The sequence below is a fragment of the Nestor notabilis genome, unplaced genomic scaffold, assembly GCF_000696875.1.
Source record: "Nestor notabilis isolate BGI_N333 unplaced genomic scaffold, ASM69687v1 scaffold6806, whole genome shotgun sequence".
NCBI classification, from domain to species: Eukaryota; Metazoa; Chordata; class Aves; order Psittaciformes; family Psittacidae; genus Nestor; species Nestor notabilis.
In genome coordinates, this window is record NW_009932476.1 from 30,052 (window position 1) to 102,140 (window position 72,089).

The following is a 72,089-nucleotide window of genomic DNA, read 5'->3' on the forward strand; positions in this document are numbered from 1 at the left end:
GGCTGGCAGGGCGCAGGATGTTAACCCAGCCCCAGAAGTGTTGGGGAGAGCCTTCTCCCTTGCAGAGCCATAGGCCAAGGGCCTCTATAACCCACAGCAACCCACACGAGCCTGTGCAAGGCAAACAGGAAAGAAAACAAGCTCAAGGGGCTGCACCCTGTAGCACTGAAGTGTGGGAGGTGCAGGGATGTGACCAGTGACCAGGGATGTGTCACCTAAATTGACTTATTACATCCTCCAGCATATGGGATTTTGCCAGGGGCATTTTTTGTCTGAATTCTTCCCTTGGACTGATGGCAGTTGTAAGGCAGCACAGCTAAAGGGCATTTGCACATACAAAACCACACAGACACAAACACAGACACAAACACAGACACAAACTCTCTCTGTGTACCATGTGTACCATGTGAGTGTTGCACTCCCATATGCAGAGCAATCCTGTTTCATCTTGCAGCAAAGACAGGGTCACCTGCTACCACGTGGAAGCATATCCTCATCAAAGAACTGTTCTTCAGCTCCATAGCCAAGTGAGATGACAAAGGTTTGCAACAGGGGAGATGGTTTGGGGTGAAGTGGGGCTTGGAACTGAAGTTTTGCCCAGGGGCACTGACTCTTTTGTAGCAGAGAGACCTTAACCCATTATTTTAGTGAGAAGATTTCAAAGCAGTGGCTGGAGCTGTGAGTATTTGAAAAGTCTTTTGGAAAGCAAAGATCAGGCCGGTTGGATGCAATCAGAAATGTGAAATCAGGGTATTCCCTCCTCTAAGCTACCCCAGGTATCTATGTATAACCATGGCTGGAATAAATCCACCAGGCTTCAGAGGAGACTCCTTTGGGCTAGTGGGAGACTGTCAAAACACAGATCTGCTGCCAATATCATTAGTCTGCTGAACTGATTAAAAAGGCATCTGCAATTAATTAGACTGGTGTGCCAGCACTGCAGTGGGGTGTGCTATTTCTAGGTAGTCTGGTTACTATGAGGTAGAGGATGCACAGAGCTTGTACTTAAAGTATATAAAAATGGGCATCTTGGGGGGATCTATCCCATTTTTACTGGTTCAGGGTATACACATACCCAGAATATGATGGATTTTGTTGTTTTGTTTATTTCAGTTTATCTCAGCTAGTTACACTTCTTTAGTCTGTCACACTTGAAACATCTCTGTGGGAGCTGCTTAAGAATTTTCCATGAAAACCTTTTTCTAGGGAAAATAGCTTCTTTTTTGACTAACACCTTCTTTACAGGCAGCATCCTATTGGCATCAAAACCTAGAATATCTTGTTTATAAAAAAGTCCCAACTCTTCCTAAAGCTGAGGAATTTGATGAAAGAGTGGAAATTATCTTTGGGAACAAATCTGAACAGTTGTGCTCTCTGGTGATACAGCCAGGATTTTTTGGTGTTCCATATGGACAAATGACAAACAGACAAGCAGTCTTTTCCACATTATTTCTCCTCTCTCTCAGTTACAGAAATAGAAGGACAAGGCACTAAGTAAAGTAAAAGTAAAGAGGCAGGGGGAGGGTGGGGAGGAAATGAGCACTTTGAGTCCTTAAAGTAGTTTCAGTTTAAGCAGCAGACAAACTTTCAGCTGTTGGGTTTAACCCTTTCTGCAGGTTAAAAGGGGGATGCCGTAGGCAAAGGGAGCCACGAAAGTGGCAGTGAAAGGGGTTATCTGTACTGAAACCATCGTCTGTTGGTTTTTTCCCTCCTAATCTGTCTGTCTGTCTTGGTCTCTCTCTTTCCTCTGTGCAGCATATAACTTACAGTAAAAACACAGGAAGCTGAATGATTTCCTCTGAGGAAAGTACCTGACAGAGAGGTGAAGGAGTAAAATCATCAGGCCCTTTGACTTCATCGCTGTGCATGTATCCTCAGCGGTATCAGGCAGAGACAGTATCATGCAATGAGATGCCTTTGAAGTGGCTTTGCCAGTGCTGGAGGGACAGAAGGCTTGTATCTTTCCCTCTGGCAATCCAAACACAGGAAGTCCTGAAGTCCTGAAGCTATTAGTTATGTTGCATGTTGTACACCAAAAAACCTGTAAACCATTAGCACACTGTGTCTAGTGTTCATTCTGCCTGCAGCACCCAGGCTTTGGAGGCTCCTCTCCATATCCAGAGATGGAAAAGTATAAGGTTGATTCTTGGGAGCTGCAATGAGGAGAGTAGGAGCAGGGAGGCAGTTTGCAAGCTCCTGCTGTATGGCATAGCCACAGCTGCTGTTTCAAATCTGCTCTATTCCTCTCTGCAGTCTTTTGAAGCCAAGATTCAGCACCAAGCATCACACCAGCAAAAACACCAGCACCAAGGAATGTGACTTGGGCCTCCTACACTGCAAGACCCCTTTGTAAAGCTCAGCCCAAACACTTGCAGTTTCAGAGGACCTGAAGAGGGACTTCTACCCTAAGGAAAACTTATCCCCAATGTCACCTAAAAGGGCACAAGTAACTTATTGGATATCATCAGGTATCTCAATGAGACCATGAGTTCCCCATACTTTAAAGGTGACTAAAGTGGCAGTGGGTTTTTCAGTGCGCATGTGTCTCAGTGTAGGAGTAGAAGGGATGAAAGACAGAGATCATCTACTTGAGTAGAACATCAGCCTCATTTTTAACTATAATGCAATAACTTCCTCTGCCTTTCTTTTCCAGCTCCTACTACTATTAAAAAACCTTCCTTTAAATTGCAGGGGTGTTGAAATGCTTGTATGTGGTTGTATTTTACTGCTTCATCCTCCACTTGGGATGTCATTTCCACTGCAAAATGAAATAGGACTGATTCATTTTGCTGAAGGAACATGATTGATATGAGCCCGGGTGGAGACTTGTTCTCAACCAAGTGGAAATTCCTCACCAAGGTTGCCAGTCAAGCAAAAACCTCTTCACCACACAATCGTCAGTGTTACTACTCCTGAAGTTCTTGAGCTAGACCAGGAGCAGTTTGCGAGCAGCCGAGGATGACCCAGAAAACCAGAGTGTTCTTACATCATCTTACCATTTGATTGTCTTTCCCTCTCACTTAGACCAGCTTCTTCATGGCAGAGAGATCATGTTATTCTCTAGATTGCAGGTTTGATTAAGATGTGCTTTTTCACAACTGAGGCTGTTAAGGTTTCCATGAACAAAGATCATATGTGCAGCTTTTGCTGATATTTGCTTGCAATCTCTTGGTGACAAACCACACCTTGTTTATCAAGACAAACAGATGTCGTACCCACACAAAGCTGCTACGATACTCCAGGTTGAGATTTCTTTACATGGTACGGGGGAAGTACCCAGGAAAAAAGGCATAAAACAAAGACTACAGTCAGGAGGATTTCTAAGGAGACTTCTTCCAAAGAAAATACTAAGGCAATACAGGGGAATAGGGGATATCCCCACCTGGAACATTAAGGCTGCTGAAGGGCTCATGTCTTCTGTTTTCTTAAGAGGAAAGGAGGAAGGAGAAAGGAGAAAGGAGGAAGGAGAAAGGAGAAAGGAGAAAGGAGAAGGAAGGAAGGAAGGAAGAAGGAAAAAGGAGAAAGAAGAAAGGCAGCTGTGGATTTTTCAAGGCTGCAATTTTGGATTCAGGTATTGAAAACTGAGTCCAAACGGGTATGGGGGCAGCCACTGGATCACTTTATGCAGGATTCCTAGTTTCACATGCTCTTTAACCCCAGTTATGCCAACTCCTCTTAAAGCAAAGCAAGTTAAACTTGTGATTTTGAATAAAGTGACATCCTTGTGCAGGAAAGATGGGAAATAGAAAGTGTCTTCTCTCACTAATCACTGCAGCAGTTTGGGCTCCTTATTCACTAATCCTCAGGCAAGATGCCCTGGTATTGTGGTTCCATTTAGACCCTTGATTAATGAACAAAATGGAATAGCATCAGGAAAAGAGCTAATAGAGCTGCAACCAGAGATGGTGCAGCAGAGGAGGGTGTCCTCCTGGGGTCAAACTGAGCCCACATCAAAGTCTTACTCTGTTTCAGGCAGATGGAGGAATTTAAAGTATCTTTCATCTCCTACATCACACTGGAGTGACCCACTTGGTCAGGGTGGCTGCACACTCATGCCTGGATTCAGAAATAAACATCATTTAGTTCCACAAAAAGCCAGAGGATTTAATAACCTAAAAGCCATCAACTTAAGCCTCAGTGCTCCAAAATTACCTATCCAGCTTTCTTTTGCCCAACTGGCTTGAAGCACTCACTTTATCCAAACTTAAGAAATCCAATCTGAGATTGTGCTGCGACTGCAGTATGAATAAGGGTCTGCAGGGCTGGGCTCGTGCATCAACCCAAGGAGGGAGAATGGGGACCGTGACACTGAAGAAGATGCTTTCCATGTACATGTCTCAACAATACCCCTTATGGATACAGTCCTAACCCCATAAATCCCACTCACTTCTCCAAATATCCTCTCCAGTGCCTTTGAGATCTTGAATCTTGCTGCTTGAACAGTTTGGAAGCCCTTCCTCTCCTAAACTGCTTCATTGTGTTAAGTATTAACACCAGCACTAAGGTGGTATCTGGGTTTTTAAGTTCAATTACCAACCAGACAGCAATTTGGTTTACCCTTGCCAGGCTTATAAATAGATTTCAAAATTGGGGGTGTTTTTAAGCTATTCTCACAAGTTACAATCAGGAAAGGGACGAGAGAAAAAACGGAAAGTGATTATCCCTTACAATGGCCCATGGTGGAGCTGCTTGATAGTGAACCAAGCTTGTGTCAGCTCCCAGGGGCTGGCATGTGTTACTTCAAGGAGTTGCCAGTTTCTCTTCCGCAGTAGTAATTATGAAAGATACCAATCAGGGCACTTGTCAGTGAGTAATTACAGGAAATAGCACCTTCTGTGCAATGTGTTTGCATCCTTTCTGGAGCGAGGTACCAAGCTGAGCCTGTCTCCAGCAGCCCTCTTTGATTCTGCCAAGTTAAATGGCATCACAGCCAGATACAGTCCGCCTGGTGATATCAGTAACAGATATCAATTATTCCTCTGAATGTCTACAAACAGAGTCTAAGAGCTTTCAAGCTTCCTGTTGTAGAGATTTAGTGCCACTTCCTAATAACTTGAAAAGCATCTTGAGAGTGGAGCATATTTCTTCATTACTGGATTTTCTCTCTTTTATGCTGCCTAACACCAAAGAAGGGCTATTAATTACAGAGAATGAATTTTAATATAGTGCTGCAGCTCAGCCCCTTGCCAGTGCTCTGGAAGGTCAAAGGACGTTTGTGTTCCCTGTGCAAAACAAACAATATTCACTAGTATAACTTCCATTTGGAGGAGCGGGGAGGGAGAAGGAAATTCAAAGTACATGCAATAATATTAATGAATTAAGTTCTTCTTTGACATGTGCTTTTGCCGTGACCTATTCCTGCTCCTGCAAGCCAAAAGTAAACTTCTCACAGTGTCCTTGCAAAGTTCCTGCAGTGAGGCCTCGGGGACTTTACTACCTGCAGTTAGTTTTCCTGACAAAGACCACTGCTGCAGGGACACCAACAGCAGCTGGGAAGCTCAGAGTGCTGGATGTCACCACACAAGAAAACCACAGTGAAGAATGGCAGATGCTGGATATCCACAGAACTTCCAAGTGCTGCCGAACAGAGCAGGCACAGGCCAAGATAGGCAGACGCCGTGTGCCATCTGCTGGCAGCCTGGCTTGTGATGGGATGAGGAGAGCGAGCAGGACTGCCAAGAGATGCTGGAATAGCAACTGCATGAACAGAAGACCTCCAATGTTTTACTCATGCTGTTAGGAACTTCTCCCATTTCTGCAGCATGGCCTTCCCTGTTCCCAGACAGTAAATCCTTTGCATCATCCCTGAGCATTCACTCTGTGGCCCTAAACCTGCCAAGTGATGAAAGCTGCGCTCTGAGATGGTTCCTGGAGATGCTTTATAAATACCTACAGAAATGAGACTTTTCTGAAACGTAGCTGCTGAGGCTGATTGTTAATAAAGCAGAGCACACAGGTTTTGGTGCTCCTGTCTGCAGCACTTCGTCTCCATACAGCAACTCCTCTTGTGCTGGGGCTCTCTCACAGGAAAGCTGGTCCCAGTGCACACCTGAGTCAAGACCATGAACAAGGTGGCCCTGGGACATAACCATTCCCAAGGGCTACTGCTCAGCTAAAGCTCAGAATTGCACTAATGGAAGGATGGCAATTAAAAATAATACCAATAACAAGAAATAATGAGGAAGACAGGAGCTAAGGGTGAAGGGAAGTGACTCCCTCCCTCTTTCCTTTCCTTACTGGTGTTTCCCATGCACACGCACCTTTTACATCCTGTGTCAAATCAACACTATCTGACCTTACCTCATTGCTACCACTTCACAGTAAGTCTTATTCACAGAGGTGATCACATCTGCTCTCACTGACAGCATTTTTTTCCCAGCCACCTCCCAGTGATTGCCAAGGAGGAAGTGGAAACATTTGTTCTGTTTGAAAAGTGCAACCTTGAAGTAGGGCAGAGAGACTGGATTAAAACAACAGATCGTTTATTGCCTTCAACTGAAGCATATGATACAGAGGAACTACACATAGGTTTCATTCATATAAAAAAAAGACGCCTTTATTTACACACATGTTCGAAGCTGCCAGTGGTGCTTAGCAACATTTGTATTTTCTTTGTATTCTTGTTAGTTATTCCCACCTATTGCTTGATCCCATTGCTTGATGGAGAAATCAGTAATGCTAAAAAAACATGTAAGAAGCTTTTGGGCAGGAAAAATAAGAAATATATTCTCTAAGAAACAAAAACCTTACAGGCATTTCACTGTAACAAACCCAGCAGAATACTTACAACCAACCACTCACAAAAGGGACAGTTTTCAGTACGGGCACAGCAGCCTCATCACTCTCAGCCTTTCTTTTATTTCCTCATCTAAGGAGATATACCCTGGCCATGCACAAACTCAACATGTATGACGAAAAGGTAGAAATTTATTTAAAAGTAATTGTGCTTTTATTTATAAAAACAAAAAATTTACAATCAGACACTGTCCTGCTGTGTTTCCTAAGCATGGTTCTCTTCAAAATGACCAAAACTTAGCTTATTATTATTATCATTATTATTATTACTTTGTCATTATATTAATAATATTAATCTTATGCTTAAGTTTAAAACCATACTGCTTTCCCCTTCCCATCCCCTCCTTCTTTGTAGTACTTGATATATATATAAAACCAGGTTTTCCAATGACCAATGAATTTCAATTCTAGCTAATAATAATAATAACGATAATTAATCATACACATTTCTGTGTGTAAAGTATGGCTGGTTCTCAAACAAACTACCAATGTACAAAGCTGTTCCCCCTCCCCTCCCCTGGGCTACCCAAGAGATAGACTGTGGAAGAACTTTATCCCAGAGGCTTTCTGAGTAAATAAGAATTAATAACCCAACCTACAAACCTTGAGATCGTTGTCTTTGGTGTGGAGGATGTTACTGGTGGGCAACTGGAGCCGCTCTGCTGGAAAAGCTAGGATGCTTAAGGCTTATTGTTTGGAATGCTGCCGAAGCCTCTGTTGGGTCAAGGGGCACTGATGCTTTGGTACAAGTATCAGCTCCTCACACCCTACTGCCCAGTGATGCTAGAGGATCTCCCCACACCCACACTCGATATCCCTCCCCCCATCACTGTGCCCATAGCCCCTTTTCCACCTCCGGGGTTTTACGCTCGCTTTCGCCTTCCTTCCAGGTTCCGGAAGCTGGAGGGTCTCAGCTTCATCTCTGCAAACTGGATGGAATATTCGTGGCCCTTCCAGTGGAACCAGTTAACACCCTGCAAAGAAGAAGAGGAAGTGTGGGAGGTCACACATTCACTTCTCCTCCTGTTGTCAGCTTTTACTGCTATTGCATCAGACTGCAGGTTGTTTTGTAACTTGGGAACAGAGGCACAACAAATTGGAGGGGCTTTGGGAAGCACAGGGCTCTGGTCACCATTGTGCACAACCTGGTCAAAGAAAGCCATGTGCTGTCCCTCAGAGCTGTAGCTCTTTGCCTGGCTTTCATGGCAGGAAGAACATTCTGTTTCACATGTTGAAAGCAACAATTGTTCCCTCCACACTTGGGACATTCCCTTGGAAAATCATACAAACCAAACTCACCTGACTGTGGCTGTTGTCACCATATCTGCCCATCAGGTTGACTCGGTGACAATTCTTGTACCAGAATGCCCCCTTGTATGACAAAGCACAGTTGGTGATGGCAGAATCATTGTCCTTGTCAAAGGTGGAGAAGGACCTTCCATTATGGTACGTCATGGAGTCACCTGAATAGGGAAGACGAAAGAAAGCAAGGTCACTGTTTTGCCTACTTTAGATGACATGGGAGTGACAATTCTGCAGCAAATGTTCCTCAGCTTATTAGGAGTGTTTTTATGCAACTCAATTTCTGCACTTCTTGCTGAGAGCTGGATTTTGGCTCTGTACAGAAGGCAGTGTGGACAAAGAGACAAAGGAGTCTCCTCACTTAGCTGGTTCATCCAGTAAAACTACCCATCTTCTTGAACTGGAAACACAGCCAGAGAGGTGTCTGCCTACCACTGTCTTTCCCACTCCCAGAGTCTGTGTGCCCATTTACAGATGGGTGCCATAGGAGCAGCTTTCAGTGTATGCCTGAAGCAGAGCTCTCATTCATACCTTAGTATCTGTGTTGCTCTATCCATAAATCTTACACTTGAATGCTCAGGAAGAGGAACTAGTAAGACTGAATCCTACCAGCTGTAGCAGCTAGTACTGCTCTTCACCAATGTGTTTGCTTCAAATAGACATTAATTCTACTACTGCTGCATATCCTTTGTCTGTATCCCTATAGGCTGTGCATAAAGCCACAGGGCAGAGTCCATACACACACATCTCTGTGATCTGTTTTATGCCCTTAGCAGCATGAAATTATCTCCTATTAAGACATCCTGTGAAGCTGAATTTATTTCTTAATCCTTTGAAACCCTGATAAGGGCTGCAGGGTTTGCCCCAGCATGATGCCAAAAGGCATACAATTTGATTACAAATCATGTTATAGCAGGACATTGCTGCACATTCCACAGACAAGACAGGAGGCTGTGCCAAGCTGTTATTAGCTGTATAAATGACAGTCAAGCATTGACCAAATGAGATAGCTGGCTGTTTAATATACTTGTTTATATTCTGTCATAAGCATGCCATAAAATGTGGCACCTAAATGACTGAAGGATTTAAAATAGAAACATAAAATATATTGATATATTCCTATTTTCGAGCACCTAACGTACATAAAGTACCTGCTGTGATGCCGATCTGCAACATTCCGTTGTCTTGAGCCAACTGGGAGGAAATTGCAAATCAGAAGGCAAAAATATTCCCCTCACCTGCTGTGCCACTGTAGCCATCCACTCTTAGGCGGTATCTGGTCTTGGAGTCTCCAACGCTGAACCTGTCGTAGACAGCATAAGCTGTCTCACCTTTGTCCTGCAGATCCACACGCAGCTCATACTGGCCCTGAGAAGTGATTTTGTGGAGGTTCTCCAGACCTGTGGGCATAAATGAACAATTCATTTTCTCCCCGTGTTTATTTCTCTACCATCATTTTATCCCATAAAAGGGTTACACTGGCCTGTTACACCAGAGCATAAATACTGGTGAGGAAAGAGCTATTTTTGCTGTAGGGTAATGTTAGCACAAAACCAAATAGGTAAAAACAGGCTGACTGATCACAGTAGCAGGTAGCACTTTAGGAAAAGCAAAGTTGTGCTGTGTGGTCATTATTGTCTTTCATTTACAACCTAGTAAAATGTAGCACAAGCTTTGAAAAATTGCTTTGTACTTCGATTTTCCCCACTTTGCTTGAGTTGTATGCTTTTGTTGCTGGGGTATCCTAGGAGTACAGGAAGAAGAAGGTTTGCAGTTGCTTCTCAGCTTAGCTGCTGACTTCTTACAGAGCACCACTGAGCACTAATTTGGTATGTATGGCGAGCTAAGAACCATGACATCTACAAGCTGCAACTGGAGGGACTAGGCAACTGGAGGTCCATGCAACTAGGCATGGACATGGCAATTTCAGTCTCCCTCGCAGCATGCTTTCCCTAACCTCCTTTGCCCGGATTCTTGCCAACTAAATGGAGGATTCAAAGTGACTTCGAGTCTTTTGGGCTGTGTTCATGTTTTCTTTCTAGAAAAGAAAAATTCTTGCCACTTACCTATCCAGAATTCATCCTTAGGATCTCCAAAACCAGCCACATAAGTCTTCCAGTTCCTGTAGAAATCTTCCTTTCCATTTTGACGCCTCAGGAACACCTACAACCACCACATGCAACAAGTGTTATGGACAGACTGCCTTTGACAGAAAGAAACTAGCAATGTGGCTTTTACAAATGCAGAGCTTGGCATTGCTGCTCCCCTGCCTTTTCCACCCAAAGCAGCAGTCTCACTGCAACTACTGAATGCTACCAGGACTGCTCTGTTGGCTTCCTGTGCTTCATGAGGTGGCCTTTCTGCTTTTTTAACAGCCCATTGCTGCTCTGTATTTTTCAGCCAAGACTTTCTACATGCCCTAGTCCCCTAGCCATGCATTTCTCCAGCTCCTTCTTCCCTTTTGTTCCTCAGGTCCCTCTGGTGTGTTCAGATTTGAGGATGTCAGTAGAGAGCTGGCATTTTTATTGCCATTCATTTGTTGTCTCAGTGGGATGTGTTCCTTGTATAATGGCCTGGGAAGCCTGGCTGGCCATCACACCACATGGCTGCTGAACAAATACTTCTCTGGCCTGTGGTTTAACCTCCTCCACTGCTTCCCTCATTCAAATACAGTTAGTCTATCCTCCTCTCACCTAATTAGCTCTTTAGAAGGCAGATATGTGATATAAGGTGGTCATTTCAACATCCTTTACAGCCAGTGGAGAGAGATCAGTGCTTTTCCTAGTACTGAAACCACCGACGTGGCCCAGTCTGTGGAGACACCTCTCTTTCCTCCAACTACAGGAACATCTGGTAACCTTGTTCTAGGCACTCATGTGTCCTACCCAAGATTAAATTCCCCAAATTTATAGACAAGTCAGCCCTACTCTGACAAGAGAGCACTATGAGGGATACCACAGATGAGCAGGTATGGGGTCTGCCACCCATGCTTTTAGTACAGGCAGATGCAAGTAAAGGTGCTGTGGGTCCTCTCTCTTACTCACAATCCATCCACCACCGTCCTCGCCCATGTCACAGAAGACTTGCAGAGGCTGAGCCTTGTCCCCATTCAGATAAATTGTGTAGAGTCCAGAGGTGGTTTCTCCATTCAGGAGAGCCTGGGAGCAGTCTTTAGGGTAAGGATAGAGAAGACCAGCTGCACACACACAAAAAGAGAGAAAGCAGCCCTTAAGAAATCAGCAGTTACAAGGTATGTGTTGAATACAGATGACTCATGAAAATCTCTTGTAGGTCAATGGCACAGCCAGGTATAGAGCCCAGGAATGGGCTTGTAATTCCCCTCCTACATACAAAAAAGTCACAGTCAACAGCAGATGATGTAGGTTTTTCTTTTGAATATGCTTTTGCACATCTGCCTGCACTTTTGGAAGTGCTGTGAATTCAGATAACTTCTGCTATGATAGGAGTTCATCCTCCAGCTAAGTATATTAAATGGCATGAGAAACTTTTGGATAAACCCAAATCTACCAACATCTCATTATATGACAGAAATAGGACGGGAAAATACAAACACAGGACTACAACCAAAAATAAATTGGGAATATTTTGCTAGCAAGTACAATATTAAATGTTATAAATCAAGGCTTTTAAAAATGAAAGCAAACAATAACAGTTGAAAGTACAGGGAAATGTTGTTAAGCATTTCTTTCTGACAACAGTATAATAGGATCATTGCTTTTCTTCTTTTCTTTTTAAGTTCACTTAGGCCATTACCTTTTTCAGCCATTGGTCTAATTAAGTGGTGTTCTAGGTGTATCCACAGTAGAGTGTTTGACTGTGGCTGCTCACAGAGTGACTATTGCTCTCTCTCCAGGGTGATGCGCATCCCTGCCTGTGCCTCAGCTACAGAGAATTTGCATCAGCTTTGGGATTTGGAGAAAAGCATCCCTCTGCAGGGAGCTATTTCAGTATTTTCTCTCACTAAATAGCACACAAATGTACGTTTTGAATTAAGGCCAGACTTAATTATCTGCCTGACTGAGGCTGCCTTTGCGTTCATATGAGTGAAGCCACCCCATTCAGTCCTGCTTATGGTCAATTTGCTAAATATCACTTAAACACACCCACATTTAATTCTTCTCTTATTTCTGGATATGGATTGTCACCTATTGGTAGAATTCATCCTGCTCCACCCCAGGAGTGACTGTGAGCAGCTCTGGGGCTGTGTGATCTTTATTAGCACTTCTGTGTGTCCTTGGGCTGAAGTTGGCACAAGCGGCAGAAGGGAGAATGAAAATGCCTGAAGGTCCTTCCTGAAAGCCTGCAAACTGTGTAAAGTGTGACTAATGACAGGCAAGGTTTCACAGTTAATACTGAACAACTTCTTTTTGAATGTCAGCTGTAAAGTGACCTTCAGAGAACCCAATCTATTCTTGCATTCAGCTCACTTCAGAGCTGTCCTGCTGGAGCTGGAACAGACGTGTCATGTGGCTTTGTGAAAACTGATCTCAGAAAGAGGAGAAAAAAATCTGCCCTAAAATTCATCTCCTTGGACTGAACTGATTTGAGTTGTGTCTGTGCATGTGGCTTGCTTCATTTCAGCTCAAAACACTGAGTTTTTTAACAGCTTGCTATGCATCGAGGTAAATCAGAGTGCCAATTTGGTTTTTAGAGTAATGTTCCTTTTGATATTTTACACAGGATGGTTCCTCAGAGAGAGGATGATAGAGGTGATGTGGGTGGATGTAAAGAAAAGAATTTCATCCTGCCAGTGTGGGGAAAGCAGATGACATGACAGCTTGAGGGGAACAGGGACTTGCACTGGCACTACAAGCGAATGAAGTGCATACTGACAACTGGATTGAAAATCTTCTATGAGGTCTATGTCTGCTTATTGCAGAGCTCTGCTGATGTATTATTTCCACTGTGTATGTGCTCTATAATGTCCTTACTTGTGATGAAAATCGTCTGGATCGTTTTGCTCTTCAGGGATCCATTCAGTGCCTGGAGTCTCACTGTGTACTGGGTAAGTGGGCTCAGCTCTGTCAGGCTGTAGGAAGTAGTCTCAGGGTTTAGGATGAGTTCCTATGGGGAGGAGAAACAATGCACGATAACCTCAGTGAGAAAATCATAATGACTGGTCCTGTTTTATATTTTAGTTTGTCACATTATTTTTTGTGGTAATTATTTAGGGTTTGGTTACAAATGCTATACCTTGACTCTGCCATCAATGGACTCATAGATCAGGAGATAGCCAGTGACAGGAGCACGTGGAGGCCTCCAAGTTATCACAGCTGTTTCTGACTGGACCTCAGAGGTACTTAAATCTCTTGGAGAGTCCAGTCCTGAAGAAGGCAACAGATCAATTACAGTCACATCTATGTGGAGTTTAGTACACAGGGTATCTTATGGGAAATATATTAAAACAGGCCAGGAAAGCAAACTTTTTCTCCACAGAAATTTGAAACTGAAAAACACTTCAACCTAAGTTTTATGACAAAAAGGTAATTTCCTCATTGCAGGTTTTAAAATAAAGGTATTTACTTTATCCAAGTTAAAATATTGGCTTGTCTCAGGCACTTTAGTTTATAAGTGGCTGCACTGAAATGTCTTTTGAAACAATATTGTGCCTTTTATTATTTCTCACAAGACAGATCAATATTTACACATTCTCAGGAATAAACTCTGGTTCTGATGATGCCTCTTTCGAATAGGAGAACTTTTCATACTTGGTCTGGCTACAGCTTCCCTTCTCCACTGTAATTATAACACTGAATTTGTATGGCTTAGCTCTTGGCTCTCTAGTTAACACCCTGGGATCAGTTAAGAAAATGAGAAATCTCCATGATTTCATTGATACTCATGGAAAGCCATAGTATGAAACCAACTGGATATCTTCAGCACTGGTACCCCAACATTTGGACCCCCAAAGAACTCCTGCATTGTGTGAGACTCTGTAGAACTGATGACAGAAAACCGCCATCTGGATCACACCCGCCTTCCACCAGAGAAAATTTGATGAAAATACTATTAAAATCCAGGTTTCTAATAAAAAAGGCACAATGTGCTGGCTGACTTTTAGGTATTTGAGAAATGTAAGCCCAGTGGGACTAGAAGAGATGGCAGGTCTCCTCACAGTGAGGTGGGACACAGCACCTGTAGTAAACCGGGTAGAGAGGGTCTCACTCTTCTGTGTGTCCTTCAGCGCATGGACACTCAGCATATACTCAGTTGCAGGCTGAAGGCCCTTCAGGTCATACTCCACAGTGTTTCCTGATACCATCTGAGTAACTTCTGGTTCTGAGAAGAGAACACAAAAGAGAACAGGTCCCAGCATTATTCACTCATGTCGTGATGGACTCAACCCCATGCTCCACTCTGATGTTTTTCTTACTAGCTTCAAGGAAGGTCAAAACTGTAAAAGCCCGGCGCTCATCTCTCTGCTCATACCTATACTGAATAAGAATTAACACTAGAGTCCTTTATCTAAAAGTATTAGCACTCTCTAGTGTTCATATGAATAATAACACCAGCTTTTCATTCTAAAATTCGCTTTTCTCTGTTCATGTCTGAATTGGGAATGTTTAACTAACAGCACAATGTCTAAAGTCCTTCCAGCAAGGAATCACCTCCTTCAAATAACACCCTCTGCCATCTTCCTAGTGTCACACTGCTGCACCCATTTCTGAGAAGGTCTCAAGACTGAATGCTGTCAGCTCCCTGACCCATCACTAACTCTTCTTACCATCCTCAGAAGCATAGGAGACAATGTAATTATCCACAGCAGCGATTGCTGGCTGCCAGGTTGCCAGAGCCTCAGAGTCGGTGATGTTCACAACTACTAGGCCTGATGGGCTGTCCAGAGCTGCAAGAAAGAGAATAACAGATTCAGGGAATTTGACAAACATTCTTCGGCTCTGTGCAATGCTCTGTTGAAAATATATGGCATAAAATGTGCAAACAGTGCTGCTTGATGCAGCTTTTATGATCCCCTTCAGAATAATGGAGCTCCACAGAAAAGACGTCAGTGCCTATAAAGAGACATCAAAAGCCTCTACTGCAAAGGGAGGTCAATGTGTGAAAAGATTCAACACTGGGAACAGACATCATTGTGTTCTCAGATCAGTCTTGATATCATCAGTCTTAATGGCGCTGTCAGAGGTGGCATATTTCTCTCAACACCCTTCAAGTTGACTGCTTTTTGGAGCAAACCCAGGAGACAGAGCTGGGAAAAATAACTAATGTAATGGTAACTGACAGCCACTGGGACCTTCCACCAGCTTGCCCTGCATGTTTAAAAATAATCCAATCAAACAGCTAGCAACCATCCAAAATCCCCACACATCCTGCCTTGCTTCCTCATGGGACTCTGTTTTGCACACAAGTTTATGCTTTCCCTGAATTGGGATAGATATCTGCCTCCAGTACAGCTGGAATGGGCTATAAATTTCTTATCAGGGACAGTAGCCATAGGACAAGGGGTGATGGGTTTAAACAGGGGAAGTTCAGGAGACATATATGGAAGTAGTTGTTTATTGTGAGGGTGATGAGGCACTGGAACAGGTTGCCAAAAGAAGTGATAAACGCTCCATCCCCTGGCAGTGTTCAAGGCCAGTTTGGATGCAGGCTTGGGTGACATGGTCTAGTATGAGGTGTCCCTGCCCATGGCAGGGGGTTGGAACTAAAGGATCTTAAGGTTCTTTCCAACCCAAACCATTCTACGATTCTATGATTCTGTATTATCCAGTACTCAGCATCTTGTTCCTTGCCTTAGTTCTCTGAATATCTATTATCCCCCACAAAAAAAGAGTGAATGAATGAATGATTGGGACAACAGGAGCATGGTGGACCCTCATTTCCTGCAGGGATGTTTAAAGCTGTATTGAAGAAAAACTAGGAGAGAGAATGTTTTTATGCTTAGACCAGTCTGGAACCTGGAAGATGTGGAGTTTGAGTGCTCAACGAAACTGGTCTGAACTACTCAGCTGAGCTGGCCTTTTGCTACCTCATTTGTAAAATGGTATTAATTAAACTGTCTCTTTTTTCCTGATGTATTAGGACTGTAAATACATGAATGATCTCTGTCTCACTGCAAGTTGGTTCAGCCATTAGCAAATAGGAGCCTGATCAAACTTACAAGTTCTGGACTCATCTGGAATACAAAGACAAAGAAAGACTGGCCAAAAATCTTCCTACCTCCCATTTCCTCTTTATATATTACCTGTTTTCAGAATGCCAGAGATGGGTTCACTCTCTTCAAAGCCTTTCACAGAGATGATACTAACATTGTAGTCTACACCTGGGACTAACTTCACCAACTTGGTCCTTGTCTTGCTTCCATCAACTGTAACAACATTTGGAGTACCTAGGAGGAAGCCAAATGCTAAAGGATTAGTAACACAACAATCCGGTAAATGCTGGAAGGATGTGTTCCAAGTTAAAGACATTATGACCAACATGGATGTACTTGTGCAGGAGAAGGTGAATTTTCTCCAGTTAGTTACAACCACCAATGTCAAAGGGCAGCCTTAGGAGAAAGTATTGCTGCCATGACACCAACCTCTAAGACATTGGTTTGATTCATTCCTAGTCCATGCCAATAGTAAAAAAAAATCATCATTTCTATTCAGAAAAATCTTATTTTACAGATGAGATATAAGGTGAAAACACAGCACTTTGTACATGGAAGTTCTTATACCTGTGAGGACAGGACTTGCTGTTTAGATCTGCTTTATTTCTGGAAAAGACTGGAAGCTTCTTCTTCACCCATCTCATTTCAAACTGAGATGTAGTACATGTTATTTTAAGAGGTGCTGCATGTGTGGGTGAGGACACAGAGTAAATATTTGTTTCATATTCTCAATTTATTCCAGGAAGGCACTTAGACAAGTGTCTAACTTTATGTCTGTGGATTGCTCCTTTTCCTTTGTGGTATTATTATATATTTAAAGTTACATGTGTGCTTACATACTGCATCGTCTAAAGGCCTGTATCTTTTCTTGTCTGAGTCAACAGCAAGTCTTTTATGGTCCAGATGTCTGCAGTGTTCGCTCCTTAACTATTTCCTTTCAGAGATGTCCCTAAATTATGCTAAAAACCTGTTTAAGTATAGAAAGTTTTTCAAGCTGAACACTAAAGCAGCCTTCCAATATCTGAAGGGAGCCTACAAGGATGCTGGGGGGGGACTCTTCATTAGGGACTCTAGTGGTAGGACAAGGGGTAATGGGTTTAAACTTAAACAGGGGAACTTTAGGTTAGATATAAGGAAGAAGTTCTTCACAGTGAGGGTGGTGAGACACTGGAATAGGTTGCCCAAGGAAGTTGTGAATGCTCCAACCCTGGAGGTGTTCAAGGCCAGGCTGGACAGAGCCTTGGGCGACATAGTTTAGTGTGTGGTGTCCCTGCTCATGGCAGGGGGGTTGGAACTAGATGATCTTAAGGTCCTTTCCAACCCTAACTATTCTATGATTCTATGATATAATGGCTGGAATGAAACAACATTGGGGAGTACTAAGAAAAATCACTGCCTTGGAAAACCTTTATAACCATGGATTACAATTATTATTTCCAAGGGCCATCTTTTCAGATATGCTTAGCTCATAAAGTGCCTACAAGAAATGAGACAGTTTGGAAATAAAGCCTAACTTAACAGGCTCAGCAAGAATAGAGAGTTTTGTGAACGTGGCCTATTAGGGGTGCAATCACCCAGCATCCAGCTCTGAGCAGACTTAAAAGTTTTGCCCATGGGATGTGGGACGCTATGGTCAGACAGGTTGGCTGCTGGGACTGTCTATGCAAACCAATGGTCCTGGTCAGCAGGTTGAAGAAAAAAGAGATTTAAGATCATCTGGAGCTGCTCTGAGAGATGGATATCAACAGAACAAACCTTTTCTGCTCCTCCCTTTACCATCTCCCTCCCTGTCCTTCCTTCCAGTTCTCACCTCCTGTGACAGGGACATAGGAGATGCGGTAGCTCTCCACACGGGTGCGAGGGGGTGTCCAGCTGACTGTAGCAGAGTTTTCCGTGATGTCAGAGAAAGAAATTCCCTTGGGAGATCCAACAGCTGTCAGTGGAGAAGAGACAACAAAAACACCACATAGAAAGAAAAGTTAAATCATTTGCTTATCAGTCCTTAGTGCTGGAACACTGATTTATCTTATCCCTTTATCCCAAGAGCTGATGCTATTCTGCCCTGAACAACACTTATGCAGGGAGTACCAAACAATTAATGGTTTTATCACACACTGGCAGCAACTATCCATGTGGTCTAAGTTCTCCTTTTTCAGTAACATTATAGTAGTGCATAGCTTAAAAATACCCCAGACATATCATGTACATAAAAGTAGCAGAGATTTCAGTGTCATAGAAGAGTATGGAAGAATACTATACAACCCAGGAATCATTGTATTTTTTCCACCCCACTTTCCCTTGGATGATTTTTAGACATTCCATTGGGTCTCAGAGCCCTGTCTGTGACACGCAGCAATGGCAGCCCTTACCAGTGGAGAGATCTCTCTACCTAAGCATGAACTTTCTACTATATGATGCCTAAAAAAGACCAGGACTCAGGTTCAGGAACTCATCAGGGGTCCATTCTCTCCAGCACTGACTGGCTGTAGCTTCTGTTGGCTTCAAACTAGAAGTGACAAGATTTTCTTCTTGGAATCTTTATCCGAGATCATGATTTTCTTGGGTACATACAAGCACATCCATCCAGAGGACATCCAAGTACAACTATCATGAGGAAGGCACTTTGTGGTTCCACTGCAGCTCTTTGTTATACAACACAGCTTCTCCTTGTATAAACCTGAGCACTATATTACCCATTTAAATTAGATCAGCAAGCTGGGCAAACAAAGCCCAAGTTTTGCCAAAATGGCCCAACCTTAATATGCAAACCAACACTTAATGTGAAACATTCCAGTTTAAGGCATAATTCAGCTACCGCAAAACAGGCATGGAAAGGGCTTCTGGAAGGACATGGTAAAGAGCCCTGCCACTTCAAAGTTAACCTTGGGCATCTCACTTCCAACCTGCTCTTTTGACTGTAACCAAAACAACCCTGACAGTTGTGAAGAAAACTAAACAGCCCACACAGAGTAGGTCATTACGCACAGAGGGGATATCAAGCCGTATAAAGAGTGGTGGAGACAGGCTGAGGGCAGGGGGTAAGAGGAGAAAAAAAGTGACTGGGCTTGAAATAGCTTGGGAAGAACGTGTCTGTGGGCACGAAGTCAAAGGGTTGTTTGTTCCATGCGTACCCAAAGCTCTAGCAGCAAGGCACTAAATCAAGTGAAAGGCAAGGAAAGAAAAACAACAGAGCTCTCAAGAAAAATGTAAATTATTAATCTGGAGCTCATGAGATATGTTGAGTTTGAGGGGTTTGCTTTCATGGAAAAGCTGAAAAAAGGGAAGAATTAAAGATAACAAAGAAAGTAAAGTGAGGTTAGGGCTGAAATTGCTACATGAAATTGCTACTGATTTAGGTATAGTCTGAAGGAAACAGAGGGGCATAAAGTGAAACTGGGAAAGAGAGATAGGTGAATATCACATTGATTTCACTTCACATTGTAGGTGCACTTTGTGACTGGTGAAAAGTGCTCGTGATGACTCTGGAGACCAAAGAGATGAACCGGGACTCAATGTTCATAGACACAGTCAGTTCCAGCCTTTCCCAGAAAATAAAGTACACAATCCATCCCACTTGGATTCTGCAGTGCACACTTCTTTGGGAGTAATGCTTGATTTTCTATAACAGGTAAACTGTGTTACAAACAGTAGTAAGAAAAGCCTTGACTATTTGAGAGTTTCACATCTCCAAATGCCACAACTGCAGGTACTATCCTGGGATCAAACCTGGCAAAGAAAGCATAGAGGACAATGACAGCAAGCATCAGTCCTGGCATGAGTCCCAGAGATGTAAGAGTGGTACCTATGAGCACAGGGAGATTAAAAAGCAGCAAAAGAAATCTTCTTCTGGAGGTACCTGAAAGCCAAAATTAAGCAGGCATAAAATGGCCAGCATGCTTCTGTCTTGTCACTCTCAAAACCCCAGTTCATCTCTTGGGCAGATACAGGTAATGGGCATTATCGTCCAGCATCATTCCCCATGAGCTGTATGACAGACAGAGAACGTCCCTGTGAGGTTGCTGAAGCAGCCATGAAATCAGAGTAGCTGCTACTCTTTGGGGATGTTTTTCCCAGCATCTTGTTCTTCCATTCCTAACAAACTATAGGAATATGCTCTTCTCCTAGGCAACAGGAAGCATCAGATGACATCTATCATGTATAAAGAGCATGCGAAGTATTTGGTGACACTCTCAGCTGAAAAATGCTTCATGGTGTGGCAAAACACCATTAGAAGAGGAAAACAGCAGCATAAGACCCACATTTCCTACCAAGGACTTGAAGTAGCAAATAGCCAAGTTGCGGTCCCCAGTGAGGGCTGAACTGCACCTTAACAAACATTATACAAATGAACTTCCAAAAGGCACCGACTGTCCCTCTGAAAGCAGCAGTGGACAAACTCCCTTGTTCCAGCTTCATGAAACACTGAAGATCTGCATGATGCTGCCTTGCTTTTATAATTAATGATTTCTATCACAGCAGAAGTGATGAGGGTAAAATAACAGATAAATGCAGAGTAGGAAACCATCATCACCCCAAAGGAAACCTTTTAACGACACTATTAACAGGATCTGGGGGAAAACTGCTGTTCCCTCTAATGTGTATTCACATATAAATAAATAACGGAGGAAGAACTACTTGTGATGGGTGTGGGAAGACTGCTTGGACCTGATCCCCAAAGACAACATCTGTGTGTACAAGGGTACATGCCCAGGTGGGGCAAAAGGGAGAAGCTGGGTGAGGTAAATACAGTGAAGGATTTTCAATCTACATTCTTTTTCTGCCTTCATTTCCAGGTAGTGTTTGGTTTAGGTTTGCTGCTCTGTTTGCCAGCTTTGTTCCAAATGTTATTTTACTATCATTTCCTCTACTAAAACTAAAGACTTTCTAGCTAATTTATTCCTTGTAACTTGTACACAGGCCAGAATAAAGCAAGGCTGAATATAAGCCTGTGTGAGAGCTACACCCTTCAGGGACAGAAATATTTCTTCGCCACCAGACGGGACATGCTATAAATATACATATGTTTGTGTAATAATCCACTCCTAAGAACAGAAGTTAGTTAGATGTCTTGGTGGCCCAGCTTCCCAATGTGGTGTAACCTGCAGTTCAACTCATTTATCTGGATTTTTGTGGCTCCAGCTCTATTATCAATTATCCACAGGCTATTTACATCTGACAAACATCTTCTGGGCTATTGGCTTCAGTAGGTGACATGTGCTAAATCTCCCTGAAAGAAGTGAAGAATGTAGCCATGAGGAAAATGGGAACTCTTAGTGGTTTACCATAAATATCCTGGAAGTCAGTGAAAATGGGGACATGTTGCTAACAAGTGCAGCTGACTTTAAGCATCCCTCACCATTATGAGACAATCCACATGAGCCTGGAGAATGGTGGTTTGTGATGGATGCGTGTTCTGCTTCATGTAAATGTCTGGGTGAGGGCAAATATGCCCTTGCTGTTTATTCAAGGGATGTGACAGCAATCAGTAGAGCTGGTCAGAAATGTGTTTTTCCATGCTAACAACTGGCACTACAGACATTAGGGTGGATCATGAGTCCATAGTTTTTCAGGAGAAGCTGTTCAGTGCTGAGTTACTGTTGTCTGGAGTACACTACTACAACTGGGCAAATGCCTCTTTTATGCGTTTCTCTTGACTTCCTCACACTGAACTCACCTGATCCCTTCTGATTCCCCTCATGATATTAGGTTGACTTGAAATTACTGTGTTTTCATAGCAGAAAGTTCAACATTTTTAAGAGAGTGAACGTGGGTCATTGCTTCATTTGCTTTGGATTTAAATGTTTCCAAATGAAACCATGATTTTGGTGGGGAAAAAAGAGGGAAGCTTCATTCAAAAGTACAAAAATGAAATGTTTCAAATTATGAACCTTTACTTTTTTTTAAATGAAGCTAAATAATTCAACCTAAGCCTCGAGAACTTTTTACTTGACTAGTATCTGCATATATTCATAGAAAAACAATGGAAGAAGAAAATATTCCCATTACAAAAGCCAGAGTATCCTTCTCCCTGACACTGAGCATATGAAGCTGTGTTCTGGTGGAGATTTTTCAGAAACACAAATAGGTTTAGGCTAACTTCAAACAGAAGCCATTTGCAGTTATGTTTACAATGTTTCTTCATTCCCGTCAGGGTTTCTGACACACAAGAATGAGAATTTATAGCAACTTCTGCTAAAGGAGTTCAAAGCTTTGATTTTGCAAGAAACTCAAGCTGATTTTGAATTATCGAGCACATGTTGCTTCTGGTAAGATCTGTTGAAGTTAATGGTGCTTAGTCCTTCACTGATCAAGCCATAAACTTCTCAATAGCTCTGGTAAATTCATTTTGTCATACCTCTTTTCAAAGGAGGTAAAGGGTTGTGCAGCGTTGATAGGTAATTATTGTCAGGAATCACAGAAAAAGGCTGATACAGAGACAATATTTCTGTCCCTCAGAGCCTGTGCTTTAATTGTTATAACCTGCTACCTAATTCCAGATCATAAAAGTAACTAAATCAAACCATATTAAATAGACAGTGATGAAGCTAAGGAATCCGAGATGATTGATTATAAGTAACTACACCACAGTGAATCAGTAACATGGATAAGGGACATGCAGGAGACAGTTTGTAATGCCTTAAGCAGGTTATGAAAAGGAGAGATGCTGAAAGAAACAGGCATGAACTTGTCATGTTTTTCCTACTGCAAAGACAATACCTGTGGTTACTACTGCATTTATGGGTTGGGAACGTCGTCCGCTGCTAATTCCATAGAGCTCAATCTCATATTCAGTACCCTCTTTCAGCCCTGTTATATCCTGGGTGCGCTCATGGCCTGGTACTATTAGTTCCAGTGGATCAGATTTCCTTTTGATATCCCTTATTTTGAGAACAAAACTGGTGAAAACCCCATCATCTGCAGTCCAGGACAGACGGAAGCCATCTGGAGTAGCATCTGAAACCAGAAGGTTGTCAACCTCGGGTTCTGCTTCTAAAAAAGGAGAAGAAAACAGTAGGGAAAAGAAATGACTTTTTAGCCAGTTCATTAGAGACCTGTTTAAGGTCTGGCTATAGCACACTGCAAGAATCCAACCACAGTTCAAAGAAAGGGAAACAATCTGCCAGCTATTGAAAAAAATCAAGTAAAAAGGCTGTTAGTGTTATACACATACTGGAGAAGATACATGTGAGTGTATGCAGGCTCATTCAAACTTCCACTCTAATAGCAAATCCACTGCATGGACATACACCATTTGCCTCTGACATGCAAAGTTACACATGCTAATAGGAAGTCTCAGGTGCATTTCTCCCTTGCTACCTCTGTGAAACCTTCATGTATAATAAACCCAAGCTCTTGTTATAGAAGGCATGCCTGAATATTGTCGGGTGTCTCTCTGTTAGGAGGACAATACAAAAGCCACTTCAAAGAGTCTTTTACGTCATGCATACCCCTTATTTCATGCACTTCTGGCATCTGTGATGCTTCAGAGCAGATGGACCCTTTACTTCAACATTTAACAAATGCTGAAGCAGCAAGGGGAATCATGAAAACTCATATCCCTTAAACCATACACTTAAATCCTTTCTTTAGTGAAAGAACCCATTCAAGAGGATCCCAGGAGCTGTAAGTTATTTATTACCTGCAAAATATCTTTAGCTCAGTATGGTCAAGCATCACTACCTAGAGAAATGCTACTGGGGTGGTTACTGTCTTACAGCATCTCCAAAGCACTTCTAAAAAGTAACCCCCAGCTTTACTACTGCATAGACAGTGTCATGCAGATGAGACTGGATGGTTATAGGGCTAGAGAATCAGTCTGCAATGATTTTTCAAGAAAGCTCAAATGCTGCTGGAAAACAGCAGCTAGATGAGGGTGAACACATGAGCTTCTGGAGAGAGATGCCAGACAACTTTACAGGTGACGCTGATCACACTCAATGGTCTTTGGGTGGAACCCACACAGACAGAGATAGAAAGGAGGCCACAGGCAAGAAATCCATGACTCACTCTGAAGGTCCTGATGGTTGCAAGCTGGAGAATGCTGATGTGCCCAGCAGATATTAACAAGATGAGCTCCCACATGCAGCTCTTTTTCTTTAAAGACTTCAGTTAGAAGAACCTGCATGACCACACCAGAAACTTTCACCCCTCAGCCCACATCATGCGTCTCTACAGGATCCCTTGTAAAGGGAAAAGGGAAACATCAAGTCAAAAGGAACAGAATTTCATTGGTGAACCTATCAATCACGAGGAGTTATGTGTAGCCATGATGCAGAAAAGGATGCAAAAGCCAAGGTTTGCTTTGCAAATGGATTGTATGAGGCATCTTCCATGTGAGAAGAAAAGCAAGAAAAAAAGGGTGGAAGAGAATAATTTTTTCACATTAAAATACCTGTAACAGCCACAGTGCTTAGGGGCTTTGTTTGGTGCCCCTTGGCAAAACCATAAAGCATAACCTCATAGCCAATGCCAGTTATAAGGCCTTTAAGCTTCAGCTGCCGCTCGGCTCCCGTAAGGAGGAACTCCTGTGGGTCCAGCAGCTTGCCAGAATCCACCACGACTACTAGAAAGTTGTCAAAGGCATTCTCCGATGCCATCCACGACACTGTGAACCCATAAGGGCTAATATCAGAGACAGTTAGGTTTTCCAGTGGGGGCATGGCCTCTGAAAGAAGGGAAGGTGCAAAAACACACACAAAAAAGAAGCGAAAAACATTGCAAATTAGAAAGTGTCACAGATTACACCAAACATAAATCACATTTTCCCCCAAAGTGTGGATTTAATAGAAGTGCATAGCCAGGACCACAAGACCAGGATTTTCAATGGAGCCTCCAGAAGTTAGATGCTTAATTTTCATCAAGGGTGTCTCAGCACCGTCAATTCACAAGCTCCGTTGAAATTCCCTCCAAGATCACTGCGTAAGCACATTTCTTCTGTTACACATGCACTGTAAGACAATTATAACCAAAACTGGCTTAGAAATGCTATACATAAAGCTTTCATTTCCTTCCACTTGTCTCCACCATTTTGTCCCATGTGTTTTAGGGACAAAGCCTCAACTTTGGCATTCACAGTTCCTGTAGTTTGCTTCTTTATCTCTCTACTTCACATGAATATCTCCAGCTTTTCATTTCAGTGGTGGAGGGGTCAGAGTTGCCAGAAGCAGGACATTAATCAGACAGGGTCATAGCCAGTGCAAGCACTAAGTATTTTGGGGTTTGAAGGGGACAGGAGAGAAGCCAGAGTTTGCACTGGCTAAGGGCAGGGGTTAATGATGGCAGAACAGAGCTAACATGTCCAAAGAGCTTCACAGGCAGCTGCTAGTGTGGTCTGTTGACAACTTAAAGAAATTCCAGCGAGCAGACTTTTTGTTTTTCACATCAGCATGGCATTTGTCAAAGTTTAGAAGCTGGGGATCAGCTCCTCAAAACTTTCCCACTGAGTTACTGAAAAATCAAGTAAAATAAAGAGGCCAAATTCTCACGAGATGCATTTTGTCAGAGAGGAAGATCAACTGGCTCTGCTAAGCCCTAGTCTTGATCCTGGATCCAAGGCATTACTAGTATTTCTCTACATTATTAATCAAACCTTGATGTATTGGCACAGGAGCTAAACTCGTCTTGTCTTCCAATCATTCACATTCCACTCACTTAAGAAAATACCAGTTGGTTAAACACAGAACTTTCTCTAGGAAAGGGTTTTGGGTTTGGTTTTGACATTTCATAACAGCTGAAATTGATGTTTCATTAGAACTTGGCATGAAAATTCCTTCCTGAAGCTTTATAATTTGGAAGCCGTTATGTTTTGATGTTTACATGTTTGGGTGCCAGAGATTTGGCTCAAATTCACTCAACTTGGAGTCATTTGTGCAGCTTACTTCTAATGAAGCAATCCCAAAGATTCACATTTTGGTTAGGTCTTTGGGAGGGTGGGTTAACAAATAATGAGCTGAAATCAGCTTCCTGGGAGAGGTGTCGACTGACACCAACACTCTAGGCCCAGCAGATATATGTGAGCTGCTGGCACATCCTTCTGCTGTTTAACTAGCTGTGGGAAGCTTCCTCTCCAAATACCAATGTCTATGGTTTATTTTGAGCAAGGAAGTATTTGGGCTTTGGTGGAGAAAAAGAGCAGGGGGTTGAAAGTAGTTGCTCACTTCTGGCTATGTGACTGACTGTCAGGAGGGGGCAGATCGGAGCAGGTGCAAAACACTACCATTTGCCTTAAGGAAAATGATCATGGATTTTACCTTTCACAAAAAGCCACAGCCCCGATGCTGTGAGGGTGCTGCTGCTGTAACTGGTGTTTCCACTGCATGTTAGTGAAGAGAAGGGAATAAGGCCTCAATTTCTCCATTATCCTATTTAAGGCATCCATACATCTATGCGACGTCTCCTAGTAGCACATACTGGCCACATAATACACATACAAGATGAACTCTGTGACATTTATTTGGTCATCTAGAAGACATGCGATGTACAACCAACCCCAGTCAAATCTGACCAAAATATTCAGACATCCTTTAGGATGAGTTGAGGTGACAAGGATGCTGGAGAGGGACTCTTCATCAGGGACTGTAGTGATAGGACAAGGGGTGATGGGTTCAAACTAAAACAGGGGAAGTTCAGGTTAGATAAAATGAAGAAGTTCTTCACTGTGAGGGTGGCAAGGCACTGGCACAGGTTGCCCAAAGAAGTGGTAAATGCTTCAATCCTGGCAGAGTTCAAGGCCAGGTTGAACAGAGCCTTGGGCAACATGTCCTAGTGTGAGGCATCTCTGCCTGTGGCAGGAGGTTGGAACTGGATGACCTTAGGGACCTTTCCAACCCAAAGCAATCTATGATTCTATTACACCACAGGACAGGATCTGTTCTAAAATCCAGTCCTCTCTGGATCCTTCAGATGCAACTGCTGAGTATTAAGTAAACTGCCCCCTCAAACTTCAGGAGTTAAAAAAGATTATTAGACATGGGAAAAGGTTATTAGACATGGCAGGGGGTTAGAACTAGATGATCTTAAGGTCCTTTCCAACCCAAACCATTCCATGATTCTATGGTTCTATGGTTCTATGACTCCAGAGGGCTCTTAAACCTCTTCAAACTAATATTCCTCCTGGACATTTTTTTAAGGTCAACATGACTGGTCTGACCCATCCTCCCATAAATTTGCAAACAAAACCATCATTGCTGGACAAGATATTCAGTGCTGTAGAGAGCCTTTCTTTTTATCCATGTTGGAATATCTATTTTTATGAATAGACTCGAAACCTTTAAGCAGGTACCTGTCATGACAAAAGCAGTGAGGGGCGCTGTGTGAACACCTGCACTGGTGGTCCCCTTAATGTTAATGTCATAGCCAGTGTAATCTAGCAGGCCTGAGATGTGTGCGCTGCGAGCACCTCCTGACACTGTGAACTCCTGGGGTTCATGTGCTGCATAGGAATCTCTAATGTGTATAACAAACTTGGTAAAAGGCCCATCTCTCGTGGTCCATGAGAGGTTGAAGCTGTCGGGGGTAACATTTGTGAGGGTGAGTGTGCCCAGCTGTGGTTCAGCCTCTGAAGGAGAAAGGAACATAGGTGAAGACACAGCGTTACTCTGTGGGATAACAGTGGAGGTTTACAGAAGCTTAAAGCTAAGGCTGAATGTCTCAGCTTTGTTTTGCAGTGGTTGAAGAATAAAAAAAGGAACATTGCAAGAGCTATTTTGTAAGGGTTTGGAAAGAAGCCACTGAAATTAGTGCTGACTTTTATTTTTTCATTCCATTTTCTTAAATAAACTCAATTTTCCTAATGAAATGTGGGCCTGATTTACAGAAGCACCAGCAGTGTACAGTCCTATGGTAAAATGGTAAAACTATAGAAACTGCAGGAACTCCACACTGGGAATTTGATGGGAATATAAACCCACAGCAATTCCAAAGTAGATAAAGTCGGATTCAGGCAGGAATTAGGTGAGTTCAAACCAGACATCCTTGAAATCCCAGTTCAGCTTCTGTTTAGTGTTTCTGTTGCCTGGAGTTGTAGATACATTATATATTTGGACCCTGAAGTTTATGAAGGGTTTTAATCCTGACAGTTATTATCTCAGCACTGATCTCAGGCCAAAACTGCCCTGGACCCCACAGATAAGGTGTTCCTCATCCTCTGATTAGGCACAATCAGAGAATATCTAATGGACTGACCAAAAATAACTCCACAACACTGCTGTTGCTCTCCTTCCTGACTGTTCAGTGGTTGGAGCACTTCTTTAAGAAGCATAGGCTTCTGCTATAGGAGATTCAGAATCACCTCTCCCCCCTGCCAGGAGAGAAACTTGGCCTTCAGGCCATAGGAGGGGGAAAGCTCCTCGCCCATCCTGTTTTAAAGCTATTCCATTCAGCATAAAATCATTAAAGATTCATTAAAGCACGGAGAGAGAACAAATAAGACCCATCAGTCCGGGGTCCGAGAATCTTGTGTTTGCTTTCTGGGCTGATTTTCTCTTTTTCCCCTTGCCAATCGAGTATGAACCCAGAACACCTTGGGAAATGCAATGAGATAGAGGAAAATAATGCTGTAAGTGATTCATGCTGGGAGAAAAGTAAGAAAGCTGTATCCCACTGACAAAGAGAGCAGTGACAGAATGAAATCCTTTTCTTAACTAAAACATCAACTGCTGCGAGATGTTCCAACTTTTACTCCTGTCCTTCATTGCAAGACTTTCAAATAATAGTCCACCTTCTTCTCTGGGATTGTCTAGGAACAGGTGAATCCAAGTGGCCCCAGTTAAGGACACATGCTGTCATCATGCTGTCAACCACTGACCATCAATGTCTTCATGGCTGACAGTGAGGATGTCACCATGTAAGCATGGTACTTCTGAAGACAGGGAAGGAGATGAGAAAATATCCCCAAAACAAACAGGCTTGGGTGCAAAACCAAGCATGGAGCCATGAGCCCTGCATGCAGGTCAGAGAGGGCAAACCAATCCTTTCCAATCTCATCCTGAAACGGCCACATTCCTTCACATGCTGCTTACATCCTGTCAGGCATGTTCACATCATGACACTCAGACTCCAAAGAACGCTACATGCAAATTAAGCTGAAATTCTCTCTTCAGGCAAGTCCTAGTGATCTCTTGCCATCCTGGAATCATCATCACCAGAGGGAAAGCTCTGACATCCAGTGAAACAGGACAGGTCTTAGAGACTCGAAGGCAGCAATGCAAGTGACAGGGTGGTGGACTGACCATCAAGAAAGAGTGAAGTGCTTCTTGAGCCCTGCTCTCTGCTGGGAACACATGAAAATACCAGGCAGAGAAGAACATCAGACCATCAGTCCACTCCATGCAGTTCTGGCTGGTCATTTAGCATGCTGCATGAAACTCCCACAAGAGATGCAAATGTCTTGGAACACATTTGGGTTTAAGAATGAAGAGTAAAAATGGCATGCAGGTGCCTCTCCAGGCTGATAAAGACATGAAGGCCTCCCATCCACAACAAAGCATGTGAGGATGGGATGAGCAAGAACTTTGTTCCAGATCAAGTCCAAAGATACTCTGTGGAAAACATTGACCATCTGGAGCAAGTCAATTATATATACACAGAACTTGCAGATAAGTGTATATATAAGGTACCAATCATGGTTTACTACTGGCTCCCTTAACACTGGGGGCACTTCTTCAGCCTTTTCCATTGTCTCAGATCTCTCTTTTTCCAAGTGCCCTCAAAGCCCATCATTTTTCAGCTTCCCTTCATAGTGATCTCCCTATAATTTACCAAAGGCAGGATGATAAGTTGGAGCCATGTTTTAGAGCAGTTCAATGGACAGTAAAAGAAAGAAGAGCAAAAAGCAAACCTGGAAGGTGAAACAGTGAAATACCTGTGGTTGCCAGTGCTGTCAAGGTCTGACCACCTTGCCCATCAATTACACCATGGAGTTGGACAGTGTAATTAGTGGCAGCTTTGAGGTTGGTGACTACATAGCGCCGGGAGGCCCCTGGCACTGTGTGCACCAGAGAGTCCAAACGGAAGTCAGAGTTTCTGACTTCTAGAATAAAATGGTCAAAGACATTGTCTTGTGCTTCCCACGTGAGTGACATGCTGTCTGAGGTAGCATTTGATACACTGAGTTTGCTAAGGAGAGGTTCCTGTACTATGGGAAGAAAAACAAATGGAAATGCATTGCAATCATTAAAACCCACAGCAACAATACAAAGTAATATAAAAGTTTGAATACACGTGAGCCACAGGTCACAAAGATCATCTAGCTTTGTGTTTCTCAGTGTTGTTCACACCATTACCCTGGCAGCCCTGCTCATGTGACCCATCTGCTGATGCTGGAAAATGGAACTCTGTATTATCTGACCACTGTAATTTTCTATTCTGCTGAATGTCGCTGGCCACGTTCATTTATTGCTATGACAAATTGACATGATCTTAGGAAAATCTGTCATAGGAGCAGGTAAAACTTAAATGATCACAACATGAGCTATCATCTGCCTACTATGAGAATGCACCTTCTGTTTCTGTTGTCTGCTTCTCTCCTTCCACTTTCATACTCTTGCTGCCTAGAGCACATTGAACATTTAACTTCCCTGTCTTTTCTGGAAAAACTGCCAACTGTAAAACCCCAAGATGTGCAATGTGCCAAGACCTAAATGCCTTCCTGTTTCATTCACCAACATCAGGACAAATGGGCTCTTTCAATCTCTTATTCAATGCAGCCTGAATTCTGAAACTGAATGCAGGCAATGCATTTACCTTATTGGAGTCTGCTGCCACAGGCTGAAATGTGCCTGAAATCTATTTAAAGAATCAGGATAAAAGCTGTATCTAAAAATCAGCTTATCTGAGAGGAATAGTGTCTCCTCTGTGTGGGTGACAGATGCAAACACATGATGCAAGGCTAACATAATGCATCATCCCCCACTTGTCTTTTGGGAAATGTGTTTTGCTGTGGCAGAGGTTGTCCCAGCCTTAATGTTTGAACAAGAGCAAACTTATTGCGTGAATGAAATTGCATCATAATGTGATTGACTGACTTTGCTGGATGGGATGGTGGATTAAGATTCACAGTTCAAAATGTCTCCAGCAGGTCTTCCTTAGAAGGTTTCAAACAGTGAGGTAGAGGATTTGGTAATGGGTAGACTGATGGGGTAGTTGAGGGCAGGGAAACGAGCACAACCTGTAAGGAAGAGTTAGAAGAAAGGAGAGTTAGCACTGAGGAGGTTTTATATACCTGTTGTAGCTGCAGCACTTATTGCCTGTGTGCGGAAATCATGAGAGATCCCATAGAGGTAGACAATAAAATCGGTGCTGGGGGAAAGCCCTGAGATATGAGCGGTTCTTGAGTTGCCTGAGATGTTGAGCTCCATGGGCTCCAGCAACCTGTTAGAATCAATAATTTCAATAGTAAAGACGTCGAAGTCCCCATGGATGGTTGTCCAAGAAAGGTTGAAACTTTCAGGAGTAATGTCGGAAACTGTTAGCTCACCAACTTCTGGGTGCACTCCTGAGAAGGGAAAAAACATTGGTCAGAAGGGGACAGCCCTGGACCTCCTCCTGCTCAGAAACACTGTACTTCTCTCTGCTCATCCTGGCAGCACTCCCAGCTGCTGCTGGAGAAGAGGATTTGAGTAAAAGCTTGCTATAAGCAGACAGGTAGTAAGGGAAGAAATCAAATAAAAGCATCTCTACATGTTAAATAAGGAAATAGCTATGGCTATTTCCCTTTTCCTCCGGGAGCAACTATGTGTCTTTAAGGTCCGAGCATGAAAGCAGATGCAGGAGAACTTTTCTGAATGCCCCCAGGGCATTTGGAAAAGTCAGCTTCCAGTTTTAGAAGCTAAAACTAGAGCTCTTGCTTTATCCAAAGGAAAAGGTTGTGTTTTGTTTGCTTTTCTACTTTCACTTTTAGCCTAAGCCTATGAAAGCTGGCACGTAATTTTGGAGCTGGAGCCAAAATGCAGAACAGTGATAGCAGCCTTGGGGTTTCTTCCTCTCTGCAGACATCCCTTGGATGTTACAGGAAGACTCAGAAATTTCTGACAGTTGGAAGTCCCCAGAAGTGCTGAGTGCTGAGCGTGACCCAGAAAAGGAAGGGAAAACCTCAGCAGGGCATCTTCTGCTGCTTTTATGAAGTTAATAAGAAGAGAGCACATCGCATAGTTAGGCAGGACACCCATGATGTCTGTTTACTTATTTGTCCCTCTACAGACTCCTTTGTCTAGCCACATTTGTCTGTTTTCAATGGGCAATCTGCTACCAGCTCACACTCAGGACTCTCAAAGCACAGGACTTCTGCAGCAGGACACAGCCCAAGGCAAGTGACTTGTGCCAGACACATTTCTACCTAAGCCAGGCTGCTTAAAGCATTATTGAAACAAGCAAGCTCTACTGTGTTTCATGTTTTAACTCTGTTTAGTTCTTAATGTGTACTTTTGTTCCCTTCTGTGCTGGGGGAAATCAAATATGAGCTAGCTCTGGCTATCTCAGAATCACAGGAGGTTGCAAAGGTCTGTAAGGAAGCCCAGAGACAGCAGATATTGTCCAGCAAAAATTATCTGAAGGAAGAGTCACTGAGCCATACAGGGTAGACAGAGGTATGTATTTACCTCTCACAAAGCTCAAGATAGGCTCTCTTTTCAAACCACCATCTTTCACAAGATCAGCCAGAAAATTATTGATAATAACATTCTGATAACATGGGGCTTACCTTCCTTCTTTCAGCTCAGTTTTATGTTAAGTTCTGCTGAAGTCGGTCTTCTTGCATTGTATCTTTTTCAGACCAACCAGGCTGTTTAACAACCTTCTACAGCTTATTATATGCTACTGCTCTTGGTAGGACTTAATTTGTGTTCTTTTCTATATGAGAACATATAGAAGGTGTCTGGCCTTGTATTGAGTTAGATGCACACACTATACACCTAAGTTTGTCTTTACATGGATGCTAGTGCATCGTTTCACAGGTAGTTTCCAAAAGGTAAAAACTAATCCTGCTCTTGGGTTTTAATTATCTGGGCAATAAAGAATGGATTTTTGTAATTTTAAAAGGCAACCTGAGCTTTTCTAAGCATGCACAACAGTCAGTTGGGGTTTGCTGTTAGTGTCAACCAGCAAAAAGCAAGTAAAGGGAACAAAACAAGCCATTCAGAGGTGTGTGGGGGAAATGCATTCCTAAAAGTGAAAGACTCCATGGGGGCACTGAAACTCCTATTGGAAAGTCTGATCAAGAGACATTTCCATGCCAGAGATGTTCAGCCAAGCTTTAATGAGTTCAGTGCTCCCCATGCAAAGCTGAGCAAGTGAGCAAGCTTTGCTGAGCAGTTGCAACAGCTCTGGCTCCCATTCCTGTCTGCAAAGAAAGGGAGCCACCAGGCTGGGTGAGTGACTTGAAAAGATACCTGTCATGATTTCAACAGAAAGGGGTTTGGTCCTGTAGCCTCGAATCACACCATGAAGTGTGATATTATAAGGTGAGTTGGCCTTGAGGCCTGTGACATTCATAAAGCGCAGTCCGCCTGGGACTGTGAAATTCCGGGTTTCTTCAGGATTCTCAGACTCCTGCACCTGAATGATAAAGTTCTCATATGCCCCATCAGCTGCTGTCCAGGTGAGCTGGAAACCATCCCAGCCAGTTTCTGATACTGATAATGTTCCAAGCTCAGGTTCCTCCTCTGAATAAGGACAGAGAGTCAATCAGTTACTCACATTACAGACTAGTGGTGATGACATATTATTTAATCATGCTCCATGTTAATGAATGTCACTTACAATCAGTGACACAAAGATGCACCCACCCCCCCACCCCCCCACACATTTACATTCTCAGCTGCCCCAGATAACTTGCAAAGTCTCTTCAGAAACATGGGACAACAGAACAGTAAGAAAAGAACTGTAATAATAAATAATACCCACATTAATACTAAAAGACTGTTTACAGAAAACAGCTTTTAGACCATCTTACAGCTGCAAGTGTCTTGCCAGCATTAGTTGCAAATGACTATGAGATGAGTAAGTATTACTATAACCACTGTACTCACTATTAACAACACAGTGTTTGCCATTATGAAGTGAATACTGCACCCTGTTGTAAGGGGAGGAAGATACCGAGTTTCGCAGTTGGAATTCAGATGTTTATGCTTTTAATTGTGTCCACATGAAGGATGTTATTTACTCTTCCAAACTATTTCTAATCCAAAAAAATAAAGAAGGGGAAAATTCCTCCATGTCTGCATATCTTTTGTTTGATGGATTTGTCTTCCTTTTATTACAGTATTCTGTCCACAAAACCTTCCTGGGGCAGAATGCTTTGGATTTTCAGTGTTACTGATATTGATCTAAAACTGAAATCTGCATACATAGAAACGAACATTCTCATAAGCCATCACAAGGGTGACTGAGGAAGTTGGGAACCTAATCAGAGCTAACTCTGATGTTGTTAAATCTGAAAGTTTAGGTCATTTTCTCAGCAAGAATAGAATGTCCTCTGTTAGAGAGGAAATACAACTAATTCCTTCAAATTAGCAGTTATATGGGAAAATGACAGAGTAACACCTGGATTTTTCCTCATGGAAAAACTTCCTGTTTGATCTATCTGTGGCCTTTGGACAGCGATAACTTTTAGCACTTTCCTTGTTTATTTGCACTGTTAGCACATCAGCACTGTAACAAGAACAGAATCCATCTGAATAATCCCAATCTGAATTTATAAGATGATGCATGAAGGAAAATGGATCTGATTTGTCAGTTGTAAACTTCAATGTTAAGTTTCATGCCTATTTTAAGGCAGAAGATAGAGTGGCCCTGGAGTAAATGAAAATTAGACTTAGCAACATTACTCATATAAGCTAAAAAAAGAGTGCTTATTGTATGACTGCTGCATAGCCTTATATATGTAGCTGGGGTAGTGTTTTCAGAGGCTGAGCACTCACAGATCACAGTCAGTTATCTGCAGTGAGATTCACTAATGTATAGTAAATTGCTACTGTAAATTGCTACTCAGGAGCACAAAAGTTTTTATGAGCTTTTCACATCCTCTTGGAAAGAAGAGATTGTTCATGAAATAACACAGTGATGTTCAACCAAAAAAAAAGCATGAATTCAGAGCTGGTTTGCTATATCAAGAACAGAAATTAGACTCATTGTTGTACAATAGGAATCCTGTTGAAATAGCACTGTTGAGCTGAAAAAGAGAAAGCAGGACAGAAAAGAACTGTATCAGAAATAATGATCTTTTGGTGGCAACAGAAACAAATCAAACACATTGCCTTCAAATGAAGATGAAAAGTAAAAGCTTGATTATAATAAGTAATGCAGTAATCGTCACAGCTTAAAAGCAATTCAGATTACTCTGACGAGTGCTCAGTCTCATTCACCTCCATGATGCAGAGTCCCTTTTCCTCCCGTTCCTTTCTCATGCATGTCTGCAATGGAAGTGCACACAACTCCATCATGCTTTTTAGGGACCAAAAGATTCTCATGCAAGATCATGCACCAACTTGGACTATTGGGGACCTCCAAACGCCTTATGCATAAAACATCCAACATAGATGACAAGACAATGACAATTTCATGGTAAATGATATCAAGGGGTGATGTTTCCTACTTAAACTAGAAAAAAAAGAGAGAACTAACTATTGAGAAATGAGGTGCTCTAGCCTTGCAGTAGTGTGAAATAACCTGTGTGTTTCTATGCACATATTTTATCTCATGCTGTGAATTTGGGTTTGGTGGTGGACAAGTAGAGTCATTAATCTCCAGCAACGTTCTCCAAATATGATCTTCCTCACTAGTACTTAGATCATTATCGAACTAAGCCCTGTAGCTATAGGTCTTTTTCCTCATGAAATTCATGTAACAGGGAGAAAAGGTGAAAGGAATACTCCCAATGTGTTACAATCTTTTTTTTCTCCGACATCACCACTTCCATGCCAATGCTGCGATCAACAACATCCTTGAAATCTTTCTTGTGCTCGAACCCCTATGCAGATAAATATCTGCAGCATCGTGCTATTTTCATGTGCCTTGTAAATAGCAGATGCATCAACCTCCCTCGTTACATGCAATTTGAAAGAGTGAATTGATGATATATCACCTCAAAAGCTGTATGGGGCATTTTCCATGCTGCACCACTCAAGGCTCTCATTCCATAGCAAAAAGAGTTCTATCCCATGCAAAAGGAAGAAAGAAAAGAACAACTAAGGAAGGATGCATCACTCACAAAGCCCATCATTTCTGCAGTGGGACAGCAGTATGAAACGAAGTTCTGTATTTCAAAGCAGAAAAGGAATATATGGCTAATGAATCCACAGAAAACACCTGTAGTAGCTACGGCTTCCAGGGACCAAGAGAGCTGACCTTGAGTGCTTCCATGGAGGCTAATCTGGTTATTATGTGCTTGCTCTGGGATTGGTAAATTCTGTTTCACGATGGTTTCCTGGCAAAAAGATTTCCTGTGTTCTGTTTAAACTGGACAGGTCTTTCAGAGTGATAAAGAACTGATCCAACACCTCATCCTATGCTGTCCAAGACAGGGTGAGACTAATGAAAGTCTTCCGTGTTATGTTAAGGTCATGAAGAGCACCAGTGGCTTCTGAGATGGGAAGGTCAGTGGGCACTAAAAGCAGGGCATGAAAATCAGTGCTGAGGTTTGTTAAGTAGCTTAGCTCTGTAGGTGCAGGGCTGGTGGGATTAAATGATGTTTCACTGATTGATTCTCATGTGTTCTGACTAGAAGTGCTAAACAGAGTTAAATTACAAGTTAGAATTTCCTGATAATAAACTCCCAAATATACCAAAAGCCAGCTAATATGTGCTACAAACAGTTTGTGTGTTTTGCATTAAAGAGCTCTAAGAACACAGATGGGTATGTCTTTTTTGGAGGCTGAATCCAATCCAAACCACAAGTAAAGGTAGCAACACCAAGCACAGTGTGATCCTCACACAACACCACTAACTAGCAGATCCAGAACAACAACCGTTAAACACAGGGTGAGCTGAAATGGTTCCAGCAGACAAACAGGCACAGCCTCAGTTGATGTAAATCAGTACACTTTGGTTACCTCCAAAGAACTTTGCTAATTCACACCGGTGAGGATTTGAACCCTAAGTCTCTCAAACATGCCTTTTATCTTTACTACAACACATCGGTTACTACTCCTGATACAAAACATAAGTGGAATGCATGCCAAATACTGCAAACAGGTCCAAATCTAGACTGAGAAATCAGCCACAGCAGAAGCATGCTAAATCTTATCCTACCCAAGCAAAACCAGGCTTGGAGGAGTGATTCATCTGGATACATGCAGGATTTTCATAAAAGGGAGAGGGACACACATCCTTACCTAAAAACTAGAACAGAAAGGACCTGAGCAATCGTTCTTTAAGGAGATCCAAAGGAATGGAAGGGAAAAAGACTTGACCTTCAATATGCTGAATGATCTATGAATACATCCTGGAGCACAGTCAGATTCTTAGAATCTGAGTAGTGTGGCGATGACAGAGAATGTGCTCCTGATCACAGCTGCAAGGCAAGAAGCAGGTGATTTCTCTGACATGCAGAATTATCTCCTCAGTAGTGGCAAACCATGACATTTCACACCTCAGTGGCTGCCTTGTTTAAATGCTTCACTTGCATTCGATTAAGAGAGAGTAAGTCATCTTCCATCATCAATCAAATTAGCACAAATACATACTCAGGATTCAGTATCTGTCTTCAAATTCACACATGTATAAGAGAAAAAGAAGTTTTCAGAGGAGAAAGATCAATTAAAAATGAAGATCGATGTAAATGCAGAAATGTTATCTTGAAAATATACTCTCAGGTCAAATAAAGATGTAAACCCATTTTTTTCTGCTAATGTCCAGGAAGGAGGGAAGCGGATGAGGCAAACAGTGATTTATATTTACACATATCATTGATATTCTTGACTCAGGTGGGGGCCTGCCTTAATTACTTCAGCACATGATATGAAACAGGCTCTATCAATGCTGTAACATGAAGACAACCATCACCTCAGTTTACCTGCATATTACCACTAGTGTAATTCCCTCTTTCTCAGTAAACCAACTGTCAGAACTGTAACCCGACTGCACCAGGGTTACTGTGCTCATGTAACAAACAGGAAGACATGCAGTGTGGAACCATTAGCCTTCTGGGTCTCTCAGCTGCTTGTGCACAATTAGATGTCAACCAGCTCTTTCCTATTCTGGGAACAAGCAAAAAACCATCAAGCATCAAGCAAGTGCACTGGTACTTGTTCAGCCTTGAGGCTGCCTACTTGACATGCATAGCGGTAGCTGGGCTTTACTGTGGAGTGTTTCTGCGGAAGACATGCATACGGCAGAGTGAACAGACCAGTGGGGAGGACAGGGCAGCAGTACATGGCACAGATAGAGCTCCATGCTCTGAGTCGTCCCCCTGGGAAACTGCCATGCATTTCCTGACTTGGAAACAAAGGGAAAAGATTAAAAAAATACAAGGGAAAAAGAAAAAAGTAAAAGGCTGATATTACACTCCTGATACACTGAGGATCTGTGAGAAAACTCTGTGTAATGAGAGTCAAAACTGGCTTCTCATTTTCCCTCAAGAACTTGGTTACTCTAATTTCCACACAAGAACTTGGTTACTCTAATGTGAATGGGAAATACAGCAGCAGTTCAACTATATTACACAAAAACTGAGGTACCAACTACCTAAATGGTACTTTAATTCAGAATTTTGCTGTTGCATATGGATTAATTTTATTCTGCCAGCTTTGCCAACTACATGGCAGGTTGCCATGTACAGCTTGTCTCATGGAGCATATCTAATTATATGTAATTACATTACCTCTGATTATTTTTCAGATGTAATTCTGAATATTACCTTGGGTTTAATGACTCACAAATGAATTTGTGGAAAAGAAAGAGTGGTCTGTATACATGTTAATACATGCAGGTATTAACACTCATATACACCACATAAAGTTCATGTATAATAGAGGAATATGTGTTTTTTTGTACAAACAACAAATAGGAAAATGAATATTATAGGAATACATGGAAAATTCTCTGATACTACAGACAGTATCAGTGTTCATTTTTTAGCACATAGGATACTATAATAGATAACAGAAAATTTGGAAAACCATTGAACTGTAGGATAACAAGACCAATAGAGTTCAAACACTTGACTTGGCAACCAGGGGAATATATGGGGAGAAGAGAAAGAGAGCTCTAGGAGCCCGAGGTGGGTGGATGACAGCCAGGTAGAGTGATTCATGGTGGCAAGATGAATGAATAGTTGATGCCAAGGAGCTGAAAGTGATGTAGAGGGGAAACTGGATGGACAGCAGACATATGCTCTTTCTCAGACTGGAATACTTCTTAATTTAATTCTCTTAGTAAAATCTCCAACCTGAATATGGCCTAAATACATCTATACTGCTGTTGCTAGCCTTTTGAGGAATTCCACAGTAATGCTTCACTGGCAATTTTACTAAAAAGAAGGCTAATGTCCTGCCAGGACATTTCCCCAGTTCCTTGGGATTCAGTCTTCATAATACAGTATTGTGTATTATTTCTTGCTTCTTGGATTTTATATTTTTTGCCAAGAGGAGCTATCAGCCAGTTTCACTGCAGTCTTTCACAAGCTCAAGCACACTATAAGATATAATTGCTTATCAAGGTATTTTGGTTCTTTTCAGAGCTCTCTGACTAAATAGTTTTCCCCTCTCCAAAGCAGCTGACTAAACTGGGCTTATAGTGCCTGTGCACCTCTGAATTTCATAAAGAAAGCATTGCAGTAAGTCATAAGCCAGAAACACTACAGCAGCTCCCATGAAAGTCATGTTCTAGCAGAGGAATAAGCTCAATAAACAGACAATCTTCACCTGCAAATTTAGTTTCCCAGTACCAGCACTGCAGTTTCCCATTGAACTGCCTCACCTAATCATTCTTCCTAGTGTTTGAGTTTGCATAAAAGTAGGTGGTGCAATCTAAGATGAGTGGAAGCCAGGAGAGGAAGAGGGACTGGCGCACAGCACAGACAACAGTCTTTGGTAAACAGCATAAATTGTCTCAAAAACATTCAGCAGAACGGAAAAGATACTTCTCCAAGCCATGCTCCTACGTGCAACTCACTTCCAGATGCAAGACAGTATCACAACCATGATTCATGAGCAGTTGCTGCACAATCTGGGTCCTTTAGCAGATGAATTCAAGGTTGGCGCTTGGTTTCTCTAATGTCCACTCATTTATTTCCACAGGCCTCTCGTGGCTGGTGTATTACCACCCGTCCTCCTCCACGACTCACACTGTGCTATGCAGGCAGGGTTCCAAACCAGAGCAAAAGCAAAGCTAGACTCTAGCTGCTCGACTTCCTCAGAGCAGGATTACATGCTCACCCTACAGAGTAGTTGTTAATCTGATGAAACATTCTCAAGATACGCTGACAGAAAGGTCCCTCCAACTTGTAAAATGGCTCATTTTCTTTGATTTCAGAAGCAGTCCTAAACCAAAACCTTAGTGCAATGCTGGATGGGACCTCTAACAAACAGGTAGTACCCTAGTTCATGGTACCTTTCTTAATAACAGCAAGGAGGTACCTGTTGTAGCCACAGCTTCCAGAGGAAAAGAAGACTGTTCTGAAGCTGATCCATACACCTTGATTTTATAGGAAGTGTTAGCTTGGAGGCCATCAGTCATAGCACCTAGGGATTCTCTGGGCAGGAAGATTTCTGCAGGGGGCCCAGCTGCCAGTGACACTTCCTTAAACTCCACCACAAAATTATTGCAGACTCTGGTATTCGCATACCAGGAGATACTAAAGCTGTGGTCTGTCACCCTCGAGACCACAAGGTCCCTCAGTGCATCCTCCTGCATCCCTGAGGTCTCTGGAGCATGAAAGCTCCCAGAGCCAGGAAGCTCCTCTGGGTCAGGAGTCATTGACTGCATTAGGGTTTGACTGTATAGAGCTACAAAGAAACAGACAAGCAAGTGGCAGTGTAAAATAGTCGTTCTTCCCTTTTCAGTACAATAAAATAACATTTAGCAAACTGTTCACTTTATAATCTTTATCATCCCTTGAATACAGAATTGTGGACATCACTTACAAAAACCTTTGTCACTTGAGCTGCCCTTTATCCATATGAAGAGACAGAAGCATCAGAAAGCTGCCATCCTATACTATGGAAGGTTTTGTGACGTGTTCTTTGTTTGTGAGCCCTGAACATTTCAGCTGTCTGTGTGGAGAGTTAATACACCTAAAAAGATAGTAAGAAGAATGCAAGAGGGGAGAGAAGGTACCAACAGAAGATATTCAGCTCTGGGGCTGAAAGAAGCTATACCCTCAGCAATAGAAAATTCACTATACAAATAAATAATGCCATGTGGGAAACTCCTGAAGAGCAGCTAGCAGAGATGCCTGACTCTGATCAAGAGCCTGGGAAGAGTGTAAGATAAAACACTGGCAGAGTGGAGAAGCAAAGGAAACCACCTTCATTGGTACATTTCATTAAATTCTGCCTCCAGAAAGTCTGAGAAACGTGTGATGTGGCACATGGTGATTTCTGTAGGAAAAGGAGTTTGTGCGGACTGTCTGCTCCACCCTTTGAGAAGAGCTAGTCCAGTCCTAGCTGTGCAACTGGCATATTCCACTTCAGTAATTCCTCTCTCTCCCTGGTTGCTCCAAGGATTTTCCCCAACAGTGCAATGGACCTGAGGTCCCCCATAGCTCTGCAAGAGAGGGTAAACCAAGTTTGTTTGACTTAGCCTGAGGACTTCAGGATCTCTCAAGTACTGGGAACACAAAGAGGATGGAATTGAGGGTGGATAAAAAAGTAAACTGAAGAGAAGGCCTCATCTCCTATACGTCACAGGTTTATAGAGCATTTCTGCCTCCATGTGTTTGGATTTGTCCATTCCTACACAGGAGGGAGGTCACAGACACAGGTTGTGTTGACTACTGCTGATGCTTCTAAGAAGCCCACTGCAGAGAACTCTGTTTACCGGCTCCTCTTAGTAAAGATGTAAAACAAATACACTGGCCAGGTGAATGGATTTATTAAAAATCCAAAACCAAATCAGGAAAAAGAAGTCACCTTGTGAGACTTGGGAATGTGGTGCTGGAAAGGCCAGACTGCGAAATTCCACAACATGTTGTTTCTGCTGTTTCACCATGTACACATACTTCTTTTGAGACTGCTCAGTCTTCAGACAGATGGGGAAACAGGTAAGTTGGGAAGAATCAAAGCCTGCTCACTCCTGCCGCACAAACCTTAAGCTTCCTTTTGTATGTGCTTGCCTCAAGGCTTCCTAATATTTCCCAACACTGGAGTCAGGCCTTGCACCAAACAAGTAATTCAGTACTGATGGTTTTCTGTAGTTTAGATCATACCATAAACCTCTCTGCAGTACTGGATAAGTGGACTTTATAGAGCACTCAGAGGTTCTGCTTGCATGGACAATACCAGGGAATATGAAACTAGTTTTGATTTGTTAAGTTGTTATTAATTTGTAAAATCCATAACTTCTGGCACATTTTTATCTCATAGTTGGTGTCTTTGGGAAGAAAAAGATAAACACTTTGATACCTGCTAAGGACAGTAATTGTCAGATGATTCTGATTTCACTGTCTCTGCTCACTTACAGCAGTTTAGGCTTTGCCTCAGAGGATTTAGCCTGAATGCATGTAAAGATTCAGGACTTACTTGTGCTCTGTACCAAGATACAATTCTGTGTGCAACAAACTCTGAGTTAAAATGTTTCACACAGAATAAAACCTTGTTCAGTAAGTAGTCCACTGATGCAGGTTAGTTGGAGTGGTTTGTACAAATGGAGATGACAGAAACAGCCCCCTTCTTTGTAGACAAATGTAACAGCCATGGTCTCCATGGAAATGGTGACTGTGACCAGATTTGTAGGCCCATCTGGCTTTTGGATGAGAAAACTGAAAAAAGGCAACATCAGAGCCCTGTTGACCCTGCTTAAACATGATGGGTGGAGGCATGCTGTGAAGAGAATTCACTAGGCAGAAACAAGTAATGTTAAACACATTCTGGTTGCTCTTCCTAGTTTTTGGCTGTAGAAAACAAAACAAGTTACAAGTCATAATGCACAAAGAACAGCCTCATTTAAAACAAAGGGTGAGGTCTGCATTTCATGGAGGACAAAGAGCTGTGTTCTTTGTGAGTCTTCTCAAAGGCTAAGCAAGAAATCATTGAGAACATGGAGCTAGACACAGGAGGCAGGAAAACGCACATCTATCCCTCAGTTAAGCCTGTGATGCTAGACAGAGCTAAAAGTCTGTTTTGCAGGCAGTTGATGTTTTTAAGCAGTTCCCCAAACATGGCTTACAAAACCAGATGAAGAATACTTGGGCTAGTCATTGCCCAATGACCTGGTGCATGGCGCTCATCAAAAGCTGTTACTCACCAGTAGAACCCTTGACAGTTGTGGGTTTGCTTTTGTGTCTGCCTTTCTCCACCACCAGACTGATGGTGTATTCTGTCCCTGCATCCAACCCTCGCAGGATAAAAGAGGTTCTATCCACAGGGATCTCCACTTCAGTTTTCTTTCCAGAGGGGTTAACAGAAATGAGGCGATAATGATCAAACTTGGCCACTGGTCTTCTCCAGCGAAGGGATAAAGTGGTTTCAGTGGGGTCAGTGACTTCCAAGTCCTTGGGGTTATCAAGATCTACAGGTTAAAAAAGCAAAGCTAACAGAGTAACATCTATTAAGGGTGTCTAGCAACAGCTCAGAGCCTTATCCGCCTGATTTTCTGCTTCCTCCAGAGCAAAAGGGGGATCAAGCTACTCACCAGTGCCAGCATTAATAGTAGCAGGAGCACTTTCCCTGTCCTGTCTCACTGCTGTCACACCAATGCCATATTCAGTTCCAGGCCTCAACCCTAAATGAAGAGAAACAGAAGTATGAGTTTCTGTTCATGGAATATGCCTACAGGCATTTGTTTAAATAAGGAATCCTGAATGTATGCAAGTTAAGATATATGCTTTCCTGTACATGAGGTTTCAGTTGACCCTCCAGCTGACCTGATGTTAATAAATCTTTTTCCATGTACATGCTTAACTATAAAGATTATGCCTGAGATCATATTTTGGACACTGGGCAAATGCATAATCAGAGGTAGCTTCTATTCAAGAGCTTGCAGTACAGGTACCTCTGCCAAAAAAAAAGCACATAAACATCCATGTGACATTTGCCTGTATTCAAAATGCATAGCCTCTGCTTGTACCTCTTATGTACAAGCATATACTTATCTTATATACTACTCTCTTATGTACAGAGACCAAAAGGGTATTTTTGTACTACACTGCTGTGCTGTAGGTGATGGCAGTGGCATGACATTAGTGACAAGCTCACCATTCCCCTACCTGTGAGTGTAGCTCTGGTTGTAGCTTGGTTGCCCTTTGGCACTGTGATCTCAGTATGGTCTCCACCAGAGATAGGAGCAAACTTAATGCGGTAGTTATCAATATTTGCATGGCTGTTCTTCCACTCCAAAGTAATGCTACTGTCTGTCTGTGAGACCCGCTTTAGGTTTTTTGGAGCATCCAAATCTGTAATTAATAAACCAATAAATAAATAAGAATAGTTCTGTTACGACAGAAGTCTTATAACAGTACTTTTTAGAAGGTGAAATGATCCATCAAGCTGCAGTTAAGTTCCCTCTCACATGATACTGCTATGTTCTTAACTACATCAAGTAGATTTCTTTTAGCATGAAATGGGGAGTTCATTAGCTGTGGAGAAATCATCTGTGGAAGAAATTAAACTTTTATCTCCTAAAACAAAAATAACAATTTCAACTTTAGCAATTATTTTCTTTACAAAATAGGCTTGTGAAAAAACACATTTGGATGAAAATACTAATCTTCCTCTATAAATACCTCGGCTTTCAAAAGGAAAAAGGCTGCTGATCATCTCTAGAATTTCTGTCCAGTAATTATCTTGCATTCATGGCTGAAAGGAGCTCTAAGGCTTAAAAGAAAAGGTGAATATTACATAGAAGTTCAATGGGCTTTCACTTTTCACACCTACAGCAGGCTCAAATCCTGCTCTGAATGAACAACTACATTTCAGGATGAAAAGGGAGGTTATTTTCTATGTACCATTTACTCAACTCCCTTAATGCATCAGACCTTGACGACATGCTAAAGGACTCACACTTTCATAAAGCATTCCCAGGATCACTAAAGAGCAAAGTAAATTTATAAAAGCATGACAGAAAACATTTGAAGAACTGCAGTATGAAAACAAAGCAGTTTTCTGCTAGTCTGTTATGCTTTAGACAAAGAGAAATAAGGTCTTAAATGGAGTAGAAATCATAGAAGATAAGTAACCCAGAGGAATTTGTTTCCTGAAGTGGAGATTTAGGGTATGACGACCAAAAGCTTCTAAGAGACTTAACAGCATAATTTCAATTTTCAAAATACATTTAGACACTTGAGGAGTATATTTTGTTGAGCCAGTAGGATGTATAAGGCATAGAAAAATGTTCTCCACTTTCATGTACCTCTATAACAGTGCTGCTGATTCTGTGTTGTTGAAGTAACTTATCAACTCATGCAACACAACACAAATAGCACAGAAAGACTGATGGTGACTGCATTACCTTTCCAGAGGTTGGAATTGGGATCCAAGCCTCTTACCTGTGACAAAGACTTCTTTCACGGGATCGCTTTCCATGTCCCCTCGACGAGAGATGAGCATCACTTCATACTCTGTGTGTGGCCTCAGGTTTCCAATAGAATATTGGTTTTCATCTTCAGAGAGGTCAATGGTTGTCCTATCCCCTGGAATATCTTTGGGGCCATAAGTGAGCTCTATGCCTTCAATTTCAGCCAAGGGTTTGGACCATGTAATAAGAGCTGTGGTGTCTGTAACATCTTTTGCCTCGATCTGGCTGGGGGCATCAAGCTCTGTTACAAAAAGAGTAAAAGGTATTTTTAAAAAAAATCTTGCCATAAAAATCATCAACATTCTTGTGCTTTCAATTTCTGATTCAAAATTAGAATGAGTGGCTTCTACCAACTGAAGCTTATCTTCATTTACTTTCTCCCTTTACTTTCTGTAGACAAAAGTGCGAAATGGAGTCAATTTATCAGAAGCAAATTCATCAAAATTCATTAACAACAGAAGCTGCCAAGCAAACACAAGCAGGAACCTTAAGAGGTTCTCCCCCTGCACAATACAAACTCTCCTTTAAAAAATTTCTTCATGCAAATAATACTGGATGAAAGAAATTCCATTTCCTGTTGATGTACAATGGGAAATAGAATAAAAACGCTCCTTGCTACCTTCTAGCTAAAAAAATTTCCTTTCCTCTTCAAATAGGTAATTTGGAAAGGAATTCATTTCTTTTCATGTATCCTTCATTAGCAACTCCACTACTACTTCTTTTCTCCCTATAAATTTACAGTATAGAGAACTTGGCATTCTCTTTGTTTAAAAACTCCCTACACCAAATAGCAGTTGTGTTATTGGTGACCCTACACCAAGTACAGATTGTGCTTACTTGTGGTTATCACTTTGGATAGTCCTGGTCCCCTGGTATTGTTTTTCACTATATGGAGGGACACATTATACTGTTGTCCTGGTGCCAAACCTGGCTGCATATAAGATGTCTCTGGCCTTTTCAAGCTGCTGGTTATATCTCCATTATCATCCTTTTTCTGTAACACATGGAACAATTGGTTAGTATTAGCATAAAAAATTCAGGCTCTTCCATTTGCATATGGCCTCTTACCATATGCTCCCTTACCATATTACGGAAGACCAGCTCCCAGCCATCAAATGAAAAGTTTACAGGATCCCACTCCACCTGGACGGATGTTTCTCTAACAGATTTGAATTTCAGACCTTCTGGAGCAGGCAGATCTGTGACAGAAAAGAAGGATATCATTACCTGGTGACAAGTTCATCTAAACAGGACCCTGGGGGTGGGACATCTTTCCACCACTGTAAATATCTGCCTTGTAGTTATCTGCATCTGAGATGTTTAAACCCTCTTCACAGCCAGTTGTTCTTTCTTTGGAGAGATATTCCTCTGACCTGGTGTAGATGTCAGAGTAAAATGAATTTTGCCCTAAAAATTTCTTTTTCTGCCCTCCTGAAAGAAACCTAGTATGGACATTTAAAGATGGGTGACATGAATCCTGCCCCAGGTCTCTAGAAATGAGCACAGTGACAGAAGTCAAAGAGCATCTTTTGAGGCTGGGATGTTTAGCTATCAATCAGTGTGATGCGCACAATACAAAAAGGAAGATGAACAACAAATGAATGGTCAGGCAGTTAGAAAGAAAGTTCTGGTAAATCGCACAGAAGATACAAACCAAATAAAACCTCCATTTCAGCCAAAACAGTTTGAATCAAGTGATTTCACATTCCTCTTTTATACACTGTAACATTTTTCTGTTTTTAAAGAAAGCATTACCAAATTTTAAAATGGACCTTATTATGAAGGAGCCAAAGGTCTTAAATTTACAAAGACCCCCTGATACGCATTGGAAGGCACCGCAGAGAGTGAAAAAGTGAGAGACCTATACTTTGAATGCAGTCATTGGTATTGGAAAAGAACAGAAAATGAAAACGTAGAATGCTGGCTTTTTCCAGAACAGAAGGTGAATTGAAAATGGAAAATACAAAAGAAATAATACCCCCCAAAAGGGATGCAAATAAATACATACTACATTATAGACAAAAGAATGAATATAGGGAGCATTAAACTCACATGTCGCTACCCTGGCACTGACTGGAATACTCTTCTTGTTTTTAAGGATTGCAAAGACACGGATAAAGTATTCTACACCCGGCTCCAGTTCATGAATAGTGGCAACTGTCTGGTTTCCTGGCACAGTGAACTGCATATCTAAGCCACCACTGCCGGTAGGGACATAGGTGATGAGGTACTCATTGACGACATTCTCATGCTTCCATTCCAGATTGACGGTTTTATCTGTTATGTCTGTCACAGTCAGCTCAGTTGGAGGAGACACTAAGGATGGGAAAAACCAAAACAAACGTATAAGAGGTTTTAAAGGCTCAGAAAATAATGACTTACCCAGTTTCCCATTTTCCTAGGAGCAGTTTATATATCATCTAACAAACAGGGAATGAGGAAGCCATGTCCCACAAATCAGTTGCTCGAAGAAAGGAATGTTCAGCTGATGAAGAAGACAGACATTTCCAAAGCGCCAATTTCTATGTTTACACTTGCACACAGCCTATGGCTGACTGTGTTCCAAGCTCCTCCTCTCATAGCTACTGCACAAGACTACTATAGCTGGTTTCCTAGGGATTCAGACATTCAATTCAACTGCCAGTAACACATGATTTTACAGCTGTAAGTCCTGGGGTTTGCGTAGATTTTCCAAAGTAAAATAAAACATTATTATTTTTGTAAATACTTTCAATAGATTACTCCATGTTTGAAAGTGCAAGAGCACAAAATGTGGCTTAGGAGTCTTCCAGAAGGAGGAGATGAAAAATGGAGATTTCTTTTCAAGGGTATTCATTGTCTTTTGTAATGTTCCCAACCCCAAAGTACTCTTTGATTACTCTACAAAGATCTTAGTTTTAAAATTTCTCCCATGGGCTCTACTAAAGAAAACTATGTCATTTATAGCATAATGCCTGTCATTATCCTGCTGCCAAAATTTTCTATCTATTTTCATAAAGTCAGTAGTATTAGGAAACTAAGCATGTGGCTTCATAGCTAAGTTTCCACTCCAGCTGATTCCATGATTTTAGTCTAAGGTTTTATCAGGTCTACATTCACACACACACACACACACACACATATATATATAATCAAGATTTACTTTAGTTATAAAGATCTATCTCACCAAAGTAAGAGGTAGCCAAGGCCGCTGTGATAATCCTGAAAGCTTGAACTGCAATATTTGCACCATCTGGCAATTCCATTACGATGGTTGTCTCATAGAGATCACTCAGATGGGACAATATTATTTCCCATGTGTGTTCAGTCTCCGCTAAGTACACCCTCTGCCTCCACCAGGGCTCCAGCTCAGAGATCTGTCTTCAAAGCAAAGTCACTGAGCCCCTCTGGGGGTCTTGTCAGTGTGTATTGTCAGGGCTGTGTGTTTCATTTCCAGTTGCCTACAGTAGTCCTGGCATTGTAAATGCAAACCCCTTTCTTATCTATCCTGACCCTGGCTGTAAGAAATGTTTGATATCCAGGCTCCTTGTTTGCTGACATCGTTGCCTACATTACCTCATTCCTGTAAGGCTAAAAATTCTTTAGTCAAAATTCAGCCCATATTCTTTTGACTAATCCTGCTGAATACCTAGTAAGATGACTCTGGATACATCTCCCTCTTCTCCACATCTAGAACAGTTTCTTTCAGATGCATTTTGTTTTTTAAGCATCTAGAGGTACTATGAGGAACTGAAAGGTCATGGTGACAAATCCCAATCCAGTGGCATTGTGATGAGGGCAAACTGCATCACCATTATCAGCCTGTTAGCTTGCTGACCACCAAAAATCACCAGTAACCTCTAGACTATATAGCCCTGAAAGGTCAGGGAGGTCAAAAGCTTGTTACTGTTGTTGTTACTTCTCCGATTCAGCTGTCTGGGTGATGATAAATAAGAGTGGCAACAGGGCCTGGCTATATGCAAAGGGTTCACAGAGCATCCAAAGCTGCTGGAAGGGCACAGGGAGTTACCACGGGGAAGCAGTTCAAAAGAGACATTGCAACCTACCGTCGGAGCAGTCGTCCCCCATGTAGCCATCCTCACAGGCACATCGTCCGTCGATGCAGCGGCCCACGTTGTTGCAGTCATTGGGGCAGGACTGCTCTCGGCAGTCCTCCCCTGTGAAGCCCTCATGGCACACGCAGCGCCCATTGATGCAGCGCCCGCGTTTGTGGCAGTCATCGGGGCAGGACAGCTCGCCGCAGTCCTCCCCTGTGAAGCCATTGTCACACTCGCAGCGCCCCTCCACACAGCGCCCACGGTTGTGGCAGTCCTCGGGGCACCGCAGCTGGCCGCAGTCCTCCCCTGTGTACCCTTCATCACACACACACTGCCCATTGACACAGAGCCCACGGCTGTGGCAGTCGTTGGGGCACCGCAGCTGGCCACAGTCGTCCCCAGTGAACCCTTCATGGCACACACACTGCCCGTTGACGCAGCGCCCGCGATCATTGCAGTCACTGGGGCACCGCAGCTCCCCGCAGTCCTCCCCAATGAACCCTTCATGGCACACACACTGCCCGTTGACGCAGCGCCCGTGGTTGTGACAGTCGTTGGGACACCGCAGCTCGCCGCAGTCCTCCCCCGTGTACCCCTCATGGCACACACAAAGCCCACTCAAGCAGCGCCCGCGGCTGTGGCAGTCGTTGGGGCACCTCTTCTCACTGCAGTCGTCCCCCACGAAGCCCTCGTAGCAGACGCACAGCCCGTTCTCACAGCGCCCATTGCTGTTGCAGTTGTTGGGGCAGGTCAGCTCACCGCAGTCCTCCCCGGTGAAGCCCTCCTCACAGAAGCAGGTCCCGTTGACACAGCGCCCGCGGTCGAAGCAGTCGTTGGGGCAGATGAGCTCGCTGCAGTCCTCGCCGGTGTAACCCTCGTCGCAGACACATTCATTATCCACACAGCGCCCGCGGCCGTGGCAGTTGTTGGGGCAGAGGGGCTCACTGCAGTCGTCGCCTGTGAAGCCCTCATGGCACACGCACTGCCCGCTCATGCACCTCCCGTGCACACTGCACCCCTGGGGGCAGAGCTCTTCACTGCAGTCCGTGCCCGTGTACCCCTCAAAGCACACACAGACTCCATCGGTGCACTTGCCTTGGTCGTTACAGTCGGCCGGGCAGGAGGCCTGGCTGCAGTCCTCACCTGTGAAGCCTTCATTGCAGATGCATCTGCCCTGGACGCAGAGGCCCTGGTTGAAGCAGTTGTGTGGACAGGCTGGTTCAGAGCAGTTGGGACCTTTCCAGCCAGGCTCACAAATGCATCCGCAGATCTCGATGCTGTAGTTGCCGTGTCCACTGCAATAGGGTGTTGTGTCCAGGCGACCTGTACCAATGATCCAGAAAACCAATTACTCCCCTTGGCTCTGGGATGCATCAGGCCAGTGTGGCACAGATCACCTAAAAGTGGCCTAATATTCCTAGCTCCCTACAGGAAATAATTTCCAGAATCACCAAAGCTTTTAAATGACAATACCTCCTTCTTTTTCCGGTGAGATTTACTTTACCAGGAATGCTTTAATTCACACTGATGCCAGGGAAGAGTCCCTGCCAACTACTTGGTTAAATGAGGATGCTGGATTCCTCTGCCCTTCTCCAAATCCCTCTTCCACTGACTGAGCAGCTTTCCTGACTGCTTCATTAGGGCTTGCATCATGAATCATTATTCCCCAACTCACTCCCAAACATAAAAAGCCAGGCAGCAGTTGTATCATCAACTGTGAGACCAGCTCTGTGCTCTGAGGGACAAATTAATACTGAGAAGACCCATGTTTCTCTCTTATATGACCAAGCCCTTACCTTCTTTCTCCCTTCCCTAACTATTTGTGCTTGTCTATTGCCTTATGTCCTGCTGTGCTTTTATCAGTCTCTCTTAAAGAAACTTGGAAACGAGAACAGTTGCCTTACAGTTTACTCAAGGGGACAAAATGTGGAGCCAAGAGCTTGGACTGTATGAGTTCTAATCTTAACTCCGACACAAACTGACATCATGCTCAATGCCACAGCTACAAAGCAGCCCAGGCAGAATTCTGACCCACAGATTCATAAACCAGCAAAGCTGTGAATGAATGGATCTTGCCAGCTGGCCAACTGCATTCCCAGTTTTGATCATGTTTCAAATTTAACAGGTTGACTTCTACTCATTCTTGAAACAGATTTGAGTATCTAATTGAAACAAGATCCACAGCCAGCACAAGAATTTCCCCAAAAGCAGCTCCCCCCAGTCTGCCTTACCTTCTACTGCCTGGGAATTGGGACAGCATCCAGCCCCACTGGCACACTGCTCTCGCAGGGAGGATACCAGCCCCTCCAGCTCCTCGAGTCTGCTCAGCAGATCCTTAATGTCTGGGGCAGCTGCACAGCCACAGGCTCGGCGGGGAATGTTAATCCTGTGTGTGAAGACAATCTGGTTCTCCTCATTCACCGTGTGCTCCTCATAATTCTTGACGGGCTCAATTTCCGCCTTCAGGTCTGCATCACCACTCGCTGCATCCAGGTCCACAGAGCAAAGGGAGCCAACAGGCAACTTAATGTTGTAGACATGGTTAAAAACCACAGGCTGATTATCCTCTGGCAAGGTCACATTTAGCCCAGTCTCCTGCTTCTGCCGTATAATTCGCTTTATGAGTCCGCCACTGACATGCTGGTAGAACAAAGCCAAGATCGCACAGGCCAAAACCTGTGTGAGGAGTCCCATTGTGGTGTTTAGGTCCTTTTCAAAGCTGATGGAATGTTATATATGTTTGGCCTTTGTATTCTGGAGCAGGAATTGGAGAGTCAGTTCAAACCAAGTTGGATATCCTTTCCTTTCCTAGCAGATTTGTTCCCTAGAAGAAGAAGGAGCAGTGTAAGGGATGAACCACAGTTACCACCCACAGTGAGAGGCCTACGACACTGAATGTGTGCTGGTGTCCTTAAAGAACACCTTTAAGGACTGGGGTGCTACTCAATGTACCATCTCACTTCACCCAAGCTGCTGAGCTTGCTTTCATATATAACAACAGACATCACCTTGTTTTCCAGGATCTCAGTGTGCTGGTGAACAAAATGTCACAAGACATGAATCTTGAAGGAAGCTACTATTATTTCCAATTTAGAGCAAGTATAGTGGAGTATGGAAGGTTTAACTGCCTTAAGCAGAAGTCTAGGGGATGGAAGCTTGCTGAGTCTCATCTTGACCAAAAATAACTACTTTCAGACAGAGGTACGTAAAATAAATGTGTTCTGTCATGATTCAGATAGATAACATTAAAAGTCTGTATTTCCTTCAGCCCTTAGTCCACTGTTTGAAGGTTACTGAAAGCTGGATCACAAAAGAAGCTCAAGACATTGTCAAAAGGTATATCAACCCTATAAATCTTATTGCAGCCCTTTTCCATATGCTTTAAATTACTCCAGTTGTTTGGGATCTGAACTCCGGGGCTTGTAGCCCAGTAGTAAGTTTCACTATACTGATGATTTGTCTACAGCATGTTGATAAATGGAGTTCTCTGGAGAACACTGCTAGTTGAAGGTTCTACAGTCAGTGCTTGTATCATAGATAGTAGTACTTTAGCATAGAAGTTGTGAAGCACAACAAGAGACTCCAACACAGGAGACAGACTATAAGAAACAGCAGTGTGTACACATACACAAAAACGGGAGAGGAAGAGAAGGAAAAGAAATCGCTTGATCATCTAAGTCCTTCAAGAGAGGAAGCTTTACATCAATACAGGTGTAAAAACACCTTTTAACAACTGTTTCACTAGGCAGCATTTCCCAGTCTGATATTTCATCAGCTATAATACAGTAGTTTGCTTACGGTTACGAGCACCTGGCTGGGCCATAGTAGCTCTTCCTGAAACTCATTCTTTTCACTTAGCTACAATACTTCCTCCTCAGTCTGTATCTGTTCCTTTCAAATATGAGCCAGGGTAGCTGAGGGACAGCTATTGTGCAGTCAACCCTTCAGCAGGTGGAGTGAGAACCAGAAACAGCAAATGGACTGACTAAACAAGCACACCTAATGTCACCTTCGCATTTGTTTTTCCTTGTACTCCCAGAACAGCTTAGTTAACAGTTAGCTTGGTGACTGTGTTTTCACTAGTTGTAAGCTAGTGATATGCCAGTAAAGTAGAAACCATTTATTCTCTAAACAACACTCTTTCGATGATAATTCATTTGTCAGATGAGAAACCAGCTTCTTCCACTCTTCTGCTTCCCCCAAAGCACAGAGGTAATATTTTCCCATGCTATCCCAGCTGCTTTTGTGAAAGAATGACAATAACACATCAAACACTTTACTGAAGTAAATGATTTTTGTAGGCAATGCTGAGCTCATAAAAAGTGAACTTCACCCCTTTTTACTGGGGAATAAATCAGAAGTAAACAAGCAGCACTAGAGGCTTTTTCTTGCCATGGAAAAGCATTCTGCTTTAAGCCATTTCTAACACTGCATTTGATCAAATATGTCTGCTACAACCCTGTCTGCACCAGAAGAGATCACAAGGTCACTAATAAAGAATAACAGAGGCAGACATGGTCCATGTCTCACCTGTGGCTCAGGCCAACCCCTAAATCGGGTTGCAAGTTCATGAGACACATTTAGGACAGTATCTGAATTGTTGTCCATGCAACAAGATCCTATGTGTTATCCACTTCTTGCTCTGAGACAAGGTCACATAGCTAAAATCAGTGCCTAATCCTCAAGTAGTTGTTTAGGGGACAGGCTGCTTGACAGATGCATCACCAAGAGAAAATGGAACAAACTGGAAACAGGTCTGCATCTACTTCTCACTGAATTTTAGTGAAGGTTGAGCATCAATTTCCCTATGGCTTTTTTAAATCCCAACCTACAAGAACTTGGACCTTGACCAAACCAAGAAAATTGATTGTAGTTTTTCTGCTGACTGGTGGGAGTTTATGCATCATTTCATGACAGTACAAACTGTTGTTTGGTTAGTATGCCAGGAAAATGAAAAACCTGCTTCTGACAAGAGCTGTACCTTTACTATCGCTGAAAGGAATACGAACACCATTACTTCTACTGGATACTCATTGCATTAGAGTCAGCCAAACCTTTCAGCCTACAGATGATACTAGAAGACTTAATGAACATTGGCTGACATCCTTTTGAAATTTATGAAGAAGCATTCCCCAGTATCTGATCTGACCTCTATGTTTTGATACCTAGTGCAATATCTGAGCTAAATCAGATCAGATTCTCATCTGATCTGCCAAGGATCCATCATGATTAACTGAGCTCCATTCCTAGATCTGAAATCTACAAAATGAGACATTCAATCATTTATACATTAGCCATATTTTTGGCTAGAAGAACAAAAATGACATACTTCTCTCCTTTCCTCAAATGTATCTAAACAAACAAGCTCAGACCACAAGGGACCACCCAGCAGAGGCTGTTATAGAGAGAAATGGAAGCCACAGCAACTGTCAGGCTCCATTGATCCTTCATCTTCTTTCCTTCAGAATGGTTTATGGAGGTTATATTTTAACTTGCCAATTGGAGACATCCTCTCTATATTTGCTTTGCAGAATCAGCTGCTGGATTCTTTACAAGCACCTAAAAGTCTTGCAGCAGGAGCTTGCAAAAGAAGATGACCCTTATCATGAGTTTAACCTTGTTGTAACACATACAAAAGGAGCTGGGTGATGTTTGTACCGTATCTCTCAGGTATGTTGGGACCCTTGTATAACCCAGAATGTGCCCAGTTTTGACAAGCAGTTTGCATAATACAGAATATTACTCCTCTTAATGGATTGTTCCCCCTGCTGTCCTGACTACAACACAACTGCTCCAAAAATCTTGCAGTGATTAGGTGGTTGATTTGCAAAATGCTCTTCTTGTCATACAGAGCAATAAATTCTAGAGTTCATGTTCTCCCAGTCTGGTCACTGGCATCTTCCTACAGCCATCACGCTCACTGGGCAAGAGTTACCTTTTACTTCTCTCCTGTTCCTATATAATCCCTGTTATTATGTAAATGATAACAGAAAGTTCTATGGCCTCTCACACGTGTCTTAAATTTCGTTGATCAGCAGTGACTCAATTTTTTGGTCCTGTCACTTACTCAGTTGCGTACTGGCACCAGACAAAAAGCATATCCAAGAGTCTATCACTTAGAGTCATCTGAGGTCTGCTGTGCATTATCTTTGTTTCCAAGAACTCTTAGGTAGCCTTACCTACCTGAGTATAATCTGAATATAGCTTGTGCACGTACAGGCTGAGTAATGAAACCTGGACCACTAACAGTGGATGCACCAGCTATCATCCTAAGAATACTTTTTGTTTGTTTAATTGTGGAAGATCTTCTTTACAGGACATTAACTTCACGAGTGATGTATCTGAAATGATGATCTAGGCGCCCAGGATAGAGATGTCAGTCTCTCTCTCTGACAAGTGTGCTTTCTGTAACACTGTGACATGGGAGGAGGGCATTTGGCAATGGCTTAGCCACTGTGGCAGCAGTGGTGTGGTGTTGAATGTTTGGGATCTCTGCAAGGAGAGTTGAGTTCAAGTTCAAGCCAGAAGAATACAAAGATAATCCATATTTTTTCATCCCAGCCACAGGCTGAACTGTTGTATTCTCACTCCTCCTCCTTCTTGGCTGGCTCAGAGCAGTAACTATTCACTTTAGAGGTTTTTTGGCCTATTACAGAAATCAGAGACTATAACTTGAGAAGCTAATTATAACATCTATGCAGCACCAGCTGATGCAGAAAGAGAATCAGGAAAACAAATATTTTCCTTCTCTTGTATAAACACTTCTCCAAAGAAAAAAAAAGACCATTTCTAGAAAAAAACCCTCATCACTAGCTACTAATGCTCTTGGTACTATGCGATGGAAGTAAGATGGCCTGCCAATAGTAATTGTCACTTCCATTGCAGCCCTTTCATCCGAGGACCTAAAAGCACACCACAGATTGGCTGTCAAAACCTGAAAAAATATTAGTTATTTTTTGGTTTAGACATCAACTACTCCCCACCCCCCACCCCCCCCCAATATCAGAACTTTTGCAGGATATTTCCATTTAATTAGAAATGTTTTTCTTAATAGGACATTTTCAATTCATCTTGAAAACTCCCAGGAATCCTGACTCCCAGGAAGTACTGAGCAAAGGTAATAGAGGAGTATTTTCTTCACTCCCAAAGACACATTCGTTGGAAAGCAGCAGGTGTGAGAAACTAAATTAATATTTGCACAGTTTAGATTCCTAGTGAATAACTCGAACCTCTGTTGCAAATTCAGGAGTGGCAGACCTGTGAGATGATTTCTGGGTATGTGGAGTGGTAAACATGCAGATAAGAACCCTGCGATTTTAAGCAAAACAGATTGGAGCCATGGAGGTGTTAAAAATTATCTCAGTTGTCCTTCTTAAAGCAGGCAAAAAGCTGATGAGATTTGCTTAGACACCCCGTACTTGTCATGACTTGGAAATTAGACTTTCAAAAGGCAGAGAAAGAAAAACAAAAGATAAAAAAGGAAACAATTCCTCGCTAAACAGGCACTTCCAATGTTACAGGAGGGGATCAACTGTTGTCAGCATCTATTGGATTCAAGCACTTCTTGTTAAAATCTGCATTAACGCAACAGGTACTGCCAGAGAGAGGGCTGAGAGCCACAGCCCTGTACAGGAACCAGAGAAAGGTGCTTTTTATGGTTTGTTAATTGCTAATCCCAAAAGACTTGTGTGTGATCTGTTAAGTGAAGAAACTTCATGGTTCAAGAATTCCCACCAACACATGACCTGGTCATCTGTTCCCTCAAGACCATGGTATCCAGCAACACAAGTGTGTAGGCACTGGCATCATGGTGCTCTTTTCTTTATCTATTGCCATATAGATAAAAGATGTTAGGAATGTGATCTGTCCTGGAATACTCCCTCTTTGCAGACATGGAGAACGTGCATTTTCTACAGGGAATATAAGCAGTGCTTTTACAGAGGATTACTAAAATGAAGCTGTCTGTCAGAGTGTATTTTTACAAGGTTCTTCAGAAGATGCAACCTTTTAAAGGAAAAGTGCTAATGTAGCTTTGCCGAGAGCATGTGACTCTTGAGGCTGCAGGCATCTTCTCAAACACAAATGGATTAAGACTGAAGTAAATTGAAATGCTCTCAAAGAGACTGAGAGAGTGTGAATGTTTTGACATGGCAAGCAAAACCACAAACAGTTCTGACCTCATCATCTTTCACTGCTGTTTCCATACACTCATAACTACAGAAAATAATTTTCTTTCCATTCCCAATTCCAACAGGGAAAAGGAATCAGCAGGGATGCTCAGTGTAGGTCAAATTAGATTAAATCACAGTAGAGAGCAAAAATTCTAACACTCCTAAACCATCAGCACTGAATCTTTCCAGCAGAAACAATCAAAGCCACGTTGTTGCTATTTTTTTCTTCTTCTTTATTTATATTGTCTACATCCTAAGGAGAAGAATTTTAGGGCAGCCAAATCTAGAGTAATTCCAAAAACTCCATTGTGTTTCCCCAAGGCTCACGGAGAACAGGTGCATAAAGAAATGTGATTCTTTCAACAACACTTAGACAGCACAGATACAAACAGGTCCTTAGGATGTGAAGCTCCAAAAGGAAATAGTCATAATTCAGAAATTTTATTCATAGTCTTTAATCGATCTCATGAAAAGAGGATTGTAACTGTCAAAGAAGAAAGAAAGAAGCCGATTCCCTCATTCTTAAAAGTTCTAACAGCTAAAATGCAGTGTGACAAGCTGTAATACATCCAGTTTCCAAGTTACACTGTGAAGACTTGCCTCTAATTTATATTCAGACAACTTTTTGTTTCTACCTCCATGGCCAGTTAATGAAGAAAAAGCATCTTGCATGTACTCTGCAGTTTTTTATGTAAGAAATCCCACATCTGGAAAACCCACAAACAGCAACGGATCCAGACTCAGTGACATCCCCCTTTAACAAACAGCAAAATGGAAAGGCACTGATTAGAAGGCATTTGCCACCCCATCCAGCTCCAGATTTGCAGACTGAACCTCTTGCTGGAAGTTAAAAGGGAAGAAAAGCCTTAACCAAAAAAGATCTTGCTGTCTGTGGATATCCAACAACAGTGAAAAAGAGGGAGAAAGTATCCTCTAGAACAAATTCAAGGAGAAAGAGACAGAGAAAAAACAACTAGGAATGAAGTTCTAAACAATGTTTGTTTAACTAGAGTAATATGATGTCTAAGATACAAGGTGGTACAGGTACTAAAATCCACTTTCTGTTACAGAAGTTATTTGATGATGTTCATAGCTCCAGATCAAGGGCCCCATGACATCCATGAGTGGTGTAGGTATGGCAGAAAGCCTTTTCTCCAAAAAGATTTTGTAATTAGAGTGGACAAATGCCATTCCTCCACTTTAAATATGGAAAACTGAGACACAGACAGCTGGCATGGAGACACCCAAGCTGCTAGAAGCCTCTGTATTTAGACCTAAGTATTCTACCTACTGCAAGACTGATAAAGCTGATCATCTCTGCTGAGTCCCATCACAGTAGTTCAAACACAAACACCTCTCAGAGGCATTTTAGCACCTTACAGCACCAGACGCTGACACCATACTGTCCTTTCCAAGCGTCCGCCTTCATCACTTAAACTCTTCTTTTTTAAGGGAAAACTTGAAGTGCATGCTTGATGTGGATAAATACCCACAACTCGGAGCTCTGCATATGCCCTGAACCCACCTGTGTTTCATCTAGTTCTGGCCCTACATGTTTAAGACCAGCCCCCTTCATGGGAGGGAGAGCACTTACAACTAAGGGCACCCAAATGCAGAGAAGGGCACTGATTTGCACAGTTAGTTCACGGTTGATTTCTAAGCTCTCATAAATCAAGGTTTTCCTGTGCAGAAACCATCCATCTCACATTCTGAGGGCCTTTCCCACACCAATGGAATTACCAATAAAAACAAAACAACTTTTAGATCACCATAGGTGCACCCTGCAGCAACCTGGTGATCACTAGAATTGCAATGACATTTATACCTCAGATTGATTCAATGAACAGCAATTAAGACAAACACATAGATACTTTTTGTCCCACCCAGCCCCTGAGGTCCTGCATTAAACATCCATCAGCCAAGGGTGAACTCTTCAATCCAGTTAATTTATCATCTTTGGCTTCAGCTCTTAGATGATGTTTCTATTTCAGGGAAGCTGTCTAGTTACTGGTTCACAGATCCTACTGTACATTATCTTTAAATAGAACCATTTGGTTTCATTTCAGCCTCTGCCCATTCTACCTTGGCTGAAAAACTGCATATAGCAAAGCTTTACCAAGGCTGTTTGGAAAGAATTTTAATTAATTGCTTTGTGTACAATTTAGAATTCAGCAAAGGCTCATATTTCAAAGCCATCAGCATGACAAGTGCCACAAAAGGAGAAGGAAAAATAACCCGCTGAAGCCAACATCCATAAAAATGTGAAAGAGCTATGGTAAATTCTGAATGATAAGCATAAAAAGGAGCCCTGTGAGAGACAAAACCTTCCATCATACAGTGACTATTTTGAGTTAAATTAGCATGATTATTCGATTATAAAAGACTTTGTCTCAAAAGTTTTGTGCTCTTACCCATGGCAAATCTCTCTAGGTCTATCCTTGTTCAGGATCTCACAGAGTGAGAACAGACCTTTCCAAACTAAACAATGAGTTTGGCTGTTTTTCAAAGCAGAGCAAAAGTTCAGAGATCAGAGGAGATGTTCTTCTAGTATCAGTAACACCTTTGATCAATAAAGTATGAAATATAAAGAGCAAATTTCATGAATTACAGGAAAAACTAAGTCAGCTAGGAGAAAATAGCTGCTGAACGCACGCAATAATTAACCAGAAATGCCAAACAGATTATGTTTGATGTGTCTGCAATAACAGGATATTGAACTCAACAACCAAGAGTGCCTTCCAGTTTCACAGTCCTAAAGACATTTTTGATTTATATTTCTTAGTATTTACCTGGCTGCTGAGGAGAAAGTAAAGATATTCTGCCTGAACATACTGCAGCTGCTACCGTGATTCCATCAAGACCAGAGGAGCAGGAACTCAGAGGAGAGCCAGGTGTATGGAAATGACACTGCTGGGGCTTGTGAGAGCTGGGATCATTCCTAATTTCTGGCATGACTTTAACCAACTCAATTATCATCCTGATTTCTAATAGGGAGATTTGCACCCTAAACAAAGTGCAAGTAACTAAACTTAATTACGTCATTCTTTTTATGTTTCCATTTGCTCCTCAGGAGAGAGTTATTAATTTCCACCCTATGAAGACCTTCCCTGCCATCAATTTTTCTGCCTAACTTCACGCTAGAGGTTGTCTCTTAATGCTTTTATATAGCACCTACATTAGAGGAAGCCCTAATTGTGTTAGATAATAGTGGCCAAGTGGCTACAGTTCTTAACAAGGTTTAATCACAGCCACCTTCTAAATAGGCCACAGATAGACAGGAGACAAGATTGATGGTGAAAAGGGCAAGTGAGATGCCTTTGGAAATTATACAATGTGTCTAGAGCAGAGCTGCTCTGAAACAACTACCATATTGTTTAGGGCTGCTGAGTATAAGATACTTTTGTTAAGGCCGTGCCTACACAATTATTTATAGAATAAATTCAATGCTTCCTTTGGAGCTGTTCCAGATCCCAGCCACCATCAAGAGGAAATTAAAAACCAACCCCCTCCACGTGGCTTCCTGCAGCAAACTCCCAAGCTGTACATTCAGGCTGTCACGCTATAAGAAGCCTGCTGACCCTTAAAGAAGTGTAAAGGCATAGCATGTATTGTTACATGACACTCTCAGAATGCTTGAACCCTCAAAATGAGTGCAAATATCAACTGGAAAACCTCAAGAAAAAAGGGTTTGCAACATCAGTTGTCCCACCAACAGGTATCACAAGTGCTATGCAGAATTCACATGTACAGGATCAGACCTGAAGGAAATGGTATCTGATGAATCCTAGAATATCCCAGCTTCCCTTGGCTTGTGTCGAAGCCTAATGGCTATTTAAACACAGTTGCTTATAGGAAAAGCTTCCAATGTGGCACTCCGTTAACAGTTATATACAGCCAACCAGACTTAGGAAGAGACCCCTACTAAACACAGGAATCAAAAGCTTTTAATAACCCTTCTTTGGTACCACTAGAATTAATAAAATGATCCTAGTTCAAAATGAATTAAGATAATTGCTGAAAGCATGGATGTGTAATGCAGAATTAATCAGTCTATGCTCATAATTGGATGTTTAATCTCTCATGTAATACACTGTTAAATGTACACAATTAGAAACAAATGATACATCTCAGCCCTAGTTGCAGATGTTTTGCCCTCCAGCATGCTTGTGGGCTCCTGCCTATGGATAATATGGCTGATACCAAATATGCCTCCAGCTTGTGACTTGTCAGGATCTTGCCTTTTTAGCTTTTTTACTTCAACAAGCCTCATCAGCCTTTCCTGCCTTTTCTTGGACATCCTACAGTCTCTGCTGCTATACCTTGCCCAGCAAAAGTGTGCCAGGGTGGGAAGCTGCACTGGTGTCCATGTCCTCCCTTTCATTTACAGAGAATACAAACTCTTATTACACCCAGACCAAGATTTCAAAGCACCTGGCTAGAAATCCACATACTTCCTGAAAAGTGCCTACAAAAAGGATATCTTAAGGATGTTGATGCTGCCCATTATTAGCTGCTAGAGATCCTGACAGCATAGAGGCAATATATTCATATGTATTAGAGGGCTGCGTGCCACCTTCTGGCAAAGGGTCAGTTTGGGGGGTGCTGTGTGTGAGCCCACAAGCATTCTGAGTGTCAGCTCCTAGCTGCCAAGGCTCTGAGCACTCAACAAAACCAAGACAGACAATGGAAGCTGTGAGTGAAAACCAGACTTGCTCCACCACTGCAAACCTGTGCCAGAGCTCTCTGGTTCCAGGAGGGCGATGGCCCAAAGGCACCAGCAGCAGCTTTTGAGTGTGCAGCAGGCTATTTGTGACCAGGAAAATCTGCATCTTGTGCTGTACTTCCATACGTGTTTAATCCCAGGGCCTGAGGAAGACATTAGCAAAGCATATGCCCTGCAAAGGGAGGTGAATGAAGCACTTCACTGCGAACGGAGCCTAACATTTGTTTTGGGTGTGCGGTGGAGTCTGAATTCATGTGATAGAGTAATCCTGGATGAGATCATGTGTTCCTCTGAAGGGGCTTTTTGTACCCCGGGTTAGTTAGCAACGCTTTTTCTCTTATGAAGCATCTGATTAAACTCACAAAAGAAGGGGCTTTAAAAGACAGTCTCAGGCAGAATTGAGAAGTGAATAAATAAATTGTTGGGTTTTTTTTCTTTTTGTTTTATCCGACAGGAAAAGGAGATTGGAATAAGATGGGAAAGGGGCACAAGAATGGGACTCATTGTTCTCGAATGACAGGACAAAGTTTCTTGATCTATTTCCAATTTTCTACAGAGCCCAGCACCATGGCAGATACTGGTCAGACCCATACACGGGGCAGATTTCACCTTGAGGGATCACAGTGCACTATCCACATGGCACAAACCTTCTAGAAGTCATCCTCTGCCTCTCGCCACACAGCACCTACCTTCTGCAGGAGTGAAATCCATAACCAAAACACTGGGCTTTTGTGCCATTACAGGGGAGGTAAACTAAAATGTGCCCACTGTTTTTATTTGACTTAGGCCTCTGGCTGAGAATATTTATCACCCTGCAGCTCAAGCAGTTTTGGTAGTGCTTTGAAGTACCCCATATGATGTGGCAGGAACACCAGCAGTGAAAGAGTGAGTTATAACTGATTTCCCCTGCAGGACACATATCCAAGGTCAGCTTAGATTGGGAAGTCTAAGAGCAGCAAAGCCTGAGTTGGTTTGCAGTGATTTATCTGTAAAGCACTCAAAGATGCTTATAAACGTTAAGATATCTGTTGTTAAATACCTGTACTCATCAGAATTACATTCTTTCATGTTAGTTATTTGGTGGTGTCAGTGATATCCTATATTAGAAAAAACAATTAACTCTGTTCCTCTCTGCATTGTTTCATTCAGTGTTTCCCTGTCCTCTCCACTGGATGTCCGAGCAATCAGACAGACACATAAAGGTTGGCTCTATAAAAAGAGCACAAAAGAACTGTGACCAAGTGATGCTAAATTAACAGATAATAACTGGTTGAAGATTTTTTTTCCCAACACATTTTACCATTAAAAGAAGTCTGAAAACTTGGCAAGAAGAAAACTACAGTGCTTATGCTCTCTTTCATTCCAGGACAAGAGGAAGAAGAGAATAAATCTTACGATCATTTACACTTCTAAGAGTGCAGATATGTGCCCATGGGGAAGACATATCAATACATTTTAAACCACTGTTATACACCAAACCGAATTTTCAGGTAGCAAAATACTTCAAAACAGCAGTTCAAGAGGCAGAGAGGGTTTTATTGAGGTCTGACTCCTTGTCCAATTACCTTCCTGTTTCTTACCACCTCTGCGGACACTGATTCCTCTATTTGCAAGGCAAGTTCTGCTTGTAAGGCAAAAAAGTATTGTAACTACAGATAAGTAACACTCCCCCTGCACCCTCCAGGCATGTTTGGCTGGAAGTCATCTTGGCAAGGAAACAAGCAACATGAGAGACTGAGAAGAGAGAAGAGTTGAGGAGGGACCTGAATGGGGAGCAGGGGCAACAGATACTGAGGTCTGATTGTAGTGTTTTGGTGCATTTAGCCAACTCCACATTCTCTTTTCCTACAAAGCATGTTAGACCAGCTGGTGAATTTGACCCGTGGCACTCCAGTGATTCACAGCAGCTAAAAATATGTCTCTATTACTTTTTTAAAAATACAGCTTTGAGATGAGGCAAAATAAGGATAAGAGCATGTAAGAAGGATGCTGCTGAATGAATTCAAGGGAACGATGCAAGCTGCAGTAGGCTGGCTGATGTTTCACATGGGTTATGCTGCTGCTTCGTAAGAGGTGCAAAACCTGAGAATTAAAATGCTGCATAAAATGCACAGGGTTTCTTACAGATTAGATTTATTCCCTTTCTTATGTGAATGTTGAGTTGAAGAAGTCAAATAAATGTTCATTTGAGTCAGTTTTTAAAAATACATTTGAGGTGACATTTACAAGACTGCCCTGTATGTTGGTTTGATTTGGATCCTCCTACTCACACAGCATAAGAGAAGGAGCAATATCCTCCAGATTTGTCCTGCAGGGACGTGTGGAAGGTGACGGCCGGCAAAGGAACAATGCAGCTCACTTTTGCTCTACAAGAACCTTAGGTTGTGGTGCTGTGAAGATGGATCTTTCTAGAGAGTAGAGACTCCTTTATGAAGAGTGGGAATATAAACTGCCAGATGGGCTTAGCAGGGAGTCAGTCTGCTGCTGACTGATGGGGAAATCAAAATGAAGTTTGATATATAAGGCAGACAAAGAATATGTTCACTTGTTCAATGGAATGGTGAGGTGTAGACCATAAGATACCTTATAGCAAGCGAGAAATGAAGAGGTCTCCCACTAAATGGATTCCCCAGGCCCAGAAAAACTACATCTCAGCAGTAATTGAGACAAAAGCTTCCCAACCAAGAGTCTGTAATCCCTAAGTCTTCTGAACCATAATGAGAGAAATGAAGCTAAACAGGGCTGGGTTGTTAGGGCTGGACTCATGTTGTTCCCACAGAAACATGTGCTCTCAACAGAGACTCCAGAAAACGTTCACAACTTCAGGATTAATAGTGTGGTCTCGTGGTTAGAAGTGAAGCCTGAAAGTCAGACATCCTGCACTGAAAGGATTTTATAAATCATCTGGTGCGTCTCAGTTTATCCACTGGTAAAACCTCACAGGGAGAATGTATGTCTCAGGGAATTCAGTATTCCAAGGAGCTCACAGGAAAGGTACTGTCAAATCGTCATTTCCATAATTAAACATCTTCCTGAAGAGTGCTAGAAAATACATAAGTAAAAAGCAAAGAACTGAAGCAGCATCTCTTGCAATGTAAAGGAGAAAGAATCACTGACAGGGAAATGTCTTTTGCGCTGCAGAAGAAAGTCTGACCAGGGATGTGTAGCCAATATTCAGATAGCTACAGGACTGCTTGAAATGCTAGGGTAATGCTAGAAAATTGAAGACTTACTCTGAAGCCAAAGCACAGCCAAGCCAACCACCAGAACATGGAGATGAATCCATGGAAATAAATGATAAGGTTAACAAAACCCACAAACACACTGGAAAACTGGAGGAAAATGTGCAACTGAAACAAAATTCCTGGGTGCAGCTAATTATCTTCTATCTACAGAATGCCCTTTTGTCTTTAACAGTCTCCGGACGTTTTGTGAACTCAGAGGGATCATTCATACGCACAATCTTCCTCCACGATGAGCTGTATCCACCGTTGTGTAGCAATGTCTTCTCCTGTTTCACAACTGAAGTGATTCTTGCTTTCAGACAGGATGTAAAGAAGAATACTATATCCAGCTCAAACCACAGATGGAGTTTTATAGGAGCCACAAGAAACAAGCTAGTTATTTTATGGGGCACATTATTCAAACTAGAAAAGAGAAACAGAATTAGAAGAGGTAACTATGGGAGATCTAGCACCAACCCTGTCTGGTCCAGCTCCCAGTGACTGAGATGAGGCACAAGTGAACAGAGGATTCAATCTGTCCTTGGAACTTGTGTTTTTTTATTAAGAGCTTTAACACTTGAGCATCAGTTTCTGGAAATAGGAACTCAGAAACGAGAACCAAAACAAGCAGGTCAGTGGGGTGCTTTTGAGCTGCATTCAGATTCACGGCAGGGTGCACAGCAACCAGCCAAGTAGAGCAATTTGTTACAAACTTGAGAGGAAAAAAAGAGGAGGACTACATATCTGCTAAGTACTTTTTTTCTCCCATCTGCAAAGCAACCTCTGTTCTTACTGTAGCTTTCAGAGCTGTAAGAAAAAAGCCACTAGTAGAGCCTGGATAGAAACTGTGGATTAGAAACAGCAGGATACAAGTGGTGTGAACAGCAACAAAGACAATGGATTCAGAAAAACCATCGTGCTCTAAAACCAGAACCAGGACTATAGAAACGGGTCATCTCAGAAGGACTCCATGGAAAGCAGAGGGTTCATATGCTCCTTTTGCTTAGTTTCTCACCAAAACCCCTGTTCACATTTAGAGGTCAAAGTGAGTTTTACCCATTAGTCTCAGAAGACACATGCAGAACTCTGGACTGTTAAATGCAGAATTGAATCAGGTCCACAGCAGAGCTACCACAGACACTGAAACCTAGATCAGTGCCTTCTCCAATATAAAAATCCCCTTTCGCAGTGAAAGCAACTTTTGCACATAGTCTTACAGCAGAAATCACCCTTGTCTCCTGTGTACGTACTGTCTCTTTTAATAAAGCCTTTCCTAATGGCAAAAGCATCCGTCTGGTCTCTTGGCTTTTTCCCCCTCATAGCAAAGACTGGAAAAGCTCTACGCAGCTTCTATTGCTGGAAAGGAGCTACAGTTTTCTAAACTTGTCTTTGGAAAGTTTCTTTGCCAAGTTACACTTTGTCGGGAGCTCATTATTTTCTGGATAGACACTGGAGACTTCGCTTCGAATTAGTCTGAGGGATTTGCTGACACAATTTCAAACTATGAGGTTTGGGTGCTTTTTTGCATGAATCACAGCAACTTACGTTCAAGCCACATACAAAGCTCTGCTTCATTTCCAGACCCTTCTCCACAGTGCTTCTTCCAAAACCATCTATAGGTTTTCCAAAGCCTGTATCATAAAGTCCTGGATGGGTTTGTGCTGAGATGGGAAGAGTAGAAATTCAGGAGTTCTGAATTTGCTTCCCACTCCTTTCATGCTGAACAAGAGTTTCTGAGAAGAAAGCAGCAGCCAGTTCTGGAAATAGGATTTTAGTCTCACTTGTCTCTAAAATTCACAACTGATTCACAAACACCACTTTTCTAGAAAAAGTAGGAAAAGAATCATCAACACTCTTGATAGGTGATAATAGGGATAGGCGAATAGATGATCTGCTATGAAAAAAGCAGATGCCAAATCAGTAAGTTCAACAAAAATATTGGTGAAAACAATGCAATAGAAAGTACGATCTTTGCATTTAAAGAACCATGAACCACTGACATCTTAAACAAATACATAGTGTAAAAGTGAATAGGCTAAACACACTGAGACCTTGTACAGCATCTCTCATGAAGCTGTTTTTCACATTTCCTCCTGAAGGTCAGAAGGAAGAGGTGAGCCAAAACCCTGCTCCATACATCCAACATCACATTTTTCCATATTTAAAGTGATTTTAGCTGAATGAAAGTCACATACAGAGAAGAGCGATGCGGAATTCTTCTGTTTTAACAACTGTGCTGCAGCTAAGAGCACAAACAATTTACATATATATTGGTCTGGAATAAGAGTGTTTAAGTAGCATGAATTGCTATAGATTATGGTGGTCAGCAGGATGCTTTCGGAACTGTGGCTATTCGCATATGGTGTGTAATTTTACTTTCATTTAACTATATATCTGTTCAAGCACTGAAAATTAAATCTCTAAAAACATCTCAGAACTCAGGCATAAAAGCCTGTGCTATTCTTGACCACCAGAAATATTATTACTCGTCTCCTGTCATTAGCAGCCTTTGGTTGTCATCTTAAAAGAACCTGTGGAAGCACATGGGTAACCCTTCACCAGACAATTCTCTGCTCTTAAAGCAATGTTAGTTTACTTGGGTGGCTTTTCCTCCCCTCCAGAGCTCCTCTGTCCTTGGTACTAGCATCGGGAATGTGCCGGAATGTGCACAATCTTCCAACTCCCCCCACCACAGAAGGAGTTCCTTGAAATCCGACTTCCAGTAATAGCCCCCAGGCTAGATATGTGCATGGCCTAGTTCTGTCAGATGTGGTAGCATCAGTGTGCATCTTTGGCAACCTAGGATAGGGTAGCAAACTCTTAGTAGAACAATATATCTAATGAAGAGTGGAGTGAAATCACCCGCGGCTTGGCAAGACAAAGGAAAAGATAAATTAGATTCACAAAATATGAAACAAATTGAGTGCAAGGCATGTGGAAAAAGAGAGGAGACTGTTCCTAAAAAGTGTTTCTCAGTGCTCTGATGTAAAGCAGAAGCACTTATGTAATGGAATGGAAAATACAGTCATATACACAGCCCTGAGCAAGTGATTAGTTGTGATGGTGACTGAACTTGGACAAAAATCTGCACTGCTGCTTCAAATGTCAACACTGTTACACTAATGGGAGGCTTGAGAGACGTCCAACAACAAAGCACTGACCTCCTTCTCTTAACCCACGATGACTTGAGACCTGTCTGAGCTAAAGTCTTAGCTGGCAGCAATGTGAGCTGTGGAATACAAGAAGGGATGTGGAGCTCAATTATCCTGCAACAGATCTCCAGTGAAATCAATGCAATTGTGTCACATGAGAATTTGGCTGGCAGCCTTCACAGTCTGTATAGGAGAAACCATCCCCTCAGAAATGCAAGCTGGAGTGAAGCGAACAGGGAATAATGCAGACAATGAAGTGCTGCTCCATGCATGAAAAGTGCTTGGTGGATTCTAATTTCCTCTCTGCCAGTCTGGTTTTATCCTCATGTTACTCCATGAGCAGTACTCCTGACCTATATGAGCACGAAACAAATTGGATCTGGACAAGGCATCCTCTGCAAAAAGGAATTTCTCTGCTATATAATTAAGACAACATCAAGTAGCTCTATTACATGCATATTCAACACCCTGTATCAAAGTGAAATAATTGCTCATGTTAGCAGAAAAAGCTCTCTGCCCGTGTGAAACCACTAAAGTCAGACCACATAGACTCAATTTTTATTTACACTAAGGCCCCCTTTTGTCAGCATCAGGGCAAATTTACAGGATGTAGGATTATATGATTTATAGGACATATTTCTATTGATAGAAATTGTGCTTTTCTTGTATCAAGTGTGAGGTTTGAGTATATACACAGAAGCAAACATAGTTTAAGGGTTCCTGCACATGTTTTGAGCAACATAGACAGTACAAGAGAGAGTTAGGCCACAACCTGGAAAGCACTGTATTAATTCAGGATCAGTTCCCTGTTCTTGCAGAGGAGACTTCACCCATTTGAATAGTGCCAGAGGGACCATTAGTAATGTGAAAATGTAATCCCCCACAAATCTAGAGGGATCCGAACCAAAACAAATGAACTGTGTCCAAAGTCACCTTCCTCAGTGCTGACATGGCATCACAATACCAGAAGCATGGGGCAGTGGCTCTGAGCACCTTGAGATGCAAGAGTCTACAGACCAGTGTTGGAGAAAACATGGACAGGGACACATGGCTGGCTGGTAGTAAACTCTATGTTCTTACTTCTACCAGCAATCCTGACAAATCCCAGTGTAGTACTGCTAAGGCAGATAATCAGTGTACGAAATAACCACCTGAGAATGACAAAGTACAAATCATGTTAACGTTTTGGAGAATAGTGCTCTCTTTAGGTCCTGTATTCTTTCCATCAAGCGTGGAACTGCAGCACTAGCAGTGCTGCACTCCTGTGATTGACTTGCTAACTTGTAAAGCGTGTAAGTCTACATCATAATTAACACTTGGCAGTGGAAATATAAAATAAGTGGAAATATAAACATAATTTATGGGTATATCCTCCTATAAACACTGCACTTGGCCACCAAACTGGAAAAATAGATAGGACATTCATAAGGAGTGCTCACCATGGGAAATGCCAGCATTTTTTCCTGGAAGCTATTTACTTTGCCAAAATAATTCAGTAAGAAAAATGATCTGATACTTTTCTTTTAATATTCATCCTGTTCTCATTTGACTTGTAGGCTACAGCACGCAGCATTCATTCCTAGTCAGATGTGAATTACTGTAGTACAAGCAATGCAGAAGGGAAGTACAAGCCACAAGTAAAGGAAAAATATGCATTACACTGTGTGTCACTAAGAGGGATGGATTGCCTATACATCATAAGCTATCTTTATATCTTTCTTGGCATAGACCTTTGTCACACAGTACAGGGAAACTATTTAGGAGGATTCAGCATGTCCAAAAGAAGCTGGCTTTCTAAAAGGAGCAGTAAAAACAAAGAACCAGTGCAAAGTGGACACTGAGCTCCTTTTGAAAGCCTAACAAACTGACTTCTGACTAAATGAGATCATGCCAGGCCAAGAATGAGGATAACCACTAAGGACTTGTACTGAAGTGTACAAGACATACAGAAAGTGAAACTTTCCTGTCTGACTAAAGGCTTTTCATCAAACCAAAGAGGCAGAAAACCAGAGTCACAAAAGCATTGAGCTTGCAATTGGCACTCACCTGCTCTCTCTGCATCCTGTCTTTGAGGCAAGCCTAAAACCGATGGACAAAATCTGTTTCCAGTTCTTTTGATTTCTTGGGAATGAAAAGTGAACTCCTTTCCTGGAAATAAGTATCTATTTTATTTTTTTTTTTTTTATCTTTTATCCTTTTCTAGCAGGAGTTTCTTAATGGTGGAGAAAACTGTTTAGCCTGTTCTGATGGGCCAACAAAGAAATGATCTCAATTTAACTTTTGTGTATCCTCTGAAGAAGATATTTATGTCCCTTTTTAGCTTTGTGCTGACTGAATGGTGTAAAAGAGCATAAATTCAAAAAAGAATCAAGAGACTTTACGTTAAATTATGGTTAATATCCTAATCCCATAAAAAAATTAGCTTTTGTAATTTTAGGTTTCTGAGCTGATCATGTTCTGGTGCATTTGAGGATAAGGTACAGGCAAATGCTCAAATAGCCAGTTGAAGCAAAATCATTACAGTGGAATTTCCCCAGGCACCCAATTTCAGCCAACATCTATACACATATAGTCAATGCTACAGCCTGGCATGGGGATGAGGCAGACTACTACAAAAGGCCTTTGTTGTGCCTATGATTCTAGCAATTGTTTTTAAAATCTGTATTAAAGATTTCTGTTCTACCACCCTACACTTTCAACTCAATTACTATAAAGAATATGTTTCCTAGGCATGAAACAATATCATTTTTGTGGAGAGTTTGGAAACCGAGCACTTCTGTGAATTGAAGAAAGCTTCCTTTCTCTTCCTTGTGCAGTTCTGCTTATGGGGAAAGAGCTTTCTGTGTGAGTAATCTTTCTAAGTAGGAAGCAGAGCTCCCCTATTGCTAGG

At 42.3% G+C, this 72,089-nt stretch overlaps 1 protein-coding gene across 1 annotated transcript; it reads right to left on the bottom strand.

Annotated features, from left to right (window-relative positions):
- Positions 1 to 7,594: 7,594 nt before the first annotated feature.
- TNC (tenascin C) lies at positions 7,595 to 52,623 on the bottom strand. The gene is made up of 23 exons (XM_010016418.1): positions 52,161 to 52,623; positions 49,939 to 51,252; positions 47,945 to 48,208; positions 46,976 to 47,091; positions 46,730 to 46,886; positions 45,864 to 46,133; positions 44,586 to 44,771; positions 44,012 to 44,101; positions 43,625 to 43,888; positions 33,613 to 33,885; positions 31,449 to 31,721; positions 22,946 to 23,218; positions 18,039 to 18,161; positions 16,319 to 16,462; positions 14,843 to 14,962; positions 14,254 to 14,397; positions 13,312 to 13,442; positions 13,050 to 13,182; positions 11,142 to 11,293; positions 10,164 to 10,260; positions 9,336 to 9,497; positions 8,095 to 8,258; positions 7,595 to 7,769 (listed from the first exon to the last, which is right to left on the bottom strand). Exons 1-23 carry the CDS (start codon positions 52,621 to 52,623, stop codon positions 7,659 to 7,661), a joined length of 5,424 nt encoding a protein of 1,807 aa, XP_010014720.1. The 3' UTR covers positions 7,595 to 7,658.
- Positions 52,624 to 72,089: the final 19,466 nt, after the last annotated feature.

What these genes read in the sequence shown, in the direction of transcription:
- TNC (XM_010016418.1), bottom strand. Translation starts at nt 52,623, where the DNA reads ATGGGACTCCTCACACAGGTTTTGGCCTGTGCGATCTTGGCTTTGTTC. An exon ending in AAGTGCTGCAGCTACAACAG is followed by an intron (nt 23,219 to 31,448) that starts GTATATAAAACC and finishes CTCCTTTTTTAG; the next exon opens with AAGCAGAACCCGAGGTTGAC. An exon ending in AAATGCAGTAGTAACCACAG is followed by an intron (nt 18,162 to 22,945) that starts GTATTGTCTTTG and finishes CTCCACTGACAG; the next exon opens with CTGTTGGATCTCCCAAGGGA.